At 48.5% G+C, this 60,948-nt stretch overlaps 1 protein-coding gene across 6 annotated transcripts; it reads right to left on the bottom strand.

Moving 5' to 3' along the window:
* Positions 1 to 217: 217 nt before the first annotated feature.
* On the bottom strand, positions 218 to 42,333 carry TRPT1 (tRNA phosphotransferase 1). Of its 6 annotated transcripts, none has more exons than XM_077287602.1 (8): positions 41,895 to 42,333; positions 9,719 to 9,778; positions 7,626 to 7,707; positions 6,821 to 6,990; positions 5,211 to 5,379; positions 2,117 to 2,173; positions 1,727 to 1,837; positions 218 to 277 (listed from the first exon to the last, which is right to left on the bottom strand). In XM_077287602.1, the coding sequence occupies exons 1-8, from the start codon at positions 42,123 to 42,125 to the stop codon at positions 255 to 257; spliced, it is 903 nt and encodes a 300-aa protein (XP_077143717.1). In that variant the 5' UTR covers positions 42,126 to 42,333; the 3' UTR covers positions 218 to 254. The 6 variants fall into 6 exon arrangements, with proteins under 6 accessions (XP_077143717.1, XP_077143722.1, XP_077143716.1 ...); XM_077287607.1 differs by lacking the exon at positions 41,895 to 42,333 and adding an exon at positions 14,881 to 15,037; XM_077287601.1 differs by lacking the exon at positions 41,895 to 42,333 and adding an exon at positions 11,946 to 12,197.
* Positions 42,334 to 60,948: the final 18,615 nt, after the last annotated feature.

The following is a 60,948-nucleotide window of genomic DNA, read 5'->3' as shown; positions in this document are numbered from 1 at the left end:
TATTTTATGTCATGGTTATTTTGCAAACTGAATAGATTGGCTCACGTTTATGATTCTGGGCATACTTCTTTACTATTTATGGCATGTCATAGATGCAGGTATTTAAATGGCCAAGTCACACAGCATTGGTACTTTCACAAGTCTAATCACCCCCCTATAACTGAGGCTACATATATATTTAACCAGTGTTGAAATCAAACAAAACCAATATCATACAAACTTTTTAAATAGTTTATTTCGGGAAGAGATTTTCATCATTCGAGATCAAGCAGTTTTCCTACAAAAAGAAAATATAATAAGTATAAGTTAAAAAAAGACACCCCAACAATTAGAACCAGATATCCTACAGCCCTGCAAACACATGGGACATTGCCAGCGGCCAGTCATTATTATAAATGCATTACTTATTAATTTGTTAATGGCCCTTGCAGATCTGCCATACTTTTGCTACATTATATGATTAATTCACACCTGGCATGATTTTAATTTTTTTTGTCCTATTTTGGCAGAGATTCTAATTGGTCACTTGGCCCCCAGTTTGCTTCCATTCCTGCCTGGGACCACGTGCTGAGTATTGCACGCATGATCTGAGCCTCTCACAGCGAACATGTCATCTGTATTGATGTCACGTTCATTGCTCCCCTCTAGCTCGGCTTCACCACGTGCGGTATTATTTTGTGCATACGAGATTATTAGCCAAAGTTATAGGAGGGCAATGAACTGGAAGTCAATAATGATGACACTTTCATTGTGGGCGTTATAGAGCCGACACATGCAATATGCAACGTGTGACCCGAGACAAGGAGAGAGGTGGGAGGTATTCAATGGATTAACATTTTTGACGGTGTAAATGACAAAGTAGCTTACGGATAAAATGGAGACATTTTTTACAATAAAAAGTTATTCCCAGTAAACCCCTATAAGGCCTCATTCAGACGTCTGTGATTTTTCCCATTTTTTCCCGTTTCATAAGTGGCTTTGATTCAATCCGTACCAGTCTGTCTTTATCGTTATATAAAAAGACTCAAAAAACAAATTGCAAAGCTTCTCCTACCCAACAAAATGTCAATTGTGGATGGTATCCGTGTGCTGTGCATGAGTTTCACAGACCCATAAACTTGTATGGGTGACTTTGAGCTGTGACTCGGATTAATAACAGACATGTCTCCGTGATTTTTTTTGTTTTTCACTGGACACATGGTCCCCAAAACCACAGCTCGACAGATGGGTACATGTGCTATCTGTGAAAAATATAGGACACATACATGGTTCACGGAAACATTGCTGAGGCTTAAAGGAGTATTCTCACATTTAAAAGTTATCCCCTATCCCCAGGACAGGGAATAACTTTCTGATCACTGGGGATCTGACCGCCATCAATCCCGAGAACCGTCTGGCTGATCATGTGCATTTCCGCTATATTTAGTCTTAGGGGGAGTGCTGGAGATTGCGCTCAGATGATCTTTGGCGCTCCTAGAGGAATTAATGTAATTAGAACTTCTGCTATGGGGCCCCATGATTTCTATGTACTCCCCTGTCTCTAGCCTTTGAATAGGAGATAACTTTCAAACCTGAAAACACCACCTTAAAGCAAGACAAAAGTATGGCTGTAGTACTCAAGTCTACCACTATGTGTCTCTATTGCTACAGAAATTGGACAAGATCATCCAGATATAACCTCTTTCCTTGATGTCTGATTACTGCTAATTTCCCCCCCAAATCTTACTGTGAGGTCTGAGCTGTAAAGCCTTTAGGAAATATTTAGGGAGGAGAAGACCGTCAGCATTCCCAGGTGTGAGGAGGACACGGTTAGTGGACCAGAAGAATGGTATCTCATCTGCAAAACAAAACAGGGTGAAATATGTATCCATAACCACCGATATATACAACTTGGGTCTTCATTTCACCATCTCCCCCCACAACCACAACTTTCAATTCCATGTGCCAGTGTAAGAAATGCCCGGATATAACGATCCGGGTGCAGCTCTAGCAAAAACGATTTAATGTTACGGAGCATTTATTCCAGGAGTGATATTGTGTGAGAAGCACTAGTGTCTGATTATGAGTGAAATATTGCAATGTTTGTATAACAGATGGAGACAAAGACCAGACTCACCCGCTGTAGCTTTAGGAAGGTCTATAAATATGGCTACTTCGCAGTCCCTACGCATGCCTGCGGAGAGACATATAGACCATTAAGTCAATTTACAAAACTCATATGCAGACTCCGTTAATGAGCCGATAATCACTTAACAGTGACATTTGCCAGACCCCACTTGTATTATGTCACGGTTTAATGAGGGTTTCCCAAAGCTCTGGACCACTTATGACTATGTACACATTGGCTTCCCAGCAGTGGATGCCTTTTCATCATGGGGAGGCCAATCGACTAATTACAGGACGTGATACAAAAAATAAGGAATACGATGGATGGACTCATTCTGTATAGTATGTTTCAATCCTCTCCCTTTCCTCCAATGTAACTATCCTTTAAAATGGGAAATGTCATAATATTTTTTTTCTTTCTTTCTTTCTATTTCTTTACTTTCCCCCATGATGACACTTGATGCCCAGGAGTAGTTTGGTATTTACCCAATATCCTACTGACCAATTTCCACCCCCCATCAAAAATAATATTATTTAGTTTAATAAGAATGTGGACATTGATATAGTTAATTTAGATACTAAAAACATTTCCTAACCGCAATGTTGTAATGCTAGGCCATATACTGGAAGAGTTGTCATAGGTACAGAGGCAGGAATAAGGTATTCACAAATTCCTAATGCTCAAGGGCTCGATTATTTGGTGGGAATATGGATCCATGCTATACAGATCTGCATTGTAATAACATAGACATCTATGGGGCTTTATGGCCCATTTAGACGACCCAGTAATAGGCAAACCAATGTTCATCTCAACTATCAATGCATCTGAAACAGGCATGCAATCACACAATGAACAAGAAAAATGCTTCCTTGTAGAAACATCACCTACACTCACTGGCCACTTTATTAGGTACACCATGCTAGTAACGGGTTAGACCCCTTTTGCCTTCAGAACTGCCTCAATTCTTCGTGGCATAGATTCAACAAGGTGCTGGAAGCATTCCTCAGAGATTTTGGTCCATATTGACATGATGGCATCACACAGTTGCCACAGATTTGTCGGCTGCACATCCCTGATGCGAATCTCCCGTTCCACCACATCCCAAAGATTTCATGTTGTTTACGCCAAATTCTGACCCTACCATCCGAATGTCGCAGCAGAAATCGAGACTCATCAGACCAAGCAACGTTTTTCCAATCTTCTACTGTCCAATTTCGATGAGCTTGTGCAAATTGTAGCCTCAGTTTCCTGTTCTTAGCTGAAAGGAGTGGTACCCGGTGTGGTCTTCTGCTGCTGTAGCCCATCTGCCTCAAAGTTCGACGCACTGTGCGTTCAGAGATGCTCTTAGGCCTACCTTGGTTGTAACGGGTGGCGATTTGAGTCACTGTTGCCTTTCTATCAGCTCGAACCAGTCTGCCCATTCTCCTCTGACCTCTGGCATCAACAAGGCATTTCCGCCCACAGAACTGCCGCTCACTGGATTTTTTTTCTTTTTCGGACCATTCTCTGTAAACCCTAGAGATGGTTGTGCGTGAAAATCCCAGTAGATCAGCAGTTTCTGAAATACTCAGACCAGCCCTTCTGGCACCAACAACCATGCCACGTTCAAAGGCACTCAAATCACCTTTCTTCCCCATACTGATGCTCGGTTTGAACTGCAGGAGATTGTCTTGACCATGTCTACATGCCTAAATGCACTGAGTTGCCGCCATGTGATTGGCTGATTCGAAATTAAGTGTTAACAAGAAGTTGGACAGGTGTACCTAATAAAGTGGCCAGTGAGTGTATATCAGCAGTATATAGCTCTGGATAAACAGGACATGTGCTGCTGAAAAGAAGACGCTATATTGTGTGACTAATGTCCAAAGGTAAGCTGATCCAAGCTGATAAATGACGGCCGATCAGTCTGGCCTAACCTGATCGTTGTGTCCCATACAGAATCATTGTGTCCCCATACAGTATTATCGGCGGCCCATTTCCTGTGTTCTCTGTGATTTTTGTGCATGCATATATGATCCGATCACCCGAGTGTTTTGCTCGTTCATTGACTGATTGCCGGACTGCCCAGGAAAGCTGATAATCTATCAATAAGTCCCATTACTGGTCTGGTCTAACCTGATGATTGGGTCCTATACAGAATAACTGTGTCCCCATACAGTATTATCGGCGGCCCATGTCCTGTGTTCTCTGTGATCAATCAATATGTCCCATTACTGGTCTGGTCTAACCTGATGGTTGTGTCCCATACAGATTCATTGTGTCCCCATACAGTATTATCGGTGGCCCATGTCCTGTGTTCTCTGTGATTTTTGTGCATGCATAAATGATCCCATCACCCGAGTGTTTTGCTCGTTCATTGACTGATTGCTGGACTGTCCAGTGAGGGTATGTGCATACGCTGCGGATTTTGCTGCTGATCCGCAGCGTTTCCGCAGCTGCGGATCCGCAGCAGTTTCCCATGAGTTTACAGTACAATGTAAACCTATGGGAAACAAAATCCACAGTGCACATGCTGCGGAAAAAAAACGCACGGAAACGCAGCGGTTTATTTTCCGCAGCATGTCAATTCTTTGTGCGGATTCCGCTGCGGGTTTACACCTGCTCCAATAGAAATCTGCAGGTGAAAACCCGCAGAGGAAACCGCAAAAGAAACCGCGACAAATCCGCAGTAAAAACCGCAGCGGTCTTTCACTGCGGATTTTGCAAATCCACTGCGGAAAATTCCGCATTGGAATCCGCAGCGTGTGCACTTAGTCTAAAGCTGATAATCAGGAACGATCCTTCCTATGAATGCTTGTTCGCAGATTATTGGCTAGACTAACCGGGCCATAAGATTTCACATGGACATAACATATGCTTTTTTCTCACGGTTAAATGTAGAATTTGTGAAAAACAACACGTGCCATCATGTTTTATTTCCCGATCTATTTCACCCAATGGGCATTGATTCTCTAAAGGAAGATATGGTGTTATACAGCGGCAGTACACGGTGGCAAATGGAGCGCAGCCAGTTCAGTCAAGGACCGAGCGTGCCACCGCACAAGCCCCTTGCACGCAATGTAAGTAGGGCCTATTCTTTATAGACGAACACTGAATTACTGACCGCTGATCACACCATCTCCCTCTCCTGGAAGCTGCGTGGACAGATGGATATGTGTCCTGTTCATACGAGATAGGCCACCCCGGAGAATTAAAGGCCAGTGACGGATATAGGTCCCATGTATGGCTTGTGGAGGAAGTTCAGTTCCTAACGGCATGAGTTCAACCTCCACCTGCAAAAAAAGAAATCAAGAGTATTAATAAATGTTTATTTTTTTCTACATTCACAGACAAATAATAAAAAAAAGTCAATGGATTTCACTTTAACAAATGATATTCGGATCAGTTCACCAAGCGCTCAATAAACGTTAAAAAGAACCAACATAATTGCCCAGCAACTTGCCGTGCACATGTTCCATCTTTTGCAACTTCTTTCAATTGTTTCAGGTTTTAAAAAGAGTAAAGAGGCTAAAATAAGTGACTGATCCATTCTTCAAGCAGATTGGAAGCCGCCGCTATGTTATACACTCACCGGCCACTTTATTAGGTACACCATGCTAGTAACGGGTTGGACCCCCTTTTGCCTTCAGAACTGCCTCAATTCTTCGTGGCATAGATTCAACAAGGTGCTGGAAGCATTCCTCAGAGATTTTGGTCCATATTGACATGATGGCATCACACAGTTGCCGCAGATTTGTCGGCTGCACATCCCAAAGATGCTCCATACAAGGCAGGATGGATCCATGCTTTCATGTTGTTTACGCCAAATTCTGACCCTACCATCCGAATGTCGCAGCAGAAATCGAGACTCATCAGACCAAGCAACGTTTTTCCAATCTTCTACTGTCCAATTTCGATGAGCTTGTACAAATTGTAGCCTCAGTTTCCTGTTCTTAGCTGAAAGGAGTGGTACCCGGTGTGGTCTTCTGCTGCTGTAGCCCATCTGCCTCAAAGTTCGACGCACTGTGCGTTCAGAGATGCTCTTAGGCCTACCTTGGTTGTAACGGGTGGCGATTTGAGTCACTGTTGCCTTTCTATCAGCTCGAACCAGTCTGCCCATTCTCCTCTGACCTCTGGCATCAACAAGGCATTTCCGCCCACAGAACTGCCGCTCACTGGATTTTTTTTCTTTTTCGGACCATTCTCTGTAAACCCTAGAGATGGTTGTGCGTGAAAATCCCAGTAGATCAGCAGTTTCTGAAATACTCAGACCAGCCCTTCTGGCACCAACAACCATGCCACGTTCAAAGGCACTCAAATCACCTTTCTTCCCCATACTGATGCTCGGTTTGAACTGCAGGAGATTGTCTTGACCATGTCTACATGCCTAAATGCACTGAGTTGCCGCCATGTGATTGGCTGATTAGAAATTAAGTGTTAACAAGAAGTTGGACAGGTGTACCTAATAAAGTGGCCGGTGAGTGTATATGGAATAATACATTTAAAAAGATGCCGCAAAAGAAGATGCGTCAGGAAAAACACTGCCGGAATTTTCCTGATGAGTCTTCTTCTTCAAAAACCATGCAGGTATGCCAGCATTTAAAAGACATTGTGCGCGTAACCTTAGAAAAATGGAGATTTTATTGGATTGGATTACAGAATGCTGATAGTCGATGGCTAGGAAAATCCAGATGATGACGAGAGTGCGATCGACAGTAGACCTCTGTGACGCACCTGTATTGAATGTCCTTGGTTAGCTCGGATTTCCATGGTCCCTTTGGGTTCAGAGGTTCTTATGGTGAATCGCTGCTTGTCATTACATCTGACTACACGCTCAATGTCATCCTGGGTAAAGGCGCGAAACTGCTGCAGGTGGAGGAGGAAGGAAACGGGGACAAAGCCATCTAAGGAAGATCAGAGGGAACAAGAAGACAAGACAAAGGGTTATGCTATAACTATGTCTTGTTTTTTTCGATTTCAGAAAACCCCTGTCCCCATGTTATAGACTGTTTTATAAAAAAAAAATCTTACTTGTCCTCCCCAGGTCCGGTGCTGAATCTTCACTGCTGCTCCGTCTGATGTCACCTCGATAGCACTGCTGCCAATCAGTGAGCTCAGTGGGCCTGAGCGGATCATACAGTCAGCTCAGGAAGAGCTCATTTATTGGCTGCAGCGCTGACTTTACAGCAGCAGAGACTCAGCACTGGACCAGGGGAGGGTAAGTAAGGCACAGTTTGTTTGTTTTTTCTAAATAAAGTACAGGTGGAGATCAGCAGTTTTTTGAAACCGGAAAACTCCTTTATAGTGGGTATGCTTAGGATAGGTTATCAATATCAGATCCCTGGATGTCCGATGGTAGCTGGTTGTAAATGTTAGATGAAGCTGAACAGCAGATCATCTTCTATTCTCTATCCTTCAAAGAATTACAGAAATGTTTAAAAAGTATCCAAGTTTCCTTTCCCTAAAATAAATCCATTTGTTTATGCATAGAGGATAACAAAATAAAATAAATAGCAGCTTTCTTCATGAAAAGACCTACCTGACCCCATGGGCAAACCCATTTCATTGGCTCCATGGCGCAGAGCGTAAGATAAAAGCTTTGATAATCGTACATCGGGGTCCTGATGAAAAGAAACATTATGTTTCATTTACAAATATTACAATTTGCACAGTACACAGAAGAAGGAAGAACTAATATGGCTTCTGGAGGAAAAGATCTGCTCCAGTCTCTGCAACTTGGGATTCCAGGTACATTCTTAAAGGGAACCTGTCACCCCCAAAATTGAAGGTGAGCTAAGCCTACCGGCATCAGGGGCTTATCTACAGCATTCTGTACATAAGCATAAACATAATGTACTTACCTACTGCATTCTGTGCATAAGCCCCCGATGTATCCTAAAAGATGAGAAAAAGAGGTTAGATTATACTCACACAGGGGCGGTCCCGGTACGATGGGTGTCGCGGTCCGGTCCGGGGCCTCCTATCTTCATCAGATGACGTCCTCTTCTTGTCTTCATGCTGTGGCTTGTCTTCATGCTGTGGCTCCTGTTGAGGGCAGAGCAAAGTACTGCAGTGCGCAGGTCCTGGGCCTCTCTGACCTTTCCCGACGCCTACGCACTGCAGTACTTTGCTCTGCCCTCAACAGGACAGACAAAGTACGCCTGCCCCGGAGCCACAGCATGAAGACAAGAAGAGGATGTCATCTGATGAAGATGGGAGGCCCCGGACCACGACACCCATTGTACCGGGACCGCCCCTGGGTGAGTATAATCTAAACTCTTTTTCTCATCTTTTAGGATACATCGGGGGCTTATCTACAGCATTACAGAATGCTGTAGATAAGCCCCTGATGCTGGTGGGCTTAGCTCACCTTCGATTTTGGGGGTGACAGGTTCCCTTTAATAGTGATGAGCAAATGTGCTGGGATAAGGTGTTATCTGAGCATGCTCGGGTGATAACCGAGTGTCTTCGGCGTGCTTGAAAAATATGTTCCAGTCCCCTCGGCTGCATGTCTCGCGGCTGTTCGAAGGCGGCAACACATGCAGGGATTTCCTGTTTGTTAGGTAATCCCTGCATGTCTTGCGGCTCTCGAACAGCCATGAGACATGCAGCTGTGGGGACTGAAACATTTTTCAAGCACGTCGAAGACACTCTATTAGCACCCTTTCACGCATCACTAATTCTTAAGTGTATTCTATATTTGGGTAGAATTTTTCGATTATTATAGGGTCCATCTGGTTTCCCTTTGGTGTCAGTTTTAAGAACAGAAGAAAAAGTGAAGAATGCAGAACTTTTCATTTGTTCCAGACAGATAATAATCAACAATGCAACTCTGCTTCCATTGGCATCAGTTAGCAAACGGGCATATTCTGGATATGATTTACGCCTGTTTTTTCCCAAAACTGAACACACAAGTTGAAAGTCCACATAGAAACTTGACGATCTGAGATTCCACCATTATTGATTAATTTTAAAGCCCCACCAACTCCAGTAAGCTGTACACATGAACAGTAGGCAAACTAACAAAACACAGACTGGTAGGCTACGTTCAGACATTGCATTTTTGTTCCAGCTATTTTTATGCAAATGAAATGCTGCTTTTTACAGTACCAGCAAAAGCTCTGAGATTTCAGAATTTTGTTTTTCCTGACTGAACTGGGAAACTGCAGCGCTTTTTTTTTTATTTGCAGCATAGCGTTTTGCCTCATTTTTTTGCCCATAGAAAGCAATGAAAGAGAGTAAAAACACTGGAAAAACATAACCATATATTTTTGGTGAATAAAAGTAACTTTACTAAACATGTTCTGTAGACCAAATACATAATTTGCACCCCTAAAAAAACAGCAAAAGCGCACTGGAAAAAAAAGCAGCAAAACCTGCTTTTTTGTAAAGTTGCAAAAACACAACATGTGAACATAGGCGTACAGAGAGAGGACTCTGCCCTTACAGGTTACAATCTACAGGGTATGGGGGAAGGAGACGGTAGGTTGGAGGGATTATAATAGCATTTGGAAAACTGATCCGTTTCTATCGTTATTTGTATGCAAAGGTTCTTATGCACATAGCCCTAGAGACGAGTGACATCTTCCGCACTAGTGATAAGGACACAGGATTTCACAGCTCCATATGTACCTGGTTTCTCCCTCCTTTCCTCCTGTGACTGGAGTGAGTTCCTTCCATATTTTTAAATATCTGGATCATACAAAGAAAACAGAACGATTATAAACAATAATAATCATAAAATCACCAATGAAAGGAACCCGGTTCAGCAACAACGTTAGTAGTTCGAGGCTGACAGGTCGGAGAGATGAGAACCTCCTCCTACCTGCCGGCAAAGAGTCCTTGACCCAGATTTTCCAACCGTTATTCTGAGCAGCAAATCTGAGGCCAATTACAATACTAATATTGTACTCGATGTAATTCAAAGGAGGAAATCTATGGTAAATCTGCAGCATTTTCACAGTGATAATTTGGTGCAGATTTTGATGCAGATTTTCAACCGTGTAGAAAATCCTGTTTGCTTGTAACCATATCACTTGGGATTCATTAGGATGGCTGTTGTGCAGCAGTCACAGTCCAAATAACATCCTTGGGTACCATAGAAGTGCAAATTTATGACAGAGCGGAAAATTTATTAAGACTGGCCTAAATAATATGCTTGTTGGAGTGAGATGCACCTAATCTACCCGTACGGTATTTGGGTATAGTACGGCACTTATATCAGCAGTGGAAGTATGACACTTCTCAACATTAAAATTGCAGCACCAAGAAGGCAAAGTCGTGGAGTTATGGAAATTACAAGATGGATAGACATGTTACTGATATTCAAATGATGGAAACAAACCTTTTTTTTTTTTTTTTTAATCTTGATTTATTCAATACTGACTATGAGCATCATGCACAGAAATCGCCGCATTTACTGCCTCGGCTGCTATCACCAAGGTGATTACTGGTTATCTTCAGGATGTCCTGAAGGCAATTGGGTAAATTATCAAGATCCGCTGCTGGCAGCTCCCTGTGCAATTGCTGACCAATGATGTCCCAGATGTGCTCGATGGCGATGGGAGACAGGTCTGGAGACGCTGCAGGCTATGGTTGCCACATTTAGACCTTGCAGACTGTATGTGACATGGCATTGTCTTGAAAAATGAAATGGCCACCCCACTGGTTCCACCAGCAAATTAATGTAATGTCGAACTGTTAGTGCACCTGGAATGAAGACAAAAGGGGTCCTGCTACCACACATTATGCCACCCCACTCCATAATCCATGGAGTAGGACCGGTGTGACGTTCTCTCATGAAGCCCTTCCCTTTATGGCGCTGCCCAAGTGGTCTTGTCAAATTTGATGAATGGCATGATTTATTCTGTGCTGCAAGTGAAATTAGACATCGTATGCTGAGGCGTCAACACAAACCCTCAAAAAGCGTTTACCCAACATTGGACTATGAGCTACAGGGGCTCCATTGACTCAAACAACGGCTTTTCACATCTCCAGACTTGTCTCCCATTCAGCACATCTAGGACAGCGTCCCAGGAGCCATTTTTCAACTCAACAACCCCCAGCCGCATATTGCTGGTGCTTCTGTGAGAAGCCTGCGTGGCCTAAATGTGCTCCCACGGCTGCAGTGTCTCCGGACTTGTCTCCCATCGAGCACATCTGGGACGTCATTGGTCCGTGATTACACTGAGCTGCCAGCAGTGGATCTTGATGATGTGTCCAAGTGCATTCAGAGGCAGAACCCACCTAAGGAAACCATTAATAACCTCAGTGATAGCCGCCGAGGCTGTAAGTGCGGGGATTTCTGCATGTGGCGCTCATACTCCACAGTGAATAAAACATGATCTTTGGTAAACTAGGTTTTAATTTTTCCATCATTTGCATATCAGCAACACGTCTATCCATCTTGTGATTACCAGAATTCCACTATTTTTCCTTCTTTGTGTTGCAATTTCAATATTGAGGAGTGTGTGGCCATAGCACCGCACTAATGTCAGCACTGTATGGTGGCATTATTTGCTGACACAAATGCCACACTATACACAACAGTACAAGAAGCTTTGCACTTATTCTTTTCTTTTGCACATGGCTGTCTAACTCCTCAGTCACATATATACGAGCCCTGGAAACAACTACTTGGTAACAGTGCAGGACACAATCAGTATCCAGCACAGCAGGCTTCATAATGCAACTAGGCCGCAGCGCCACCACCACAGCCTAACGCCTACAACTACCGGCATGCATTGCGTCATCATCAGTCCCGGAACATAGAAGAGCAGACCGCGGGGCAATGTGTGATAACCTGACCTGTAACTGCCTGAAGACCACGGAGCCTGCACGACCCCTCTGCTGAGCTCACCGACAGCTGGTCTGTTTCCCGACGACAAGATCTGACGAGATGCACGCCGGGAATTGTAGTTTCAGATGACAAGTGACGTCTATAACCACAAGATATATATTGACAGTATCTGACATATGGGGGAACTACTTCAGGAACATGCAACCAGCTATAGCAAGCAGTGAGGCAGCTACTTTCTACAACTGTATTTGTATATACCTGCAGCATTCCCACCTCTCCTTGGGCTTGTTTGGACATATAATGGTATCAGCAGAGCTTAAACTAAAAAACAAGGCTGGCAATGCAAATCCCAGCAGCAATGTGTGGTGCCAGTACTATCCCCCATGCCATGGGAAAATAGTGACTAGAGAATTTTGCTTTAAGAGGTTTTCTGATCACCATAAATGGGTTAAATTGCAAAGTTATTGTAAAAACAACAACTCTGCGATTTAGTTTTTACAAAAAAGCTTCAATTCGTAAGAACTGTGGGATTTTTTAAATTTTATTGTTTACTGCTTGTTGCCTTGGTTACCGGCCACCTCTGCAGTCTGAGCAGTGGCCAGTCTCCTAGACAAGGAGCGCAGCTCTTACAAGCTCTTTTCTACAGTGCTTGTTAACGCTGCTCCGACTCTGGATCCGGACAGCTTCAGGGTTCCTTCGCTCCTCCTGAGGTAAAGCTTTTTCTGCTTGCAAGATCAGAGAGTGCACAGTCTGGGAAAAGGACAAAACCAAACTGCTGGCTGGAACTATCGATCAATAAGGAGCCTTGAAAATTACGAGATTAAAAATGACGCCTGCCTTGTAGTAACTTATTGACAAATTTACGTAGTGTGAGTGACAATTAGTTAAATCTTATTCACAATGATGGTATTGTAATATGCATTGGACTCTCCGCAAGTAAAATGGAAGCAGAATATCAGCAGCGTTTATGATTTATGGGAACTTTCCCATAGGCCACATTCACACAATCAGTATTTTACATCATTATTTGCAATGCAAAACCAGGAGTGGAACGAATAGAGGAAAAGTATAATAGAAACACGTTAACATTTTTGTATTTTTCACCCACTCCTGGTTTTGGCTTACAAATACTGTTGTAAAATACTGACCAAATACTGAACGTGGCCTTAGGTTTTGTTAACACGTTAACATATTTGCTGTGTAGAGTTCTGAAACAACCCCATTCAGATTAGTTGATCCTGATTTTCAGTTGCAGAAATTTTTGCAGAGTGGGAATTCATCCTATAAGGGCTCAGGCTGGCATAAAAAGTACATCCCCCCACCCTCCAACCTGCAAAGGTTGGTTATAAATAACTAGATGGTGGCCCGATTCTAACGCATCGGGTATTCTAGAGTATGCATGTCCACGTAATATATTGCCCATTTACGTAGTATATTGCCCAGTCACGTAGTATATTGCCCAGTGACGTAGTATATTGCCCAGCGACGTAGTATATTGCCCAGCTACATAGTATACAGCACAGCGACGTAGGATATTGCACAGAGCCACATAGTATATTGCCCAGCCTTGTAGTATATTGCCCAGCCACGTAGTATATTGCCCAGCCACGTAGTTTATTGCCCAGCCTTGTAGTATACAGCAGAGCCACGTAGGATATTGCCCAGTGACGTAGTATATTACCGAGGCACGTATAGGGCCAAAAAATAAAAAATAAACATACTCACCTAACGATCCGAGGGCCCCTTGTAGTGTATCATACTCACCATTCTTGTCGCTGCTCCTCTGCGTCCTGCCTCTTCTCTTCCTGGGATCCTGTGCAGATGGTAGTGGTCGGCTTCAGGAAAATGGCCGCTGGATGCTGCGTGTGCGCAGATCGAGATCGCGGCGGCCATTATCCTGAAGCCGAGTTCCATTGCAAGTGCCAGGGCTGGTGGGAGCAGGACCTATGAAGACGTTGCGGTCACATGACCGTGACGTCACGGCAGGTCCTTGCCGCACACCAGCCCTGGGACGGGACCGCACCGCAAGCTGACGCTTGTAATGGAGCGGTCCGGGGAGCATGGCGAGGAGCGAGAAAGGCGGCGGAGGGTGAGTATAGCAGGTTTTTTTTTTTTATTTATTATTTTTAACATAACATTTTGTACTATTGATGCCGCATAGGCAGCGTCAATAGTACAAAGTTGGGGACACACAGGGTTAATAGCAGCGGTAACGGAGTGCGTTACCCGCGGCATAACGCGGTCCGTTACCGCCGGCATTAACCCTGTGTGAGCGGTGTATGCGGGCGCCGGCAGTGAGTGCGGGGAGTAAGCGGCCATTTTTTTCTGGACTGTGCGCGTCGCTGATTGGTCGCGGCAGCCATGACAGGCAGCTGCCGAGACCAATCAGCGAACGAATAACGGTGACAGACAGAAGGACAGACGGAAGTACCCTTAGACAATTATATAGTAGATTAGGATCCCCATGCTGTGTTTTTTTTAATTATTTAAATACATTTTTTTTTTAAAACCACGTGAGAGCCCACCCATTTTTGACAACCAGCTTTGCTAAAACAAACAACTGGGGGCTGGTATTCTCGGGCTGGTAAGGGGCCATTGATATAGCCCCCCTCCCAGCCTAAAAACATGAGCCCGCAGCTGCCCAGGAAAGGCACATCTAGGAGATGCACCAATTCTGGCACTTTACACGGCTCTTCCCATTTGCCCTGTAGCGGTGGCAAGTGGGGTAATATTTGTGGAGTTGATGTCACCTTGTATTGTCCGGTGACATCAAGCCCACAGATTAGTAATGAAGAGGCATCTATAAGACACCTATCCATTACTAATCCTATAATATTGTAAATAAACACACAGCAGATATAAAGTCCTTTAATTGAAAGGATGACACAGACTCCATTAATGATTCTAAATTAAACGATACTCGTCATTACCCATTCTATTGAATCCCTAGTCTCCAGTATTAAAACAAAAATTAAAAAACTATAATATCCCTCACCTCTCCGTCGTTCTGTCCTACACCTTAATCCATGTCTGGGAATAAACAGTTTTCCATATGGATGGTGCCAAGATGCGACCGTCCGGGATGAGAACCACTGAGAAATTAACTGCTGCGAGATCCCCGCTAGCACAGTGGTTCACTGGAGTCCCAAAGCCTGAGAAATAGCTTTATAACCATTTCCAGACTGATAGATCTTAATTAATTTGTTTCTCATTTATTCCAGAATTTCTTTGGATAGTGGCTTCATGTCTAGCTTTTGAGGATCTTTTGCACAGCTTCACTTTGTCAGGCAGATCCTATTTAAGTGATTTCTTGATTGAGAACAGGTGTGGGGCCTGGGTGTGGCTAGGGAATTCGAACTGAGCTTCCGAAAGATGTGATAAACCAGTTACCGTAAGTTATGTTTTAAGGGGTAGGGAGGTGGGGCAATTTTTTACACAGGACCCTGTAGGTTTGAATTTCTTTTTTCCTTATTAATATAGACCTTCATTTAAAAAACAGCATTTTGTGATTACTTGTGTTATCTTTGTCTAATATTTAAATTTGTTTGGTGATCGAAAACATTTAATTGTGACAAACATGCAAAACAATAGGAAATCAGGAAGGGGGTGAATACTTTTTCACACAACTGTAGCAAGAATTGCCCTTTCAGCGGCTCACTGGTGCAGGTGAGTTACTCTTTAGCTTCTTCGGCAAGTAGCAGCTATTTGTCATTATACAGCAAACACTTAAAACATGTTTTGCAACATTTGTAAACAGACTAAAATGCAATAAATATATAAAAGCAACCGGCTGTCAGAGGTTTGTGAATTGTGACCTATTTCTCTTTTAGGGCTGTCCCACACGTCCAGATAATTCCGGTACCGGAATAAATCGGTACCGGAGTTATCCGTGTCCGTGTGCCTGGGAACTCACGGAGGCCATACGTGCGGCACACGTGTGCCGCCCGTATGGCGAGTGGGTACCACACGGAGCGTGTGGTACCCACTCTGCATCATGCTGAAGCCGCGATTCATATGTTCCCTGCAGCAGCGTTTGCTGCAGAGAAAATATGAATAATAGTGTTTAAAATAAAGATCTATGTGTCCGCCGCCCTCCCACCCCCTGTGCGCCCCCCGCTAGTCAGAAAATACTTACCCGGGTCCCCCGTCGGCTGTCGCTCCTTCCTGGTCTGGCCGCGGCTTCTAGTGTATGCGGTCACGTGGGCCCGATCATTTACAGTCATGAATATGTGGCTCCACCTCCCATAGGGGCGGAGCCGACTATTCATGATTGTAAATGATCGGCCCCACGTGACCGCATACAGTAAGCCGCGGCCAGACCAGGAAGGAGCGACAGCCGACGGGGGACCCGGGTAAGTATTTTCTGACCAGCGGGGGGGCGCACAGGGGGTGGGAGGGCGGCAGACACATAGATCTTTATTTTAAACACTATTATTCATATTTTCTCTGCAGCAAACGCTGCTGCAGGGAACATATGAATGGCGGCTTCAGCACCATGTGGGGGGGACAGCGCTTACTGTAGCACTGTCTCCTGCACGCACACGGACCCCAGACGGAGAATGTCCGTGTGAGGTCCGTGTTTTACACGGACCCATTGACTCTATTGGGTCCGTGTAATACGTGCGCTCCCACGAACACTGACATGTCTCCGTGTTTGGCACACGGAGACACGGTCCGCAAAAAATCAATGACATCTGAACAGATGCATTGATTTTTATGGGTCTACGTGTGTCAGTGTCTCCGGTACGTGAGGAAACTGTCACCTCACGTACCGGAGCCACTGACGTGTGAAACCGGCCTTAATCGGAGACCGCTATGTGACAATGCTGGGAGAAAATCTGCAAATATGTTTTCTTTTCCCCAGTCTGACATTAAAACAACACTTTTATGACCCTTGAATACTGTTTATGTCTAATAATGGTTGTATCCATCACTTACTTTCACTTTTCGCCTGGTCATGTATAAACAACACAAAAGGAGCCTCGCTTAAAGTGAGAGTACCCTCACAGCTCCAAAACCAGTGCTCTAAACGACTGGTCATTGCTCCCTGCTTATTGACCCCTACCTCCAAAAGCTCTACATTCACAATGATTTTCCCAGAGGACACCTCAATATGTCATAACCCTACACTCCAGAAGTCATCACCACTCAGTAAAAAACCCTCAACGACTTTACGCTTCATTTATACCAAGTGTTCATTAAAAATGTTGGAAAAACAATGTTTTTTTGTCATTTATGACTTTTCACACTGGAAAATGATCTAATGGAGGGAATTGTAGAGCAGTTGTTTTTTTTAGTTTGTGCTATAGAGACTGGCGACAAAATAGAAAAGCTTAAACAACGACTGAGTTTCTCTATTACAGGACAGCAATGGCCCTTACAGAAAATCTACAGACAATCCTACCTTAGAGCTCATTCACACGTCAGATTTTTCCATGTCTGAGAAAAATGGACCGGTTATTCTGATCAGATGAGAGTGTGGTCCGAGTTTCAACTTATATGTACAGTATATACACATAGATATATAGATTTCAGTGACATATACAATTAGTACAGTGCATGTGCAGCTTACTGTACATGTATTTAAGAAATTATTTTTCTGAAAAAAAATTATGTGGGCTGCCACGCAATTTTCGTAACCAGCAGAGGGAAAGCCAGCGGCTGGGGGCTGATGTTTATAGCCTGGGAAGGGGGTAATACCCATGGAGCTTCCCAGGCCATTGGGAGCACGGCGGGAATATTTGTAACGGCGCTCGTGCTGACGTCAGGTCAAATGAGTTAATTGGCTGTGAACTCCCAGGACCTTTCTGACACGGTGATGTCAGGTCATACGAGTTCACCGCGAGACACTGAGCAGTGGTAGCACAAGCTGCTCAGTGTCTCTGTTGGATGACAGGCTGTATGGTCACATCATGCAGCAATGCAGCCTGCCATCTAGATATAGCAGAGCTAGCCCTTTCATTGGTCAAATGGATTATTATCTTCTCAGCTGACAAGTGAGGAATATGGTTGTTTATTATTTTAATTCTGACGAGGTCAGTATGGTTTAATTATGATTGATTAAATTAGTCTGTCATTCTTTCAATTAACCCCTTCACCCCCAAGGGTGGTTTGCACGTTAATGACCGGGCCAATTTTTACAATTCTGACCACTGTCCCTTTATGAGGTTATAACTCTGGAACGCTTCAACGGATCTTGGCGATTCTGACATTGTTTTCTCGTGACACATTGTACTTCATGATAGTGGTAATTTCTTTGATATTACCTGCGTTTATTTGCAAAAAAAATGGAAATTTGGCGAAAATTTTGAAAATTTTGCAATTTTCCAACTTTGAATTTTTATGCCCTTAAATCACAGAGATATGTCACACAAAATACTTAATAAGTAACATTTCCCACATGTCTACTTTACATTAGCACAATTTTGGAACCAAAATTTTTTTTGTTAGGGAGTTATAAGGGTTAAAAGTTGACCAGCAATTTCTCATTTTTACAACACCATTTTTTTTTAGGGACCACATCTCATTTGAAGTCATTTTGAGGGGTCTATATGATAGAAAATACCCAAGTGTGACACCATTCTAAAAACTGCACCCCTCAAGGTGCTCAAAACCATATTCAAGAAGTTTATTAACCCTTCTGGTGCTTCACAGGAATTTTTGGAATGTTTAAATAAAAATGAACATTTAACTTTTTTTCACAAAAAATTTACTTCAGCTCCAATTTGTTTTATTTTACCAAGGGTAACAGGAGAAAATGGACCCCAAAAGTTGTTGTACAATTTGTCCTGAGTACGCCGATACCCCATATGTGGGGGTAAACCACTGTTTGGGCGCATGACAGAGCTCGGAAGCGAAGGAGCGCCATTTGACTTTTGAATGCAAAATTGACTGGAATTGAGATGGGACGCCATGTTGCGTTTGGGGAGCCCCTGATGTGCCTAAACATTGAAACCCCCCACAAGTGACACCATTTTGGAAAGTAGACCCCCTATGGAACTTATCTAGAGGTGTGGTGAGCACTTTGACCCACCAAGTGCTTCACAGAAGTTTATAATGCAGAACCGTAAAAATAAAAAATATTTTTTCACAAAAATTATTTTTCGCCCCCGATTTTTTATTTTCCCAAGGGTAAGAGAAGAAATTGGACCCCAAAAGTTGTTGTACAATTTGTCCTGAGTACGCTGATACCCCATATGTGGGGATAAACCACTGTTTGGGCGCATGGGAGACCTCGGAAGGGAAGGAGCGCCGTTTGACTTTTCAATGCAAAATTGACAGGAATTGAGATGGGACGTCATGTTGCGTTTGGAGAGCCCCTGATGTGCGTAAACATTGAAACCCCCCACAAGTGACACCATTTTGGAAAGTAGACCCCCTAAGGAACTTATCTAGAGGTGTGGTGAGCACTTTGACCCACCAAGTGCTTCACAGAAGTTTATAATGCAGAACCGTAAAAATAAAAAATCATATTTTTTCACAAAAATTATCTTTTCACCCCCAATTTTATATTTTCCCAAGGGTAAGAGAAGAAATTGGACCCCAAAAGTTGTTGTACAATTTGTCCTGAATACGCTGATACCCCATATGTGGGGGTAAACCACTGTTTGGGCGCATGGGAGAGCTCGGAAGGGAAGTAGCACCGTTTGACTTTTCAATGCAAAGTTGACAGGAATTGAGATGGGACGCCATGTTGCCTTTGGAGAGCCACTGATGTGCCTAAACATTGAAACCCCCCACAAGTGACACCATTTTGGAAAGTAGACCCCCTAAGGAACTTATCTAGATGTGTTTTGAGCGCTTTGACCCACCAAGGGCTTCACAGAAGTTAATAATGCAGAGCCGTAAAAATAAAACAAAAATTTTTTCCCACAAAAATTATTTTTTTAGCCCCCAGTTTTGTATTTTCCCGAGGGTAGCAGGAGAAATTGGACCCCAAAATTTGTTGTCCAATTTGTCCTGAGTGCGCTGATACCCCATATGTGGGGGGAACCACCGTTTGGATGCATGGGAGGGCTCAGAAGGGAAGGAGCGCCATTTGGAATGCAGACTTAGATGGAATGGTCTGCAGGCGTCACATTGCGTTTGCAGAGCCCCTAATGTACCTAAACAGTAGAAACCCCCCACAAGTGACACCATGTTGGAAAGTAGACCCCACAAGGAACTTATCTAGATGTGTGGTGAGTGCTTTGACCCACCAAGGGCTTCACAGAGGTTTATAATGCAGAGACGTAAAAATAAAACAAAAATTTTTTCCACAAAAATTATTTTTCAGCCCCCAGTTTTGTATTTTCCCGAGGGTAACAGGAGAAATTGGACCCCAAAAGTTGTTGTCCAATTTGTCCTGAGTGCGCTGATACCCCATATGTGGGGGGAACCACCGTTTGGATGCATGGGAGGGCTCAGAAGGGAAGGAGCGCCATTTGGAATGCAGACTTAGATGGAATGGTCTGCAGGCGTCACATTGCGTTTGCAGAGCCCCTAATGTACCTAAACAGTAGAAGCCCCGCACAAGTGACCCCATTTTGGAAACTAGACCCCCCAAGGAACTTATCTAGATGTGTTGTAAGAACTTTGAACCCCCAAGTGTTTCACTACAGTTTATAACGCAGAGCCGTGAAAATAAAAAATCCTTTTTTTTCCCACAAAAATTATTTTTTAGCCCCCAGTTTTGTATTTTCCCAGGGGTAACAGGAGAAATTGGACCCCAAAGGTTGTTGTCCTATTTGTCCTGAGTACGCTGATACCCCATATGTTGGGGTAAACCCCTGTTTGGGCACACGGGAGAGCTCGGAAGGGAAGGAGCACTGTTTTACTTTTTCAACGCAGAATTGGCTGGAATTGAGATCGTACGCCATGTCGCGTTTGGAGAGCCCCAGATGTGCCGAAACAGTGGAAACCCCCCAATTATAACTGAAACCCTAATCCAAACACACCCCTAACCCTAATCCCAACAGTAACCCTAACCACACCTCTAACCCTGACACACCCCTAACCCTAATCCCAACCCTATACCCAACCGTAAATGTAATCTAAACCCTAACCGTAACTTTAGCCCCAACCCTAACCCTAACTTTAGCCCCAACCCTAACTGTAGCCTTAACCCTAGCCCCAACCCTAGCCCTAACCCTAACCCTAATGGGAAAATGGAAATAAATACATTTTTTTTATTTTTCCCTAACTAAGGGGGTGATGAAGGGGGGTTTGATTTACTTTTATAGCGAGTTTTTTAGCGGATTTTTATGATTGGCAGCCGTCACACACTGAAAGACGCTTTTTATTGCAAAAAATATTTTTTGCGTTACCACATTTTGAGAGCTATAAATTTTCCATATTTTGATCCACAGAGTCATGTGAGGTCTTGTTTTTTGCGGGACGAGTTGACGTTTTTATTGGTAACTTTTTGGGCACGTCACATTTTTTGATCGCTTTTTATTCCGATTTTTGTGAGGCAGAATGACCAAAAACCAGCTATTCATGAATTTCTTTTGGGAGAGGCGTTTATACTGTTCCGCGTTTGGTAAAATTGATAAAGCAGTTTTATTCTTCGGGTCAGTACGATTACAGCGATACCTCATTTATATTATTTTTTTATGTTTTGGCGCTTTTATACGATAAAAACTATTTTATGGAAAAAATAATTATTTTTGCATCGCTTTATTCTCAGGACTATAACTTTTTTATTTTTTTGCTGATCATGCTGTATGGCGGCTTGTTATTTGCGGGACAAGATGACGCTTTCAGCGGTACCATGGTTATTTATATCTGTCTTTTTGATCGCGTGTTATTCCACTTTTTGTTCGGCGGTATGATAATAAAGCGTTGTTTTTTGCCTCGTTTTTTTTTTTTTCTTACGGTGTTTACTGAAGGGGTTAACTAGTGGGCCAGTTTTATCGGTTGGGTCGTTACGGACGCGGCGATACTAAATATGTGTACTTTTATTGTTTGTTTTTTTTATTTAGATAAAGAAATGTATTTATGGGAATAATATATATATTTTTTTTCATTATTTTGGAATATTTTTTTTTTCTTTTTTTTTACACATTTGGAAAAATTTTTTTTTACTTTTTTACTTTGCCCCAGGGGGGGACAATACAGATCGGTGATCTGCCAGTTTGCATAGCACTCTGACAGATCACCGATCTGAGAGAAGTGCAGGCTGCTCCACAGTGCCTGCTCTGAGCAGGCTTCTGTGAAGCCACCTCCCTCCCTGCAGGACCCGGATCCGCGGCCATCTTGGATCCGGGTCTGGAGCAGGCAGGGAGGGAGGTAAGACCCTCGCAGCAACGCGATCACATCGCGTTGCTGCGGGGGGCTCAGGGAAGCCCGCAGGGAGCCCCCTCCCTGCGCGATGCTTCCCTGCACCGCCGGCACATCGCGATCATGTTTGATCGCGGTGTGCCGGGGGTTAATGTGCCGGGAGCGGTCCGTGACCGCTCCTGGCACATAGTGCCGGATGTCAGCTGCGATAGGCAGCTGACACCCGGCCGCGATCGGCCGCGCTCCCCCCGTGAGCGCCGCCGATCGCGCTGGACATACTATCCCGTCGGTGGTCATACGGGCCCACCCCACCTCGACGGGATAGTACGTCCGATGTCAGAAAGGGGTTAAAGGACTTTATTCTGGGTGTGTGTGTTTTTATACAGTATGACTATGAGGTAATGGGGGCGTCTTAGACTAACCTCTGGGCTTGATGTCACCTGACAATTTAAAGGTGACATCAACCCCCCTACTATTACCCCACTTGCTACCGCTACAGGGCAAGTGAGAAGAGCGAGGCTAAGTGCCAGAATTGGCGTATCTTATAGATGTGCCTTTTCTGGTGGGGCTTAGAGCTGATGTTTTTAGCCTGGGGGGGCAGTATCCATTGTCCCTTCTTAGACTGTTAATATCAGCCCACGGCTGTCTGCCTAGCCTTTGCTGGATATCAATTATGTTTGGTATTTTTTGGGGGGGGAGGTTTCCCATTTTAATAACCAGTAAAGGCTAAGTATACAGATGTGATTTTTCAGAAAAAATGATCATTAAATACATGTACAGTAAGCTGCACTGTACCAATGGTATATGTCACCGACATCTTTATCTATTCTATGTGTATGTACTGTATATATTCTATCCTGTTGGGTCCCGCTTTGATTTTACTGTACGCGGCTCCTGAATTTCTGACTTTTCAAAGAAAATGGGTGTGTAAAAATCAGATGGTACTCTCATGGTCCGAGTGCCTTGTGATTTTTTTTCTCGCATCCATTGACTTGCATTGGTGAGTCTCGTCTGATATACAGTGGGTACGGAAAGTGTTCAGACCCCTTTAAATTGTTCACTGTTTCATTGCAGCCATTTGGTAAATTCAAAAAAGTTCATTTTGTTTCACATTAATGTACAGTCTGCACCCCATCTTGACTGAACCCCCCCCCCAGAAATGTTGACGTTTTTGCTAATTTAATAAAAAAAGAAAAACTAAAATATCACATGGTCATAAGTAGTGATGAGCGAGTGTACTCGTTGCTTGGGTTTTCCCGAGCACGCTCGAGTGATCTCCGAGTATTTGTGACTGTTCGGAGATTTAGTTTTCCTTGCTGCAGCTGGGTGATTTGCGGCTACTCAGGCTGTCTAGTAGCTGTAAATCATCCCGCTGCAGCAAGGAAAACTAAATCTCCGAGCAGTCACAAATACTCGGAGACCACCCGAGCGTGCTCTGGAAAACCAGAGCAACGAGTATACTCGCTCATCACTAGTCATAAGTATTCAGACCTATTGCTCAGACACTCATATTTAAGTGACATGCCGTCCATTTTTTTTGTGATCCTCCTTGAGATGGTTCTACTCCTTCATTGGAATCCAGCTGTGTTTAATTAAACTGATAGGACTTGATTTGTGTGCTGTCTATATAAGACCTCACAGCTCACAGTGTATAGTTGATTAGGGAGACAAAAAGCGCATATAGCGTCTTATCCTCAGATTAAGTGCAGCTTTTTAAAGGCCCCGTCTCACATAGCGATTTACCAACGATCACGACCAGCGATACGACCTGGCCGTGATCGTTGGTAAGTCGCTGTGTAGTCGCTGGGGAGCTGTAAAACAGACAGCTCTCTCCAGCGACCAACGATCAGGGGAACGACTTCGGCATCGTTGAAACTGTCTTCAACGATGCCGAAGTCCCCCTGCAGCACCCGGGTAACCAGGGTAAACATCGGGTTACTAAGTGCAGGGCCGCGCTTAGTAACCCGATGTTTACCCTGGTTACCAAAAAAAACAAACAGTACATACTCGCCTTTCGGTGTCCGTCAGGTCCCTTGCCGTCTGCTTCCTGCTCTGACTGAGCCGCCGTACAGTGAGAGCAGAGCGCAGCGGTGACGTCACTGCTGTGCTGTGCTCTCACTGTACGGCGGCACTCAGAGCAGGAAGCGGACGGCAAGGGACCTGACGGACATCAGATGGTGAGTATGTAGTGTTTGTTTTTTTTTACATTTACGCTGGTAACCAGGGTGTAAACATCGGGTTACTAAGCGCGGCCCTGCGCTTAGTAACCCGATGTTTACCCTGGTTACCAGTGAAGACATCGCTGGATCGGTGTCACACACCGATTCAGCGATGTCAGCGGGACCTCAACGACCAAAAAACGGTCCAGGCCATTCCGACACGACCAGCGATCTCACAGCAGGGGCCTGATCGCTGGTACGTGTCACACATAGCGAGATCGCTACTGAGGTCGCTGTTGTGTCACAAAACTAGTGACTCAGCAGCGATCTCGCTAGCGATCTCGCTATGTGAGACGGGGCCTTAACAGGGAGCTGCTCACCTGATGGTGTAAGGCAAAAAGCATGTGCGTATCGGCTGCTGAAGATCCACGGGCCGCCCACGCGACAACTGTCTTTGTTGTATTTTCCTGATGAAGAGGTCAGATAGACCTTGAAACGCGTTGAATAAACCACCAGAGCTTTTCATTACATTTGAATCTGTATTATTGTGGCAGCACGGACTTAAACCACAAACTATCCTGCACAACAGCTCACAGTGCATGTCAGACCAAATGAGAATCATGAGGTCAAAGGAACTGGCCAGGGAGCTCAGAGACAGAATTGTGGCAAGGCACAGATCTGGCTAAGGTTACAACAGAATTTCTGCAGTACTCAAGGTTCCTAAGAGCACAGTGGCCCCCATAATCCTTAAATGGAAGAAGTTTGGGACCACCAGAAGTCTTCCTAGACCTGGCCGTCCAGCCAAACTGAGCAATCGTGGGAGAAGAACCTTGGTGAGAGAGGTAAAGAAGAACCCCAAGATCACTGTGGCTGAGCTCCAGAGATGCAGTAGGCAGATGGGAGAAAGTTCCACAAAGTCAACTATCACTGCAGCCCTCCTCCAGTTGGGCCTTTATGGCAAAGTGGCCCAACGGAAGCCTCTCCTCAGAACAAGACATATGAAAGCCCGCATAGAGTTTGCTAAAAAAAACACATGAAAGACTCCCGGACTATAATAAGATTCTGTGGTCTGATGAGACGAAGATATAACTTTTTGGTGCTAATTCTAAGCAGTATGTGTGGAGAAAACCAGGCACTGCTCGTCACCTGCCCAATACAATCCCAACAGTGAAACATGGTGGTGGCAGCATCATGCTATGGGGGGTTTTTCAGCTGCAGGAACAGGTCAACTGGTTGTCATTGAAGGAAATAAGAATGCGGCCAAGTACAGAGATATCCTGGATGAAAACCTCTTCCAGATTGCTCTGGACCTCAGACTTGGCTGAAGGATCACCTTCCAACAAGACAATGACGCTAAACACAAAGCTAAAATAACAAAGGAGCGGCTTCAGAACAACTCTGTGACCATTCTTGACTGGCCCAGCAAGAGCCCTGACCTAAACCCAATTGAGTGTCTCTGGAGAGACCTGAAAATGGCTGTCCACCAACGTTCACCATCCAACCTGTCGGGACTGGAGAGGATCTGCAAGGAAGAATGGCAGAGGATCCCCAAATCCAGGTGTGAAAAACTTGTTGCATCATTCCCAAGAAGACTCATGGCTGTACTAGCTCAAAGGGGCTTCTCCTCAATACTGATCAAAAGGTCTGAATACTTATGACCATGTGATACTTCAGCTTTTCTTTTTTAATAAATTTGCAAAAATTACTACATTTCTTTTTTTTTCAGTCAAGATGGGGTGCAGAGTGTACATTAAGGAGAAAAAAATGAACTTTTTTGATTTTACCAAATGGCTGCAATGAAACAGAGAGAAAAATTTAAAGGGGTCTGAATACTTTCCGTACCCACTGTATGTGGCAAATCGCAGCATGCTGCAATTTTTTTCTCAGTCCGATTTTAGCTGAGGAAAAAATCGCAGATGAGCTGTATCTCATAAATTAACATTGGTCAGAGTGCAATCTGATTTTTTTTTATCGGATTGCATTCGTCTGTTTTTGGTCTGGCTTACTCTGAACTTTCCATATCTGCTGCTGTAATGTGGTATTCACTCTGCATTTCCAGTATATGTTTCTCATATATGGCAGAAAGGTAAAAACGCAGACATATCCAAAGCCCCCATTCATCTAGTAAAAGCCAAGAGTGTCTGCCAGTGTCACGGCACTGCTGCTCCTCAGCGCTGGGGTCCTGGGTTCAAGTCCTGGGTGAAAGGACAACATCTGCAAGGAGTTTGTATGTTCTCCCCGTGTTTGCGTGGGTTTCCTCCCACACTCCAAAGACATACTGATAGGGAATCTAGATTGTGAGCCCCAATGGGGAGAGTGATGATAATGTCTGTAAAGCGCTGCAGAATATGATGGTGATATATAAGCAAAGCGTATTATAAAATATACATTTTTTATGTATGGTTTTTATGTATAGTTCTCTTAAAGGGAACCTGTCACCCCCCAAATGGCTGGTGAGCTAAGCCCACCGGCATCAGGGGCTTATCTACAGCATTCTGGAATGCTGTAGATAAGCCCCCGATGTTACCTGAAAGAGGAGAAAAAGACGTTAGATTATACTCACCCAGGGGCGGTCCCACTCCGATGGGCGTCTCAGGTCCAGTTCCTGCGCCTCTTATCTTCATTCCATGACGTTCTCTTCTGGTCTTCACGCTGCGGCTCCGGCGTACTTTGTCTGCCCTGTTGAGGACAGAGCAAAGTACTGCAGTGCGCAGGTGCCGGAAAGGTCAGCGAGGCCCAGCGCCTGCGCACTGCAGTACTTTGCTTTGCCCTCAACAGGACAGACAAAGTACGCCTGCGCCGGAGCCGCGGCGTGAAGACCAGAAGAGGACATCATCGTAAGAAGATAGGAGGCGCCGGAGCGGACCTGAGACACCCATTTGACCGGACCGCACGGGACCGCCCCTGGGTGAGTATAATCTAACGTCTTTTTCTCCTCTTTCAGGTAACATCGGGGGCTTATCTACAGCATTACAGAATGCTGGAGATAAGCCCCCGATGATGGTGGGCTTAGCTCACCATCGATTTTGGGGGTGACAGGTTCCCTTTAAAGAAGGAGTTGGAGTGACTGAAACGCGTTGACAATAATGTGATGCCCCTGGCAGAGTCAGCAGCGATCCTCACTCCAATGTATGGAAGAAGATGCTGTTTGGCTCTTTAAAAATGGCAGATTGGAGCGCATTTTACAGGGTCACATTGCAATGTCACAGCCCGGACCCTCTGTAGAATCTTATATACTAGCAAATGGTTTTTTTTTTAGGTATTGTTTCATATCTTTATTGAGCGATTGTTATAGGGACTGGATCAAGGTTTTCGGTTGTATAAGGCACTTTTTCCTCTTTTGTTTTTATCACTTCTTTATGTATTTCTTCGGTTCATATTACAGCGTGGATATAAATCTATTCACTTGGTCCTATAAAACACACATGTATTTTGCAATCACAGCATGCACTACTTGAATGGGTTTAGTAGATGGAAATCTATTGAAAATTATTAAAATTCTGATGCATCCATATATGATTTTTATTTGAACCATATTTTGTCAGTTATACATTTTTTTTAATGTTTAAAGAGCTGATCTGGGACTTTAACACTGATGTCCGATCTTTAGGATAAGTTATCATGTCTTATCGGTGGGAATGCGACACCCAGCACCTCCATCGGTCAGCTGTTCCCGGTGTCAGCCACAGTTATTATTATTATTATTATTATTATTATTAATTTTTGTAGCGCCATTTATTCCATGTCGCTTTACACATGGAAGCCTAATGTGACTGCATATCTGTACTGTGGATCAGTGATCTGAAAAGAAACATCTTTCTTGGAGTGAGGGGAAAAAGGAAATTAGCTATGAAAAATACAAGAGAAAAAAACTTTTAAAAATGACAAGTCTGAAAAAGAAGGAAAGGGTTCTGCAGTAATCTACCTGGTAGGACTGCTGATCACTAGTGTTGAGCGATACCTTCCGATATCGGAAAGTATCGGTATCGGAAAGTATCGGCCGATACCGTCAAAGTATCGGATCTAATCCGATACCGATACCCGATCCCAATGCAAGTCAATGGGACGAAAATATCGGAATTAAAATAAACCCTTTCTTTCCTTGTAGGTTAATTCTACATGAAGGAAAACAACTAAGAATAATGTAGGATGTATTGGGGGAGGTGGCGGAGACATTAAAGGCACAGAGGTTTAGCCCAAACAAATAGAATAGCAGGTTTTTTTGTTTTTTTGTTATGACGTTCGGCGTGAGAAAGATTTTGACTATTTTTTTTTTTTTTATTTTGTCAGATATTGATGTTTCACTACTTCCACGTCCTTCACCTTCTTTTTTACTTCTCCCACACTTTCTTCTTCATTATCCTCATCATCAGCGTCTTTGACATCAACTATCTTCACCTTATTCATCTTCTTCTTCTTCTACCTATAATTTTTTTTTTTTACATTGTTCATATTCTTTTTATTTAACTATTATCTTTTTCATATTCAACTTCTTCATCATATTCTTATTTGTGACAGGCATTCCCGTAGTTGTTATCTATAAAAGTTTGAAGATTACACCTTCCGTTCTGCCTGTCACAAAAGAGTTACATTTGTCCGCGTTCAGTTTGGCCTGCAGCATCAGGCTTTATCCAGGGGCACCACGAGGAGGAACGGACTCACCCCCATACACTGCTTAGTCTTCTTCTGCTTATAATTTAGATAATATCTTTTGCTCTTATATTTAGTCTTATGCTTAATGTTCTTCTGCTCTTTGTTCTGCAGCCTCTTGTTCTTCTGCTTCTCGGTCTTCCAGGTTGTCGTCGTTGTCTCCAGGGTCGTCGTCTCCGGGGTCGTCGTCATCGGGGTCGTCGTCATCGGGGTCGTCTTCAGGGTCATCGTCTCCAGGGTCGTCGTCATCTCGGTGGTTGTCGTCTCTGGTGTCGTCATCATCTTAGGGGTGGTCTTCCGGGTCATCGTCTTTAGGGTCTTGAACTTGGAAATGTAGCAGAAGGTACAAGAAGGCTGAGAAAATGCCGAGAAACAGTTGATGGAACTGGAACTCGGATGGCTACCCGAAGGTTCAAGAGCCAATGGAACTACCGTGGACCAGCTGACGTTACTGGAACCCGGTTACTAAGCAGGAGGTACCCGTGCCTGAAAGCACTACCAAGGACCACCTGACGTTGGTGGAACTCGGATACCCAGAGGGAGGCACCTAAGCCAAAGGCTCTGCCCGGAACCAGCTGACGGTACTGGAACCAGGATGGGGACCTATTCTAGCTTGTCTTCCTAGAGCCCCAACTGGCGGTGTTAGAGCCCAGGGTCAGCAGAAGGAGGAGCAGGGGGAGGGGAGTGTAGGCCGAAGCCTGCACTGGCGGCAGCTTTGGGTCTGTTGTGTCTGCGGGGCGGTCGCAGGACACGTTGCCGGCTACACAGCAGGGGAACAGCTGGCAGTGCTGAACCCCACTGACACATTGGCGAGGTGTTTGGCTCTGTGCAGCCAGCTCTTCCGGACAGCAACTAGCGGTGTTGGAGCCCGGGCTCTGCAGGTGGAGCAGAGTGTAGGCCGAAGCCTAATTGAACCGATTTTAAAAGTAACCTTTAACCCCCCCTCAGGGGTTACAAACTAGAAGAGCCACAGCTTATGCAGCAGTAGTGCTGCACAAGTCAAAGGTTGCTCTTTTCATTTTTCTCCTTGCACACGCTGAATGAAACACGTATAACATTTAGCCCTTTATACAGTCAAACTGTGTGGGAGGCGTGAGTTCCCTTCGTAATGAGACACAGCACAGCTGACAAAAATGCCACCTTGGTGCTTTGCGCGGCCTCCTGAGCTTCGTTATTTGTTGCACAGGAGTCTGCGCTGTCGTGTTATCCCTTGGCCTTGCGCTGTTAGCGCTGCCCGTCCTCTGACAACATTTGATGTCGGCCGGTGCGGTTCGCGATGACCATGAATCCCAGCCCCGCAGTGTCTTAACATTGTTAAAACACTGCGGGGCTGGGATTCATGGCCTGGCGCAGTACATATGTCCGCCTCTCGCTTGGGTTCTTACACCCGCTTCAGACTATGCGGCGTCAGCTGATCCCTTATCGCATGCCACGGCCATGAAGCCGCACAGTCCGAAGAAGGCGGAAGGAGATGAGGGACAGGCGAAGAAATGCACCGTTCATGCCCGTCAATCACACCCTCGCAGTACAAATAAATAAGACACCGAGGGGCGTTGTGTGGGGCAAGGCGGCCGCAGAGGCGCAGCCAGCCAAACAATGATGGCAGAAGACGGGCAGCGCTACCAAGGAGCTTGTTGCGTGTCAATACAAAGGAAAATCACACCTGGGGGACGTTTTAATGGTCGCAGAGGACTCATTTTAGACGTGTTCAGTTCCCCATGGGCAAGGAGAATAAGTTTCCGAGCCACCTTGCACACATGCAGCATTACTGCTGTACAAGGTGGCTGTAAAACATAGAAACACCTGGGGGAGGGGGGACAGGTTCCCTTCAATTTCAGTTCTTGTGTCTGCGTGGCTGTCGCAGGACACGTTGCCGGCTACACAGCAGGGGAACAGCTGGCGGTGCTGGACCCCACTAACACATTGGCTGGTGTTTTTCTCTGTGCAGCTAGCACATCTGGGCCCCAACTGGCGGTGTTAGAGCCCAGGGTCAGCAGGAGGAGGAGAAGCAGGAGGAGGAGCAGGGGGAGGGGAGTGTAGGCCGAAGCCTGCACTGGCGGCAGCTTTGGGTCTGTTGTGTCTGCGTGGCGGTCGCAGGACACGTTGCCGGCTACACAGCAGGGGAACAGCTGGCGGTGCTGAACCCCACTGACACATTGGCGAGGTGTTTGGCTCTGTGCAGCCAGCTCTTCCGGACAGCAACTAGCGGTGTTGGAGCCCGGGCTCTGCAGGTGGAGCAGAGTGTAGGCCGAAGCCTAATTGAACCGATTTCAAAAGTAACCTTTAACCCCCCCTCAGGGGTTACAAACTAGAAGAGCCACAGCTTATGCAGCAGTAGTGCTGCACAAGTCAAAGGTTGCTCTTTTCTTTTTTCTCCTTGCACACGCTGAATGAAACACGTATAACATTTAGCCCTTTATACAGTCAAACTGTGTTGGAGGCGTGAGTTCCCTTCGTAATGAGACGCAGCACAGATGTCAAGAATCCCACCTTGGTGCTGAGCGCAGCCTCCTGAGCGTTGTTATTTGCTGTACAGGAGTCTGCGCTGTCGTGTTATCCCTTGGCCTTGCGCTGTTAGCGCTGCCCATCTTCTGACATCATTTACTGTCGGCCGTTGCGCTTTGCGATGACCATGAATCCCAGCCCCGCAGTGTCTTTACATAGTTAAAACACTGCGGGGCTGGGATTCATGGCCTGGCGCAGTACATAGGTTCGCCTCTCACACTCGGGTTCTTACACCCGCTTCAGACTGTGCGGCGTCAGCTGATCCCTTATCGCATGCCGCGGCCATGAAGCCGCACAGTCTGAAGAAGGCGGAAGGAGATGAGGGACAGGCGAACATAGGCACTGCTCATGCCCATCAATCACACCCTCGCAGTCCAAATAAATAAGACACCGAGGGGCGTTGTGTGGGTCAGGGCGGCCGCAGAGGCGCAGCCAGCCAAACAATGATGCCAGAAGACGGGCAGCGCTACCAAGGGGGTTGCAGCGTGTCATTACAAAGGAAAGTCACACCTCCGGGACGGTTAAATGGTCACAGAGGACACATTTTAGACATGTTCGGTTCCCCATGGGCGAGGAGAATAAGTTTTTGAGCCACCTTGCACACATGCAGCATTACTGCTGTACAAGGTGGCTGTAAAACATAGAAACACCTGGGGGAGGGGGGACAGGTTCCCTTCAACTTCAGTTCTTGTGTCTGCGTGGCTGTCGCAGGACACGTTGCCGGCTTCACAGCAGGGGAACAGCTGGCGGTGCTGGACCCCACTGACACATTGGCTGGTGTTTTCCTCTGTGCAGCTAGCACACCTGGGCCCCAACTGGCGGTGTTAGAGCCCAGGGTCAGCAGGAGGAGGAGGAGCAGGAGGAGGAGCAGGGGGAGGGGAGTGTAGGCCGAAGCCTGCACTGGCGGCAGCTTTGGGTCTGTTGTGTCTGCGTGGCGGTCGCAGGACACGTTGCCGGCTACACAGCAGGGGAACAGCTGGCGGTGCTGAACCCCACTGACACATTGGCGAGGTGTTTGGCTCTGTGCAGCCAGCTCTTCCGGACAGCAACTAGCGGTGTTGGAGCCCGGGTTCTGCAGGTGGAGCAGAGTGTAGGCCGAAGCCTAATTGAACCGATTTCAAAGGTAACCTTTAACCCCCCCTCAGGGGTTACAAACTAGAAGAGCCACAGCTTATGCAGCAGTAGTGCTGCACAAGTCAAAGGTTGCTTTTTTCATTTTTCTCCTTGCACACGCTGAATGAAACACGTATAACATTTACCCCTTTATACAGTCAAACTGTGTTGGAGGCGTGAGTTCCCTTCGTAATGAGACGCAGCACAGCTGACAAAAATGCCACCTTGGTGCTTTGCGCGGCCTCCTGAGCTTCGTTATTTGTTGCACAGGAGTCTGCGCTGTCGTGTTATCCATTGGCCTTGCGCTGTTAGCGCTGCCCGTCCTCTGACAACATTTGATGTCGGCCGGTGCGGTTCGCGATGACCATGAATCCCAGCCCCGCAGTGTTTTAACATTGTTAAAACACTGCGGGGCTGGGATTCATGGCCTGGCGCAGTACATATGTCCGCCTCTCGCTTGGGTTCTTACACCCGCTTCAGACTATGCGGCGTCAGCTGATCCCTTATCGCATGCCACGGCCATGAAGCCGCACAGTCCGAAGAAGGCGGAAGGAGATGAGGGACAGGCGAAGAAATGCACCGTTCATGCCCGTCAATCACACCCTCGCAGTACAAATAAATAAGACACCGAGGGGCGTTGTGTGGGGCAAGGCGGCCGCAGAGGCGCAGCCAGCCAAACAATGATGGCAGAAGACGGGCAGCGCTACCAAGGAGCTTGTTGCGTGTCAATACAAAGGAAAATCACACCTGGGGGACGTTTTAATGGTCGCAGAGGACTCATTTTAGACGTGTTCAGTTCCCCATGGGCAAGGAGAATAAGTTTCCGAGCCACCTTGCACACATGCAGCATTACTGCTGTACAAGGTGGCTGTAAAACATAGAAACACCTGGGGGAGGGGGGACAGGTTCCCTTCAATTTCAGTTCTTGTGTCTGCGTGGCTGTCGCAGGACACGTTGCCGGCTACACAGCAGGGGAACAGCTGGCGGTGCTGGACCCCACTAACACATTGGCTGGTGTTTTTCTCTGTGCAGCTAGCACATCTGGGCCCCAACTGGCGGTGTTAGAGCCCAGGGTCAGCAGGAGGAGGAGAAGCAGGAGGAGGAGCAGGGGGAGGGGAGTGTAGGCCGAAGCCTGCACTGGCGGCAGCTTTGGGTCTGTTGTGTCTGCGTGGCGGTCGCAGGACACGTTGCCGGCTACACAGCAGGGGAACAGCTGGCGGTGCTGAACCCCACTGACACATTGGCGAGGTGTTTGGCTCTGTGCAGCCAGCTCTTCCGGACAGCAACTAGCGGTGTTGGAGCCCGGGCTCTGCAGGTGGAGCAGAGTGTAGGCCGAAGCCTAATTGAACCGATTTCAAAAGTAACCTTTAACCCCCCCTCAGGGGTTACAAACTAGAAGAGCCACAGCTTATGCAGCAGTAGTGCTGCACAAGTCAAAGGTTGCTCTTTTCTTTTTTCTCCTTGCACACGCTGAATGAAACACGTATAACATTTAGCCCTTTATACAGTCAAACTGTGTTGGAGGCGTGAGTTCCCTTCGTAATGAGACGCAGCACAGATGTCAAGAATCCCACCTTGGTGCTGAGCGCAGCCTCCTGAGCGTTGTTATTTGCTGTACAGGAGTCTGCGCTGTCGTGTTATCCCTTGGCCTTGCGCTGTTAGCGCTGCCCATCTTCTGACATCATTTACTGTCGGCCGTTGCGCTTTGCGATGACCATGAATCCCAGCCCCGCAGTGTCTTTACATAGTTAAAACACTGCGGGGCTGGGATTCATGGCCTGGCGCAGTACATAGGTTCGCCTCTCACACTCGGGTTCTTACACCCGCTTCAGACTGTGCGGCGTCAGCTGATCCCTTATCGCATGCCGCGGCCATGAAGCCGCACAGTCTGAAGAAGGCGGAAGGAGATGAGGGACAGGCGAACATAGGCACTGCTCATGCCCATCAATCACACCCTCGCAGTCCAAATAAATAAGACACCGAGGGGCGTTGTGTGGGTCAGGGCGGCCGCAGAGGCGCAGCCAGCCAAACAATGATGCCAGAAGACGGGCAGCGCTACCAAGGGGGTTGCAGCGTGTCATTACAAAGGAAAGTCACACCTCCGGGACGGTTAAATGGTCACAGAGGACACATTTTAGACATGTTCGGTTCCCCATGGGCGAGGAGAATAAGTTTTTGAGCCACCTTGCACACATGCAGCATTACTGCTGTACAAGGTGGCTGTAAAACATAGAAACACCTGGGGGAGGGGGGACAGGTTCCCTTCAATTTCAGTTCTTGTGTCTGCGTGGCTGTCGCAGGACACGTTGCCGGCTTCACAGCAGGGGAACAGCTGGCGGTGCTGGACCCCACTGACACATTGGCTGGTGTTTTCCTCTGTGCAGCTAGCACACCTGGGCCCCAACTGGCGGTGTTAGAGCCCAGGGTCAGCAGGAGGAGGAGGAGCAGGAGGAGGAGCAGGGGGAGGGGAGTGTAGGCCGAAGCCTGCACTGGCGGCAGCTTTGGGTCTGTTGTGTCTGCGTGGCGGTCGCAGGACACGTTGCCGGCTACACAGCAGGGGAACAGCTGGCGGTGCTGAACCCCACTGACACATTGGCGAGGTGTTTGGCTCTGTGCAGCCAGCTCTTCCGGACAGCAACTAGCGGTGTTGGAGCCCGGGTTCTGCAGGTGGAGCAGAGTGTAGGCCGAAGCCTAATTGAACCGATTTCAAAGGTAACCTTTAACCCCCCCTCAGGGGTTACAAACTAGAAGAGCCACAGCTTATGCAGCAGTAGTGCTGCACAAGTCAAAGGTTGCTTTTTTCATTTTTCTCCTTGCACACGCTGAATGAAACACGTATAACATTTACCCCTTTATACAGTCAAACTGTGTTGGAGGCGTGAGTTCCCTTCGTAATGAGACGCAGCACAGCTGACAAAAATGCCACCTTGGTGCTTTGCGCGGCCTCCTGAGCTTCGTTATTTGTTGCACAGGAGTCTGCGCTGTCGTGTTATCCATTGGCCTTGCGCTGTTAGCGCTGCCCGTCCTCTGACAACATTTGATGTCGGCCGGTGCGGTTCGCGATGACCATGAATCCCAGCCCCGCAGTGTTTTAACATTGTTAAAACACTGCGGGGCTGGGATTCATGGCCTGGCGCAGTACATATGTCCGCCTCTCGCTTGGGTTCTTACACCCGCTTCAGACTATGCGGCGTCAGCTGATCCCTTATCGCATGCCACGGCCATGAAGCCGCACAGTCCGAAGAAGGCGGAAGGAGATGAGGGACAGGCGAAGAAATGCACCGTTCATGCCCGTCAATCACACCCTCGCAGTACAAATAAATAAGACACCGAGGGGCGTTGTGTGGGGCAAGGCGGCCGCAGAGGCGCAGCCAGCCAAACAATGATGGCAGAAGACGGGCAGCGCTACCAAGGAGCTTGTTGCGTGTCAATACAAAGGAAAATCACACCTGAGGGACGTTTTAATGGTCGCAGAGGACTCATTTTAGACGTGTTCAGTTCCCCATGGGCAAGGAGAATAAGTTTCCGAGCCACCTTGCACACATGCAGCATTACTGCTGTACAAGGTGGCTGTAAAACATAGAAACACCTGGGGGAGGGGGGACAGGTTCCCTTCAATTTCAGTTCTTGTGTCTGCGTGGCTGTCGCAGGACACGTTGCCGGCTACACAGCAGGGGAACAGCTGGCGGTGCTGGACCCCACTGACACATTGGCTGGTGTTTTTCTCTGTGCAGCTAGCACATCTGGGCCCCAACTGGCGGTGTTAGAGCCCAGGGTCAGCAGGAGGAGGAGGAGCAGGAGGAGGAGCAGGGGGAGGGGAGTGTAGGCCGAAGCCTGCACTGGCGGCAGCTTTGGGTCTGTTGTGTCTGCGTGGCGGTCGCAGGACACGTTGCCGGCTACACAGCAGGGGAACAGCTGGCGGTGCTGAACCCCACTGACACATTGGCGAGGTGTTTGGCTCTGTGCAGCCAGCTCTTCCGGACAGCAACTAGCGGTGTTGGAGCCCGGGCTCTGCAGGTGGAGCAGAGTGTAGGCCGAAGCCTAATTGAACCGATTTCAAAAGTAACCTTTAACCCACCCTCAGGGGTTACAAACTAGAAGAGCCACAGCTTATGCAGCAGTAGTGCTGCACAAGTCAAAGGTTGCTCTTTTCTTTTTTCTCCTTGCACACGCTGAATGAAACACGTATAACATTTAGCCCTTTATACAGTCAAACTGTGTTGGAGGCGTGAGTTCCCTTCGTAATGAGACGCAGCACAGATGTCAAGAATCCCACCTTGGTGCTGAGCGCAGCCTCCTGAGCGTTGTTATTTGCTGTACAGGAGTCTGCGCTGTCGTGTTATCCCTTGGCCTTGCGCTGTTAGCGCTGCCCATCTTCTGACATCATTTACTGTCTGCCGTTGCGCTTTGTGATGACCATGAATCCTGTCATGAATCCCCAATGGCTAGGGATAGCACAGGACAAGCAAAGTACAAATAAATAACGGACGAGCTCTAGGGTGATGGAACCTGGGCTGACCGCTGCCCTACGCCTGACAAACGCAACTAGAGATAGCCAGGGAGCGTGCCTACGTTGGTTCTAGACGCCACGCACCAGCCTAAGAGCTAACTAGTACTGCAGAGAAAATAAAGACCTCACTTGCCTCCAGAGGAATGAACCCCAAAAGATATAGTTGCCCCCTCACATGTATTGACGGTGAAATGAGAGGAAGGCACACACATAGAGATGATATATATAGATTTAGCAAATTGAGGCCCGCTGTAAACTAGAAAGCAGAACGATACAAAAGGGGACTGAGCGGTCAGCAAAAAACCCTAATCAAAAAACCATCCTGAGATTACAAGAACCCATGTGCCAACTCATGGCACATGGGGAGAACCTCAGTCCACTAGAGCTACCAGCTAGCATAGAGACATAATAAGCAAGCTGGACAAAAAAACAAACAACTGAAAATCAGCACTTAGCTTATCCTGAAAGATCTGGGAGCAGGTAGGCAGGAACCAAACAGAGCACATCTGAATACATTGATAGCCGGCAAGGGAATGACAGAAAGGCCAGGTAAAAATAGGAAACACCCAGCCTCTGATGGACAGGTGGAAACCAAAGGCCGCAACCCATCAAAGTCACCCAGTACCAGCAGTAACCACCAGAGGGAGCCCACAAACAGAATCCACAACAGTACCCCCCCCTTGAGGAGGGGTCACCGAACCCTCACGAGAACCCCCAGGGCGATCAGGGTGAGCTCTATGGAAGGCGCGGACCAAATCAGTCGCATGAACATCGGAGGCGACCACCCAGGAATTATCCTCCTGACCATAACCCTTCCACTTAACCAAATACTGGAGTTTGCGTCTGGAAACACGAGAATCCAAGATCTTCTCAACAACATACTCCAATTCTCCCTCCACCAGCACCGGAGCAGGAGGCTCAACCGAAGGAACAACGGGCACCTCATACCTCCGCAACAACGACCGATGGAACACATTATGAATAGCAAACGATGCTGGGAGATCCAAACGAAAAGATACAGGGTTAAGAATCTCCGAGATCCTATAAGGACCGATGAACCGAGGCTTGAACTTAGGAGAAGAGACCTTCATAGGGACAAAACGAGAAGACAACCACACCAAATCCCCAACAAGAAGTCGGGGACCCACGCGGCGACGGCGATTAGCAAACTGCTGAGTCTTCTCCTGAGATAACTTCAAATTGTCCACCACCTGATTCCAAATCTGATGTAGCCTGTCCACCACCATGTCCACTCCAGGACAATCCGAAGACTCCACCTGACCAGAGGAAAAACGAGGATGAAACCCCGAATTACAAAAAAAAGGAGAGACCAACGTGGCAGAACTAGCCCGATTATTAAGAGCAAATTCGGCCAGTGGCAAAAAAGCAACCCAGTCATCTTGGTCAGCAGAAACAAAACACCTCAAATAAGTTTCCAAGGTCTGATTAGTTCGCTCCGTCTGGCCATTCGTCTGAGGATGGAATGCAGACGAGAAAGACAAATCAATGCCCATCTTGGCACAAAACGTCCGCCAAAATCTAGACACAAACTAGGATCCCCTGTCCGAAACGATACTCTCCGGAATCCCATGCAAACGAACCACGTTCTGAAAAAATAAAGGGACCAACTCAGAGGAGGAAGGCAACTTAGGCAAGGGCACCAAATGAACCATCTTAGAAAAGCGGTCACACACCACCCAGATAACGGACATTTTCTGTGAAACCGGGAGATCAGAAATAAAATCCATGGAAATGTGCGTCCAAGGCCTCTTCGGGATAGGCAAGGATAACAACAACCCACTGGCCCGAGAACAGCAAGGCTTAGCTCGAGCACACACTTCACAAGACTGCACAAAGGTACGCACATCCCTAGACAAGGAAGGCCACCAAAAAGACCTGGCCACCAAGTCTCTTGTACCAAATATTCCAGGATGACCAGCCAACACAGAAGAATGGACCTCGGAGATGACTCTACTGGTCCAATCATCCGGAACAAACAGTCTTTCTGGTGGACAACGATCCGGTTTATCCACCTGAAACTCCTGCAATGCACGTCGCAAGTCTGGGGATACGGCGGACAATATTACCCCATCCCTAAGGATACCAGTAGGCCCAGAGTCTCCAGGAGAGTCAGGCACAAAACTCCTGGAAAGAGCATCTGCCTTCACATCAGTAGCGTAGCTACTGGGGGGGCAGAGGGGGCCATCGCCCCGGGCCCTGTCACATGAAGGGGCCCACCGGGAGCCAGGGCCACTTCTGTGAGGAGGCAGAACACAGAATAGGAGCAGAGCAGTATAATGTCTGCTCCCCTCTGACAAGCTGCAGGCTGTCTATTAGCACAGTGGCCGGCTGCAGCGTCTCCCCCCTGCAGTGAATGGTTTCGCCCCGTCTGACCTGATGAAGCTTTTCCTGGCTGCAGTTCTTCACTCTGTGCACGCTGGGATTGGCTCAGGCACGCTGGGTCCTAGTGCCCACCTTGCATTACACTCACACTTCCTGGTCCTGCCTGCAGTGCAAACTTCATCAGTAAGTGCTGGGGATGGAACTTATTAGGTTTATTAAATTCAGGTATGTCACTGTGAGATCGTTGGGGTATTGTGGGGGCTGAAAGTGAGTGAGGGGGACGGGGTACTGGGGGGTGAATGTGAGACCATGGGGGTATTGTGGGGGAGGGGAGACAGGGTACTGGAGGGTGAATGTGAGACCATTTGGGGGTTGTGAGGGGAGAAGGTGGGTGAGGTGGGACAGGGCACTGGGGGGGTGGATGTGAGATGATGGGGTATTGGGGCTGAAGTGGGGGAGGGGAGACAGGTCACTGGGGGCTGAATATTATAATGTTTAGTTATGATATTATATGCGATCCATTACAGGTAATATTTGCTGTCTGGGGAGGCTGGAGATGGGGGGTCGGGGGCTTTTGATACGTACCACCGGGGTCTTTTATGAGTATTAGTATAAGGAGCCCGCATACAGTAACCAAGAGCTGCATCACATTTACAGCACCACTCCAGCATTAGTTTTCATCTCATTGCTGGAGCGGTGCTGACAATCCCCGTCCCCTGCCCCCTGTCTGATACTCCCCTTCTGGTGTTTTCCTCTGTTTTAGTCTCCGCTCGGCTCCGTCTCCTGCAGTTTGTGTCCTGTCCGAGGCTCCAGTGTTTCATGGAGCAGCGCAGAGGTCACTAATCAATGTGAGTCTGTGGGAGCCTCGTTCTGGCCTCTTTCTCACTCTCAGGCTATGTGCACACGGTGTGGATTAGCCGCTGCGGATCTGCAGCAGTTTTCCATCTGGTTTACAGTGCCATGTAAACCTATGGAAAACCAAATCCGCAGTGCCCATGATGCAGAAAATACCGTGCGGAAACGCTGCATTGTATTTTCCGCAGCATGTCAATTCTTTTTGAGGATTCCACAGCGTTTTACACCTGCTCCTGTATAGGAATCCGCAGGTGGTAAAGCGCAGGTGAAATCTGCACAAAAAACACAGGAAATCCGCGGGAAATCTGCACAAATCCGCAACAAGTGCACATAGCCTCATAGTCTTACATTGAGCGCTTGTGACATAGCTTCTCACTTCTGGCCTGTCAGAAGCTGCACTCACAAGTTTGAGCAGCGGCACTGCAGCAGTGCATACCTCCCAACTTTAGGGGAAGGGAAAGAGGGACAAAGTCAGCGGCGCGCTACGCGCGCCGCGGCAAATTTTAGGCCACACCCATTTCACAACTAGCCACGCCCCAACCACACCCATTTAGCACTTCTGATCACAATGTTTCGTTAACAATAATTATGAACAAAAAAATATGGCCACACACGACGCTCCATACTGTACAATGCAGCACAGCCCCATAGAATATAATGCAGCACAGCCCCATAGAATATAATGCCGCACAGCCCCATAGAATATAATGCAGCACAGCCCCATAGAATATAATGCAGCACAGCCCCATAGAATATAATGCAGCACAGCCCCATAGAATATAATGCAGCACAGCCCCATAGAATATAATGCAGTACAGCCCCATAGAATATAATGCAGCACAGCCCCATAGAAAATCTCGCAGTACGGATGCCATACGGATTACATACGGAGGATGCCATGCGCAAAATACGCTGACACACCCTGACTACGGATCAATATTTTGGGGACATTTCTCCGTATTACGCCCGTAGTACGGCCGTATAATACGTGGCGTATTGTCTTACGCCGAGTGTGACGCCGGCCTTAGGCTGGTATAATTATTATAGGGGCCAAGTCCCTTTTGTATATATATGCAGCACTCATGTTACTTCGACAGCGCTGCAGCCAATCAGCGACTCATGCCGTCAACTCTGGGTGAGAAACTGAGTTAAGTGATTGGCTGCAGACAATAACAGACACTAGGAGCAGCGGCGGCAACTCAGAGGTGGACCTGGGGAGAGGGAGTAACACACACAGTGAGGCCGGGGGACGGGCGAGGGCCCCTTTTATCATAGTGGAGCGACAGCTCGTACACGGTCGGCTGCAGGTCTTTTCTACCGTCCAGACCTCCACTTGCTGTCAGTGAAGACTGATTTCCCTTTTAATCATCCAGAAGCTGAAAACAGCAGCGGTTCCGTTACAACTGCATCCAGTGCGATCATTTCCCCTGCACTGACACATTGTAGCAAACAGTCAGCCTGCTACAGCTGGAGGAGATTCAGGTCTCCAGTCACTGACAGCAAGCAGAGTGGTGAACAACACGTGCAGACATGATGCGGCAGCATCCCAGATCTCCGGGCCTGCTGGCACCTGTAGTCCCACCAGAGCCACGCATGCCCAGCCCTGAGCCTCACCTCCCGGCCGTTCTCCTGCCCCACCAGCCCGGCCGCCGCCTGCTTGGCCATCCCGCTCTCATCCAGGCCGAGGCCCTTGACATGGCTGTGGGTGGCGATGCGCTGAGTCTTCGTGGTGCTCTTCACCTCCTCGATCTTCATGGTGCCGGGAGCGGACGGCGGAGCTGGGGTCAGTGCGTGCGGCTCCTCACAGCGTGCGCGGGAATGTGCGCCCGTACAGCGGGTTACCATGATGCGGTTACCAAGGCCGCAGCAAGAAACGCCCACCGAACCGACATGCTGCGTCCTGATTGGTTGCTATGGCTTGGATTCCGCACACTGAGATTGGACAATTAAAATGCCAATCTGTAATTTCAGTCAGCAACTTCCGCTTCCCGAGTGGGCGGGGCTGCTTCACCGGCGGCCGCAAATTCGGGATTTTAAATGCCCGAAGCGGGACAGCGGGACCCCGGTGCCAAAGCGGGACTGTCCCGCTGAAATCGGGACGGTTGGGAGGTATGGCAGTGCCACAAAATAGTGAATACGCCGGAGGATGAGTAAATGACCGGGGCATCCAAATCATGACAGGGAGCTGTGAGTCCATCATACTGTGTATAAGGGAGCTGCGGGCCCATCATACTGTGTATAAGGGAGCTGCGGGTCCATCATACTGTGTATAAGGGAGCTGCAGGCCCATCATACTGTATATAAGGGAGCTGCGGGCCCATCATACTGTGTATAAGGGAGCTGCGGGCCCATCATACTGTGTATAGGAGAGCTGCGGGCCAATCATACTGTGTATAAGGGAGCTGCGGGTCCATCATACTGTGTATAGGAGAGCTGCGGGCCCATCATACTATGTATAGGAGAGCTGCGGGCCAATCATACTGTGTATAAGGGAGCTGCGGGCCAATCATACTGTGTATACGGGAGCTGCGGGCCCATCACACTGTGTATAAGGGAGCTGCGGGCTCATCATACTGTGTATAAGGGAGCTGCGGGCCAATCATTCTGTGTATAAGGGAGCTGTGGGCCAATCATACTGTGTATACGGGAGCTGCGGGCCCATCATACTGTGTATACGGGAGCTGCGGGCCCATCATACTGTGTATACGGGAGCTGTGGGTCCATCATACTGTGTATACGGGAGCTGCGGGCCATCATTCTGTGTATACGGGAGCTGCGGGCCAATCATACTGTGTATAAGGGAGCTGCGGGCCAATCATACTGTGTATAAGGGAGCTGCGGGCCAATCATACTGTGTATAAGGGAGCTGCGGGCCAATCATACTGTGTATACGGGAGCTGCGGGGCCCATCATACTGTGTATACGGAAGCTGCGAGTCCATCATACTGTGTATAAGGAAGCTGTGAGTCCATCATACTGTGTATAAGGGAGCTGTGCACACATCATACTGTGTATAAGGGAGCTGCGGGCCCATCATACTGTGTACAGGGGAACTGTGGGGGACATCATACTGTTTGACGGGAGCAGCCGGCCCATCATACTGTGTATAGGAAACTGTGAAGGCATATTGTGCATATGGGAGCTGTTGGCCCATTACACTGTATATAGGGGAGCTCTGGGGGGCATTATACTTTCTATAGTGGAGTTCTGTCAGCATTATACTGTGTATGGGGAGCATTGGGCTCATTATCTATAGGGGAGCAGTGGGAACATCATACTGTGTAAATAGGGGAGCAGTGGGAACATCATACGGTGTATCGGGGAGTTATAGAATCATCATACTGTGTATAGGGGAGCTGTGGGGGCCTTAGACTGTGTATAGGGGAGCTTTAAGCACACCATACTGTGTATAATGGAGCAGTACATGGGGGAACTTATGGGACATTATTAAATGTAAAGTGGGCACTTAAGCATTACTGTATTGTTATAGGGGCACTCAGAGTATTGTGACCATCAAAGTTGCATATGGTCACAATATGGCGGTAAAGTCAATGTTCGTTTTTGTATATAGATTTATTTTCAATAACAGTGCGGTCATATTCTGAGGTTCCCCTATATTCACAACTAGAGTGCCACAACCATAGCTGTAATCAGGGTTAGCTTGTTAGGGGCCCACTCAGATGTTTCGCCCCCCTAAGTTGAAACCCTAGCTACGCCTCTGCTTCACATTCTTTGAACCTGGCAGGTATGAAACCACGAAATTGAAACGAGAAAAAAACAACGACCAACGAGCCTGTCTAGGATTCAAACGCCTGGCAGACTCAAGGTAAATGAGATTCTTGTGATCAGTCAAGACCACCACACGATGCTTAGCACCCTCAAGCCAATGACGCCACTCCTCAAATGCCCACTTCATGGCCAAAAGCTCCCGATTACCCACATCATAATTGCGCTCGGCGGGCGAGAATTTTCTAGAGAAGAATGCACATGGCTTCATCACCGAGCCATCAGAACTTCTCTGTGACAAAACCGCCCCCGCTCCAATCTCGGAAGCATCAACCTCAACCTGAAAAGGAAGTGAAACATCTGGTTGACACAACACAGGAGCAGAAGAAAACCGGCGCTTAAGTTCCTGAAAGGCCCCCACAGCCGCAGGAGACCAATTAGCAACATCAGCACCCTTTTTAGTCAAATCAGTCAAAGGTTTAACAATACTGGAAAAATTTGCAATGAACCGACGATAAAAATTAGCAAACCCCAAGAACTTCTGTAGGCTCTTAACAGATGTAGGTTGTGTCCAGTCACAAATTGCCTGAACCTTAACGGGATCCATCTCAATAGTAGAAGGAGAAAAAATGTACCCCAAAAAAGAAATCTTCTGGACTCCGAAGAGACACTTTGAGCCCTTCACAAACAGAGAATTGGCCCGCAGAACCTGAAACACCTTCCTGACCTGTAGAACATGAGACTCCCAGTCATCAGAAAACACCAAAATATCATCCAAATACACAATCATAAACTTATCCAGATATTCACGGAAAATATTGTGCATAAAGGACTGAAAGACTGACGGAGCATTGGAGAGTCCAAAAGGCATTACCAAATACTCAAAATGGCCCTCAGGCGTATTAAATGCGGTTTTCCACTCATCACCTTGTTTTATCCGCACCAGATTATACGCACCGCGAAGATCTATCTTAGTGAACCACCTAGCCCCCTTAATGCGAGCAAACAAGTCAGTTAATAATGGCAATGGATACTGATATTTGACTGTAATCTTATTTAGAAGGCGATAATCTATACAAGGCCTCAAGGAACCATCTTTTTTTGCCACGAAAAAAAAACCTGCTCCCAGAGGGGACGAAGATGGACGAATATGTCCCTTTTCCAAGGACTCCTTAATATAATTCCGCATAGCAGTATGCTCTGGTAGTGACAGATTAAATAAACGACCCTTAGGGAACTTACTGCCAGGAATTAATTCTATAGCACAGTCACACTCTCTATGAGGAGGGAGCGAATTGAGCTTAGGCTCCTCAAAAACATCCCTATAGTCAGACAAAAACGCAGGGATCTCAGAAGGAGTAGATGAAGCGATTGAAATCGGAGGTGCATCACCATGAACCCCCTGACATCCCCAGCTTAACACAGACATTGTTTTCCAGTCCAGGACAGGATTATGAGTTTGTAACCATGGCAGACCAAGCACTAGTACATCATGTAAATTATACAGTACAAGGAACCGAATCACCTCCTGATGAACGGGAGTCATGCGCATGGTCACTTGTGTCCAGTACTGCGGTTTATTCATAGCCAATGGTGTAGAGTCAATTCCCTTCAGAGGAATAGGAACTTCCAGAGGCTCCAGACTAAAACCGCAGCGTTTAGCAAATGACCAATCCATAAGACTCAGGGCAGCGCCCGAATCCACATAGGCATCGACGGAAATGGAAGACAGTGAAAAAATCAGAGTCACAGACAAAATGAACTTAGGCTGCAGAGTACCAATGGCAAAAGATTTATCAACCCTTTTTGTGCGTTTAGAGCATGGTGATATAACATGAGCTGAATCACCACAATAAAAACACAATCCATTTTTCCACCTATAATTTTGCCGTTCACTTCTAGACTGAATTCTATCACATTGCATAGTCTCAGGTGCCTGTTCAGAAGACACCGCCAACTGGTGCACGGGTTTGCGCTCCCGTAAACGCCGATCAATCTGAATGGCCATAGCCATAGACTCATTCAGACCTGTAGGCGTAGGGAACCCCACCATAATATCCTTAATGGCCTCAGAAAGACCATTTCTGAAGTTTGCAGCCAGGGCGCACTCATTCCACTGAGTAAGCACCGACCATTTCCGAAATTTTTGACAATATATTTCCGCTTCATCATGCCCCTGAGAGAGGGCTAATAAAGCCTTTTCAGCCTGAATCTCCAGGTTAGGTTCCTCATAGAGCAATCCCAATGCCAGAAAAAACGCATCCACACTGAGCAATGCAGGATCCCCTGGTGCCAATGCAAATGCCCAATTCTGAGGGTCGCCCCGCAGGAAAGATATTACAATCTTGACCTGTTGAGCAGGGTCTCCAGAGGAGCGAGATTTTAAAGAAAGAAACAATTTACAATTGTTCCTGAAATTCAAGGAAGGTAGATCTATCTCCAGAAAAGAACTCTGGAATAGGAATTCTAGGTTCAGACATGGGAGTGTGAACAACAAAATCCTGTATGTTTTGAACTTTTGCCGCGAGATTACTCAGGCTGGAAGCCAAACTCTGGACATCCATGTTAAACAGCTAAGATCAGAGCCATTCAAGGGTTAAGAGGAGGTAAGAAGCAGCTAGACAGCAATTAAGGGCTAGGCAGCAAAACTCTGAAGGAAAAAAAAAAAAAAAAAAAAATTTCCCTTAAACACTTCTTTTTCTCCTGCTTCAGCCCAAACAATTAACACTTTGTGGGCCGGCTATACTGTCATGAATCCCCAATGGCTAGGGATAGCACAGGACAAGCAAAGTACAAATAAATAACGGACGAGCTCTATGGTGATGGAACCTGGACTGACCGCTGCCCTACGCCTGACAAACGCAACTAGAGATAGCCAGGGAGCGTGCCTACGTTGGTTCTAGACGCCACGCACCAGCCTAAGAGCTAACTAGTACTGCAGAGAAAATAAAGACCTCACTTGCCTCCAGAGGAATGAACCCCAAATGATATAGTTGCCCCCTCACATGTATTGACGGTGAAATGAGAGGAAGGCACACACATAGAGATGATATATATAGATTTAGCAAATTGAGGCCCGCTGTAAACTAGAAAGCAGAACGATACAAAAGGGGACTGAGCGGTCAGCAAAAAACCCTAATCAAAAAACCATCCTGAGATTACAAGAACCCATGTGCCAACTCATGGCACATGGGGAGAACCTCAGTCCACTAGAGCTACCAGCTAGCATAGAGACATAATAAGCAAGCTGGACAAAAAAACAAACAACTGAAAATCAGCACTTAGCTTATCCTGAAAGATCTGGGAGCAGGTAGGCAGGAACCAAACAGAGCACATCTGAATACATTGATAGCCGGCAAGGGAATGACAGAAAGGCCAGGTAAAAATAGGAAACACCCAGCCTCTGATGGACAGGTGGAAAACAAAGGCCGCAACCCACCAAAGTCACCCAGTACCAGCAGTAACCACCAGAGGGAGCCCACAAACAGAATCCACAACAGAATCCCAGCCCCGCAGTGTCTTTACATAGTTAAAACACTGCGGGGCTGGGATTCATGGCCTGGCGCAGTACATAGGTTCGCCTCTCACACTCGGGTCCTTACACCCGCTTCAGACTGTGTGGCGTCAGCTGATCCCTTATCGCATGCCGCGGCCATGAAGCCGCACAGTCTGAAGAAGGCGGAAGGAGATGAGGGACAGGCGAACATAGGCACTGCTCATGCCCATCAATCACACCCTCGCAGTCCAAATAAATAAGACACCGAGGGGCGTTGTGTGGGTCAGGGCGGCCGCAGAGGCGCAGCCAGCCAAACAATGATGCCAGAAGACGGGCAGCGCTACCAAGGGGGTTGCAGCGTGTCATTACAAAGGAAAGTCACACCTCCGGGACGGTTAAATGGTCACAGAGGACACATTTTAGACGTGTTCGGTTCCCCATGGGCGAGGAGAATAAGTTTCCGAGCCACCTTGCACACATGCAGCATTACTGCTGTACAAGGTGGCTGTAAAACATAGAAACACCTGGGGGAGGGGGGACAGGTTCCCTTCAATTTCAGTTCTTGTGTCTGCGTGGCTGTCGCAGGACACGTTGCCGGCTACACAGCAGGGGAACAGCTGGCGGTGCTGGACCCCACTGACACATTGGCTGGTGTTTTCCTCTGTGCAGCTAGCACACCTGGGCCCCAACTGGCGGTGTTAGAGCCCAGGGTCAGCAGGAGGAGGAGGAGCAGGAGGAGGAGCAAGGGGAGGGGAGTGTAGGCCGAAGCCTGCACTGGCGGCAGCTTTGGGTCTGTTGTGTCTGCGTGGCGGTCGCAGGACACGTTGCCGGCTACACAGCAGGGGAACAGCTGGCGGTGCTGAACCCCACTGACACATTGGCGAGGTGTTTGGCTCTGTGCAGCCAGCTCTTCCGGACAGCAACTAGCGGTGTTGGAGCCCGGGCTCTGCAGGTGGAGCAGAGTGTAGGCCGAAGCCTAATTGAACCGATTTCAAAGGTAACCTTTAACCCCCCCTCAGGGGTTACAAACTAGAAGAGCCACAGCTTATGCAGCAGTAGTGCTGCACAAGTCAAAGGTTGCTCTTTTAATTTTTCTCCTTGCACACGCTGAATGAAACACATATAACATTTAGCCCTTTATACAGTCAAACTGTGTTGGAGGCGTGAGTTCCCTTCGTAATGAGACGCAGCACAGCTGACAAAAATGCCACCTTGGTGCTTTGCGCGGCCTCCTGAGCTTCGTTATTTGTTGCACAGGAGTCTGCGCTGTCGTGTTATCCCTTGGCCTTGCGCTGTTAGCGCTGCCCGTCCTCTGACAACATTTGATGTCGGCCGGTGCGGTTCGCGATGACCATGAATCCCAGCCCCGCAGTGTCTTAACATTGTTAAAACACTGCGGGGCTGGGATTCATGGCCTGGCGCAGTACATATGTCCGCCTCTCGCTTGGGTTCTTACACCCGCTTCAGACTATGCGGCGTCAGCTGATCCCTTATCGCATGCCACGGCCATGAAGCCGCACAGTCCAAAGAAGGCGGAAGGAGATGAGGGATAGGCGAAGAAATGCACCGTTCATGCCCGTCAATCACACCCTCGCAGTCAAAATAAATAAGACACCGAGGGGCGTTGTGTGGGGCAAGGCGGCGGCAGAGGCGCAGCCAGCCAAACAATGATGGCAGAAGACGGGCAGCGCTACCAAGGAGCTTGTTGCGTGTCAATACAAAGGAAAGTCACACCTCCGGGACGGTTAAATGGTCACAGAGGACACATTTTAGACGTGTTCGGTTCCCCATGGGCGAGGAGAATAAGTTTCCGAGCCACCTTGCACACATGCAGCATTACTGCTGTACAAGGTGGCTGTAAAACATAGAAACACCTGGGGGAGGGGGGACAGGTTCCCTTCAATTTCAGTTCTTGTGTCTGCGTGGCTGTCGCAGGACACGTTGCCGGCTACACAGCAGGGGAACAGCTGGCGGTGCTGGACCCCACTGACACATTGGCTGGTGTTTTTCTCTGTGCAGCTAGCACATCTGGGCCCCAACTGGCGGTGTTAGAGCCCAGGGTCAGCAGGAGGAGGAGAGGGAGCAGAGTGTAGGCCGAAGCCTGCACTGGAGCAAGTTGAAAGGGAACCTTTAAACCCCCCCCCCCCCCCGAGGCGTTTGTAGCTGAAAGAGCCATCGTGTACAGCACTAATGCTGGAAAAGGTAAACTTAGCTCTTTTAATTATGGTCCTTGCACATGCTGAACCTAACACTTATGAAAAGTGTCCCCTCCTACCGTGATACCGTCCGGTAGGTGGAACTTTCCTTTGTGATGTGACGCAGCACAGCCGTCTTTCTTATCCCCTTGGCGCCGTGCGCCGCCTCCTCAGCGTTGTTTGAATCAGTCCCGGAGCCTGCGCTGTTAGGTTAGCCCTTGGCCATGCACACATTTTGCGCTGCCCGTCCTCTGACATCATTTGGTGTCAGGCTGGCTGCGCCTGTGTGGCCGCGCTGGACGAGATCCCGCCTCGCAGTGTCGTCTAATGTAATCCCACCGCGGGCCTGGGATCCGTGGCCATGCGCAGTGCATATCCTCACCTCTCACTCCCCTCCCTACGGCTTCTTCAGACTGTGCGGTGTCACGGCCGTGGCATGCTATTAGGGATCAGCTGACACCGCATAGTCTGAAGAAGCCGTAGGGAGATGAGTGAGAGGTGGAGGTTCAGATATGCACTGCGCATGTCCATGGATCTCAGGCCCCCAGTGGGATTAAATCAGAAGACACTACGAGGCGGGATCTTGTCCAGCGCGGCCGCACAGGCTCAGCCAGCCTGACACCAAATGATGTCAGAAGACGGGCAGCGCAAAATGTGTGGTGTTGGAGCCCAGGGACAGGAGGGGGAGGTGGAGGAGATAGGAGGGATTGCCACACACACAGCAGGGGAACAGCTGACGTTACTGAACCCCAATAACAGAGGAGGGACTGTCGGGACTGTGCGTACAGCACTACCGGGCAACAACTAGCGGTGTTGGAGCCCAGGGACAGGAGGAGGAGGTGGAGGAGATAGGAGGGATTGCCACACACACACAGCAGGGGAACAGCTGACGTTACTGAACCCCAATAACAGAGGAGGGACTGTCGGGACTGTGCGTACAGCACTACCGGGCAACAACTAGCGGTGTTGGAGCCCAGGGACAGGAGGAGGAGGAGGTGGAGGAGATAGGAGGGATTGCCACACACACACAGCAGGGGAACAGCTGACGTTACTGAACCCCAATAACAGAGGAGGGACTGTCGGGACTGTGCGTACAGAACTACCGGGCAACAACTAGCGGTGTTGGAGCCCAGGGACAGGAGGAGGAGGAGGTGGAGGAGATAGGAGGGATTGCCACACACACACAGCAGGGGAACAGCTGATGTTACTGAACCCCAATAACAGAGGAGGGACTGTCGGGACTGTGCGTACAGCACTATCGGGCAACAACTAGCGGTGTTGGAGCCCAGGGACAGGAGGAGGAGGAGGTGGAGGAGATAGGAGGGATTGCCACACACACACAGCAGGGGAACAGCTGACGTTACTGAACCCCAATAACAGAGGAGGGACTGTTGGGACTGTGCGTACAGCACTACCGGGCAACAACTAGCGGTGTTGGAGCCCAGGGACAGGAGGAGGAGGAGGAGGTGGAGGAGATAGGAGGGATTGCCACACACACAGCAGGGGAGCAGCTGACGTTACTGAACCCCAATAACAGAGGAGGGACTGTCGGGACTGTGCGTACAGCACGACTGGACGGCAACTAGCGGTGTTGGAGCCCAGGGACAGGAGGGGGAGGTGGAGGAGATAGGAGGGATTGCCACACACACAGCAGGGGAACAGCTGACGTTACTGAACCCCAATAACAGAGGAGGGACTGTCGGGACTGTGCGTACAGCACTACCGGGCAACAACTAGCGGTGTTGGAGCCCAGGGACAGGAGGAGGAGGTGGAGGAGATAGGAGGGATTGCCACACACACACAGCAGGGGAACAGCTGACGTTACTGAACCCCAATAACAGAGGAGGGACTGTCGGGACTGTGCGTACAGCACTACCGGGCAACAACTAGCGGTGTTGGAGCCCAGGGACAGGAGGAGGAGGAGGTGGAGGAGATAGGAGGGATTGCCACACACACACAGCAGGGGAACAGCTGATGTTACTGAACCCCAATAACAGAGGAGGGACTCTCGGGACTGTGCGTACAGCACTATCGGGCAACAACTAGCGGTGTTGGAGCCCAGGGACAGGAGGAGGAGGAGGTGGAGGAGATAGGAGGGATTGCCACACACACACAGCAGGGGAACAGCTGACGTTACTGAACCCCAATAACAGAGGAGGGACTGTCGGGACTGTGCGTACAGCACTACCGGGCAACAACTAGCGGTGTTGGAGCCCAGGGACAGGAGGAGGAGGAGGAGGTGGAGGAGATAGGAGGGATTGCCACACACACAGCAGGGGAGCAGCTGACGTTACTGAACCCCAATAACAGAGGAGGGATTGTCGGGACTGTGCGTACAGCACGACTGGACGGCAACTAGCGGTGTTGGAGCCCAGGGACAGGAGGGGGAGGTGGAGGAGATAGGAGGGATTGCCACACACACAGCAGGGGAACAGCTGACGTTACTGAACCCCAATAACAGAGGAGGGACTGTCGGGACTGTGCGTACAGCACTACCGGGCAACAACTAGCGGTGTTGGAGCCCAGGGACAGGAGGAGGAGGTGGAGGAGATAGGAGGGATTGCCACACACACACAGCAGGGGAACAGCTGACGTTACTGAACCCCAATAACAGAGGAGGGACTGTCGGGACTGTGCGTACAGCACTACCGGGCAACAACTAGCGGTGTTGGAGCCCAGGGACAGGAGGAGGAGGTGGAGGAGATAGGAGGGATTGCCACACACACACAGCAGGGGAACAGCTGACGTTACTGAACCCCAATAACAGAGGAGGGACTGTTGGGACTGTGCGTACAGCACTACCAGGCAACAACTAGCGGTGTTGGAGCCCAGGGACAGGAGGGGGAGGAGGAGGTGGAGGAGATAGGAGGGATTGCCACACACACAGCAGGGGAGCAGCTGACGTTACTGAACCCCAATAACAGAGGAGGGACTGTCGGGACTGTGCGTACAGCACGACTGGACGGCAACTAGCGGTGTGGGAGCCCAGGGACAGGAGGGGGAGGTGGAGGAGATAGGAGGGATTGCCACACACACACAGCAGGGGAACAGCTGACATTACTGATCCCCAATAACAGAGGAGGGACTGTCAGGACTGTGCGTACAGCACTACTGGACGGCAACTAGCGGTGTTGGAGCCCAGGGACAGGAGGAGGAGGAGGAGATAGGAGGGATTGCCACACACACAGCTGGGGACAGCTGACGTTACTGAACCCCAATAACAGAGGAGGGACTGTTGGGACTGTGCGTACAGCACTACCAGGCAACAACTAGCGGTGTTGGAGCCCAGGGACAGCAGGAGAAGCAGAGGAACACAATGTAGGCCGAAGCCTGATTGGAGAAAGGGAACCTTTAACCCCCCCCCCCCAAGGCGTTTGTAGCTGAAAGAGCCAGCTTGTGCAGCACAAAAGATGCAAAAGGAAAAGGTGGCTCTTTTCATTATGCTCCTTGCAAACACAGAACTTAACACACTTATAAAATGTGTCCACTGATACCGTAAAACCGTCCCGGAGGTGGGACTTTCCTTCGCAATATGACGCAGCACAGCTGTCATTCCTACCCCTTGGCGCCGTGCCCCGGCTCCTCAGCGTTGTTTAAATCTGTCCCGGAGCCTGCGCTGTTATGTTATCCCTTGGCCAGGCACACTTAGCGCTGCCCATCTTCTGACATCATTTGGTGTCAGGCTGGCTGCGCCTGTGCGGCCGCGCTGGCCGAGAGCCCACCTCGCAGTGTCGTCTAATGTAATCCCACCGCGGGCCTGGGATCCGTGGCCATGCGCAGTGCATATCCTCGTCTCTCACTCCCCTCCCTACGGCTTCTTCAGACTGTGCGGCGTCACGGCCGTGGCATGCTATTAGGGATCAGCTGACGGCGCACAGTCTGAAGAAGGCGTAGGGAGATGAGTGAGAGGCGGAGGTTCAGATATGCACTGCGCATGTCCATGGATCTCAGGCCCACAGTGGGATGAAATCAGAAGACAATGCGAGGCGGGCTCTCGGCCAGCGCGGCCGCACAGGCGCAGCCAGCCTGACACCAAATGATGTCAGAAGATGGGCAGCGCTAAGTGTGCCTGGCCAAGGGATAACATAACAGCGCAGGCTCCGGGACAGATTTAAACAACGCTGAGGAGCCGGGGCACGGCGCCAAGGGGGTAGGAATGACAGCTGTGCTGCGTCATATTACGAAGGAAAGTCCCACCTCCGGGACGGTTTTACGGTATCAGTGGACACATTTTATAAGTGTGTTAAGTTCTGCGTGTGCAAGGAGCTAAACAAAAATAGCTACCTTTTCCTTGTGCAGCATTACACAACACTGCACAAGGTGGCTCTTTCAGTAACAAACGCCTTGGGGGGGGGGGGGGACAGGTTCCCTTACATTTCAGTTGTTGTGTCTGCGTGGCGGTCGCAGGACACATTGCCGGCTGCACAGCTGGGGATCAGCTGACGTTACTGAAACCCAATAACACTGGGTCGTATGTTTTGACTGTGCAGACGGCACTTCTGAGCCTCAACTGGCGGTGTTGGAGCCCAGGAATTTAAGTTCAGGTGGTAGAAAGATGAACACAACAGGAGACCTGGCTAACGTAGACAGTCACCTAATTATTTAATCAGGAAGAGGAGTGGCAAATTCCTGCGAGATCCAGGCTTTGTTCATTTTCAGGAAAGTAAGCCGGTCAACGTTATCGGAGGATAGTCGCATGCGACGGTCAGTTAGTACACCACCTGCAGCACTAAAGACGCGTTCCGATAATACACTAGCCGCAGGGCAAGCCAGCACCTCCAATGCATACTGGCTTAGCTCTGGCCATGTATCCAGCTTTGAGACCCAAAACTTGAAAGGTGAAGAGCCGTCTGGGAGTACAGCAAGAGGGCAAGACATGTAGTCTGTCACCATCTGACGGAACCGTTGCCTCCTGCTGACTGGAGCCGTCTGTGATGGTGTTGACTTTTGTGGCGGGCACAGAAAACTGTGCCACAGTTGGGCCATACTGGTCTTGCCTTGGGCAGAGGCACTGCTTCTGCTCCCTCTTTGTGCAGAGCCTCCACCACTGCCTGGACGCACTGAGCTGCTTTGTAATGCACTAGCAGCACTTCTCTCACTTGGAATGGAGAAGATGATGGAATTCACCAGTGTGTCTTGGTACTCCCGCATTTTTCGCTCCCGGTTCAACGGTGTGATGAGGCTTTCTACGTTGTCCCGGTAGCGAGGATCGAGGAGGGTGAACACCCAATATTCAGACATGTTGAGAATGTGGGCGATGCGGCGGTCGTTTCTCAGGCACTGCAGCATGTAATCCACCATGTGCTGCAGACTGCAACTGCCCAAGAAACGCTGTCCCCTGCTGGAGGCGTGATCTCTGCCCGCTCGTCATCACCCCACCCTCGCTGTACACACTGAGTACTGGACAATTCTGTAACTCCCTCCTCTGGACGGATGTCTTCCTCCTCCATTGACTCCTCCTCATCCTCCTCACAAACTGTCCCCTGCCTACGCGTTTGTGAGGAACCACGTGGCGCTGACTGTCCAGAAGATGATGGAAATGGTGAATCCTCATCCTCCACCTCTTCCACAACATCATCCCTTAGCGCTTGCAGTGATTTTTCAAGCAGGCAGATAAGGGGGACAGTCATGCTGACTAGTGCATCATCTGCACTCGCCATCCGCTTGGAATAATCGAAGGGACGCAAAACCTGGCAGACGTCATTCATAGTGGCCCACTCTGTGGTTGTGAAGTCTGAACGGCGCTGAGTGCGACTTCTTTGCGCCTGATGCAGCTGGTACTCCATTACAGCTTGCTGCTGCTCACACAACCGCTCCAACATATGTAACGTGGAATTCCACCTGGTAGGTAGGTCACATATGATGCGATGTTCCGGCAGGCGGTGTCGGCGCTGCAGAGCCGCAATGCGCGCTTTTGCCGTGCTGGAACGCCGCAAGTGAGCACACTGTAGGCGGACCTTGTGCAGCAGTGCATCAAGATCCGGATAGTCCCTCAAAAAACTCTGCACGACCAAATTGAGCACATGTGCCAGACAAGGGATGTGAGTGAGGTTGCCGAGGCCCAGAGCTGCCACCAGATTTCGGCCATTATCACACACTACCATGCCTGGCTGGAGATTCGCTGGCACAAACCACACATCGCTCTCCTGCTTGATGGCATTCCAGAGCTCCTGCGCTGTGTGGCTTCGATTCCCCAAAGAAATTAATTTCAAGACGGCCTGTTGACGTTTGGCCACGGCTGTGCTCATGTCGGTCGTAACAGGTAAACGTTCATCACGGGTCCATGTGGAGGTGGACTGTGACGGCTCCTGCAGCGATGATTCTGAGGAACTGGTGTAAGAGGAGGAGTCAATGCGTACAGAATGGATTCCTGCAATCCTTGGAGTGGGCAGGACACGTCCTGCGCCACTCGCACGGTCTGTACCCGGCTCAACGACATTAACCCAATGGGCAGTGAGGGAAAGGTATCGCCCCTGTCCATGTTGACTGGTCCACGCATCGGTGGTGAGGTGGACCTTGCTACTGACGGCGTTCAGTAGCGCGTGTTTTATGTGTCCCTCCACATGCTTGTGCAGGGCACGGACAGCTTGCCTGCTGAAATAAAAGCGGCTGGGCACATTGTACTGTGGGACTGCCAATGACATCAAGTCACGGAAGCTGTCAGTCTCCACCAGCCTGAATGACAGCATTTCCAGTGACAGAAGTTTGGCAATGCCTGCAGTCAGAGCCTGTGCTCGCGGGTGGTTTGCCGAGAAAGGCCACCTTTTCTCCCATGCCTGTACTACCGATGGCTGTACACTGGGCTGGGAGTGTGTGGATGACTGGGAAAGTGGTGCTGCGGGTGGAATTACAGCGGGTCTCTGGACAACAGGGCCAGAGGTTCTTCCACGGCGATCCTGGGAGGAAGCCGAACCAGCTGCGTGTGAGCTGGAGGAAGAGGCAACACGAGCTGAAGAGGTGGTAGCTGCCGCTGTTGTTTGGCCTAGCTCTTCAGTGTGTTTTTCTAACTCCGCCGCGTGCCTGTTGCGCACATGTTTCCACATGTTGGAGGTATTGAGGTTGCTGACATTTCGACCTCTTTTTACTTTGTGATGACACACCTTGCATTTGACATAGCAAATGTCATCTGCAACTGTGTCAAAAAAGGACCAGGCACTGCAAGTCTTGGGAGCGCCCTTTTTGGCTTTTGGAAGAGACATGCTCCTAACGGGTGCCAAAGCGGAGGCTGCAGGATCCGCAGTCTTCCCCCTCCCTCTCCCTCTTTGGGCCGTACGGGGAATCTCTTCCTCAGAGCTGCTCCCACCACCTTCCTGTCCCTCACGCCAAGATGGGTCAAGGACCTCATCATCTACACTACCCTCTGCCCCCAACTGCTCCTCCTGGGTAGTCTCAGCAGCAGAGCACGCAGCAGTAAGTGGCACCTGAGTGTCATCATCAGCGGATGCGGCCTGCGATGTGGTGACCGGAGGCACTGCCCCACCCGCCTCTTCAGAGGAAGAGAGAAAAAGCTGTTGGGCATCACTGCACCCTGCCTCTTCTTCCATTTCTCCAATGCTGCTTGGCTGGCCCCCTGTTTCCAAGCCAAGAGATTCAGAGAACAGAAGTAGAGACGGCTCCTGTCCTGGGCTCTCTGTCTGCCTGGGCAATTTGGCAGGTGGTGAAGAGACAGATGGCTGCTCTCCAGTGCTCTGTGTCTGAGAGGAAGTGGCACTAATTGAAGTTGATGCATTAGCTGCCATCCATCCGACAACGGCTTCAATTTGGTCTTCACGCAGCAGCGGTGTACGGCGCTCTGCGACAAAGCTACGCATGAATGACTGTTCCCTGGTGAAAGTGGGTGCTGATGAGTCACCGGTGCCCGCAGCGGGCACAGAATCCCCACGTCCCCTCCCTGCTCCGCGCCCACGCCCACGCCCACGTGCCTTACTCACTGCCTTCTTCATCTTGGTTGACTGATAAAGATAAGCAGAAAAGTACTAACGGCTTTGTGTGCTTATTCCTGAACAACTCCTAACAGGTATAAGAAACACTAATTTTCTAAAGTGTGGACTAGACTTTAATATGAGCTAATGTGGCCTACACAAATGTAAAGTGGTGTCACTGGTGTGTTTGGTGAACTTTATTATTTATTTATTTTTTGGGGGCTGAACTGACAACAGAGAGAGCTGCAGTCACACGGAGACCGTGCAGACAGCCGTAAACGGCGCTGCAAGGCCCAAAAACCCTCCTCTACGTTATCCTATGTAGTGTTTTTCCACAAATTAGCTGGAGACGGGTGGAAAGACACTAATAGGATTTAAAAAAAAAAATTAGCAGCAGACTACACTACTTAAAAGAAAAGGAAAATTGATTTTACGGTATGACGCAGTGAAGAACCCTGGGCTGGAGACAACCAGGCTATGGCTGCTCACAGACTACAGGGCGAGCTGCAGTCACACGGAGACCGTGCAGACAGCCGTAAACGGCGCTGCAAGGCCCAAAAACCCTCCTCTACGTTATCCTATGTAGTGTTTTTCCACAAATTAGCTGGAGACGGGTGGAAAGACACTAATAGGATTTTTTAAAAAAAATTAGCAGCAGACTATGGAGCGCCCCCCACACCGCCGCAGGGCCGAGTGGTACCCGGAGCCGGGCCTCTAGGTCTCAGTCCTGGGGTTGTCACGGTGGCTAGACCCGGTCCGTGGCCCTGTCTGTCAGTGGGGGACGTCCGGTGCAATAAGTGGTGTTGTAACGGTGCAGTTGTGGGGTGCAGGTCGCGGTAAATAACGAGGACACCAGGTTGCAGTCTCTTTACCTCTTTACTGGAGATCTCTGAGTCCTCAGTCCAGAATATGGTTCACCAGGCTGCGCAAGTCCGGCCGGTCCAATGGCACCTCCAGAGTTCACTTCACAGGTGGAAATCGGTGCCTTCCTTCTTAGCGCTATGTGTTGTAGTCCTTCCCTGCTGTGCTTACGGAAAGTACCCCACAACCGTTGTGTCTGTTTCTCGTGTTCCCTCACAACTCGATTAACTGATCTTCTGCTAATCTTCCGTCCCTTCCTGATGTTATAGTTAGAACGGCACCCGTTTGTCGGGTAGGCCTGGAGTTCTTCCGGGACCCTAGAGACGCCCCTCTCCCGCAATTGCCTCCCAAGACTTCATAGGTGATTTAGGTGAGACAGCCCGCCTGAGACTGACTGTCCTGCCGCTGTTTAGAGTATTGCTTGAAGCTGTCTAATGAAATACTCCCTCGGCGTTCCGGCCACCGGTAATGCGCCTCAGTAGGGTGTTGCTCCGGTCTTACAGCATGACCCCTACTGGTATTCTCCTTTCGCTTGATCTCGTTTCTCACTCAGCACAATCTATCTCGCTTCTAGTCCTTTCTTAGGGCACCGCCGCTATGCTGAGCAGGCACGGTCCCGTTACGTTCTTTCCAATGCCAAGCCTCTGTCAGGATCCCACCCCTGACAGAGGCCCTACTGTCTCTTCCTCCACAACACCCTCTGCCACAAGGTGTTGCTTCGTTCAATCCAGTCAGCTTTCTCTTCTAACTTCCTGCCTGACCCCCAGTTTACCCACTATGGTGGGGAGTGGCCTAATGAATAGAACCCTTAGCTCCCCCCGGAGGCCCAGCTGTGAAACATATTGGTGTCTGTGATACCTGCTCAGAGGAACTCCTTCAGTGCCATCGAACGCACCATGGCTCCCCATAGTGGCGGATCCACAGTACTGCAACGACCAGGACTCTGGGGCGCTGCAACTACACTACTTAAAAGAAAAGGAAAATTGATTTTACGGTATGACGCAGTGAAGAACCCTGGGCTGGAGACAACCAGGCTATGGCTGCTCACAGACTACAGGGCGAGCTGCAGTCACACGGAGACCGTGCAGACAGCCGTAAACGGCGCTGCAAGGCCCAAAAACCCTCCTCTACGTTATCCTATGTAGTGTTTTTCCACAAATTAGCTGGAGACGGGTGGAAAGACACTAATAGGATTTTTTAAAAAAAATTAGCAGCAGACTACACTACTTAACAGAAAAGGAAAATTGATTTTACGGTATGACGCAGTGAAGAACCCTGAGCTGGAGACAACCAGGCTATGGCTGCTCACAGACAAAAATTAGCAGCAGACTACACTACTTGAAAAAAACAAAAACAAAAAAAAACAGTATGAGGCAATGAACCACCCTCCCTGAACTGAATACCACCAGCTATGGATGGCCTATGGCTGCACTCAGACTAGAGAGTGGGCTGCACTCACACACACACACACACAGACCTTGCAGATCGCTGTGAAAACAGCGCTACAAGGCAAAAGCAAGGTGATTAGTAGGTGAACACAGCGGTTGCTAAATTAGCCTTGGAAAAGCACAAAGAAGCAAATCGCTATCTCTAAACTGGCCCTCAGTCAGCAAACAGCGTCCTGTCACTAACTGAATTCACAGCAGAGTGATCGCAAAATGGCGCCAGCGACTTTTAAACTGCATCATGACATCATTTCAGCAGCCAATCACAGCCTTGCCAGTAGTTTCATGCCCTCCATGCTGAACAGGATGTGCCCACACTTGGAATCAGTCTCATTGGCTGATTTCGTGCAGTTTGAATCTGGGAACTTCCGATTCCGGTATCCGATACGCGGCAAGTACCGAAATACCGGTATCGGAATGCTCAACACTACTGATCACTGCAGACTTACAAGCTGCCTCCCTCTACTGGACACACAGGGTATAGCATGCTCTCTCTATGACCTACGCACACTTCTTAGCATATATATATTTTCCAGGCCAAATTTTTCAAGAGGATGACAATTCTGGAAACACCTGCATTTTTTTTCCTGAAGTGTCTTTTTTAGTATTTTTTTTGTCATTTCCTGAGTGCTTTTTCTCTGTTTTTGGACACCAGCAGTTTTTTTCTACCATTTTACTCGTGTTTTTTTTAACTCCATTGAGTAGTTAAGAAACTATAAGTAAAAACTGGAGTCTTCTTTCAAACCTTCCCTTTGACTTGTATTATAAAGTAAGCAGAAAACGCTTGAAAAATGGAAGTCACTTATTTTAACCGCTTGGTGTCTTTCAAAACCTATGGCAGTAAAAAGATGCTGAAAAGACTGAAGATATGAACAGTAGTATTTTTTTTTACATAGTTTCATATGTCCATTGTTTTGAGCATTTAGTTAGCAAGTTTGACATTTCTACAGCAAAATCTGCCGCATGTACAGTATATATCTCCTTTACAGGCGCAGTTTTGCTTGATAAGGCGTCATTCACACT

The sequence above is a fragment of the Ranitomeya variabilis genome, chromosome 2 (assembly GCF_051348905.1).
Source record: "Ranitomeya variabilis isolate aRanVar5 chromosome 2, aRanVar5.hap1, whole genome shotgun sequence".
NCBI lineage: Eukaryota > Metazoa > Chordata > Amphibia > Anura > Dendrobatidae > Ranitomeya > Ranitomeya variabilis.
Note: the sequence above shows the minus strand (reverse complement) of the source record. Positions and strands in the feature narration are given on the sequence as shown.

Bases quoted from the DNA above. Each gene is read 5' to 3' on its own strand.
- TRPT1 (XM_077287601.1), bottom strand. From the start codon at position 12,182: ATGTCCAAACAAGCCCAAGGAGAGGTGGGAATGCTGCAGGTATATACA. The intron at 9,779-11,945 runs GTGAGCTCAGCA...TGTATGATCCAG, and splicing joins GGGAAACAGACCAGCTGTCG to ATATTTAAAAATATGGAAGG. The intron at 7,708-9,718 runs GTACATATGGAG...TCTTTTCATCAG, and splicing joins GGAAAGGAGGGAGAAACCAG to GACCCCGATGTACGATTATC.